The sequence below is a fragment of the Narcine bancroftii genome, chromosome 7 (genome assembly GCF_036971445.1).
Source record: "Narcine bancroftii isolate sNarBan1 chromosome 7, sNarBan1.hap1, whole genome shotgun sequence".
NCBI lineage: Eukaryota > Metazoa > Chordata > Chondrichthyes > Torpediniformes > Narcinidae > Narcine > Narcine bancroftii.
The window spans coordinates 204,643,208-204,715,296 of NC_091475.1; positions in this window are offsets into that span (position 1 = coordinate 204,643,208).

The following is a 72,089-nucleotide window of genomic DNA, read 5'->3' on the forward strand; positions in this document are numbered from 1 at the left end:
GCCCAATTTCAATGAGTGGTGCACAGCGACACCCAGGTCTCATTGCATCTCTCTTTTTCCTTATCGGACACCATTTAAGTAATAACTTTCTCTCCTGTTCTTGCCTCCAAAGTGGATCACCTCACATTTATCCATATTATACTTCATCTGCCGTGCCTTGGCCTACTCATCTAAATTGTCCAAGTCACCCTGCACTCTCTACACAGCTAACCCTGCCATCCAGCTTCATGCCATCAGCAAACTTGGAGATCCTGCTTTCTATTCTCTCATCTAGGTCATTGATATATATGTTGTAAATAATTGTGGTCCCAGCACTGTGCCTTGCCGTTCCCCATTAGTCACTGCCTGCCATTCTGAAAAGAACCCGTTTATTCCTTTGCTTTGCTTCCTGTCTGTCAACTAATTCTCTCTCCACCTCAATATCATACCTCCTATACTGTGTGCTTTAAGTTTAAATGCAAATCTCCTGTGCGGGACCTTCCCAAAAGCCTTATGGCTTCTCACACAGTTCCAGAGTAGGACGTCCCCTGGTGACATCAGCCATGCCAGTAGTGTGGTCCCTGTCACAGATTTCCTGGGAAAGGAAATTACTCATTCATGGGGAGTGGCATTTGTGGCCATGCATAGCAAGGCCCTGATAGAGTGGAGTGCCTCCGGGAGGACCTCCTGCCAGCGGGAGAATGGCAGGCCCTTAGACTGCAAGGCAAGAAGGACTGACTTCCAAACCATAGCACTGATGGTGCGACATTCCCAGAGGGACAGACCGTATAATAGATCGAGAAAAACAGAGCAGAAGTGCTGAGGTGTTGACTTTGGTATTTGGTGTGGCCAAAAACTGCTCCAACTCTATCCATCAATTCGCAGATGACACCACTGTCAGAGACAGGATCTCCAACAATGAAGAGTTGGGGTCCAGAAGGGAAATGGGGTGGGGGGGGGGGGTAAATATTTCTAGTGACATATCCTAGAAAGAACAACTCTGAAGCCCGGGTTAGCAAATATGCGGATGATACGAAAATAGGAGGAGAGGTGGATTGTTAGGAAGGTTTTCTTGGGTTACAGAAGGATTTGGTTTGTTTGGAAGAATGGGCTGAAAGATGGCAGATGGAATTCAATGTAGACAAGTGCGAGGTGTTGCATTTCGGTAAAAATAACCAGAATAGGAAATATGCAGTTAAGGGGAGGGCCTTGAGGCACGCAGAGGAGCAGAGGGACCTGGGGGTAATGGTACAGAGTTCACTGAAGGTGGAATTCCATGTAGACAGGGTGGTTAGAAGGCATATGGTATCCTGGCCTTCATAAATCATAGTATAGAGGAGCTGGGTAGCGATGCTGAGGTGGTTTAAGGTGTTGGTGAGGCCAGGTTTGGAGTACTGTGCTCAGTTCTGGTCTCCAAATTATAAAAAGGATATGGATAAGGTAGAGAGAGTGTAGAGAAGGTTTACAAGGATGTTGTCTGGCTTACAGCATCTGGATTACAGGGAGAGATTAAGGAGACTGGGACTTTATTCATTGGAACGTAGATGACTGAGAGGGGACTTGATAGAGGTTTTTAAAATTATGAAAGGAATAGACAAAAACAGACTCTTTCCCCTGAGGGCAGGGGAGGTTGGAACAAGGGGCAAAATTTTAAGAGAAATATTAGATGGTATTTTTTTCACTCAGCGAGTGGTGGCAGAAAGGAATGATCTTCCAAAAGAGATAGTTGTGGCAGGGTCCCTTCTGTCATTTAATAGAAGGTTGGATGTGTACATGGAGGTGAGGTGGTTGGAGGGTTATGGGCAGTGAGCAGTGAGTTAGTGGAGTGGTTCAAATGAATCGGTGCGGACTCGAAGGGCCGACATGGCCTGTTTCCGCGCTGTAAACGGTTATATGGTTAAATCCTGCATGTCACCTACACGTAAACATCCAATTTTTTCTTAAATGACAAAATTGAGCCTGCTTTTAGCACTTCAGCTGGCAGCTCACTCCACACTCTCTCCACTCTGCATTAAGAATTTTTCCCCAATGCTCCTTTAAACATTTCACCTTTCACTCTAAGCCCCTGCCCTCTCATTCTTGTCTCACCCAAACTCAGTGGAAAAAGCCTGCCTTCATTTACTCTCTCTACTGTATGTGCATCATAATTTTGTATACCTCTGTCAAATCTCCCCTCGTTCTTCTCCGATCCAGTCTCTTATCAGTAAAATAACGCTGGCCTGTTCAAACTGAATACATTCTGTAACTTTACACCCTGCCTTTGTTTTATTTTTGTAGTGCCGGCCATACTTAAATATTGGTTGACTCATCTGGATAGCAAACAAAACAATATTTTTCACTGCATAAGGCTCTTCAGCCCTTCTAGCCTCTGCCAAGCTATTATTCACCTAGTCCTACTATCTGCACCCATACCATGCCCTCCATAGCAGTCCCGTCCATGTCCAAGCTTTTGTAAATTTTGAACATGAGCCCACATTCAACACTTCCAGCTGGCAGCTCATTCCACGCCCCCACCTCTCTCTGTGTGAAGGAACTCCCCCTAATATTCCCCCCTAAACCTCTCCCCTTTCACCCTTAACTCATGCCCTCTGGTTTGTGTCTCACCTAACCTCTGTGGAAAAAAAGCCTATCTACATTTACTCTGTCTCTATCCATCATAATTTTAAATACCTCTATCAAATCTCACCTCATTCTTCTACACTCCAGGGAATAAAGATCTAACCTTTCCCAGTTTCTCAAGTCTCGGCCCTTCCTTATAAATCTTCCATGCATTTTTTTCTAGTTTATTGGTATCTTTCCTGTAGTTCGGTGAACAAAACTGCACACAGTACTCCAAATTTGGCCACGCCAATGCCTTGTACAACTTTCCCACAACATCCCACTCCTGTACTCTATATTTTGCTTTCTGAAACCTAATATGCCAAAAGCTCTCTTAACAACTTTACCCGCCTGTAATGCCGCTTTCAATATTTGTATTCTCAGATCCCTCTGTTCTACCGCACTCCTCTGTGCCCCACTGTTTACTGCGCATGTTCTCCTTCCAGGATGTAGCACCTCACACTTGTCTGCATTAAATTCCATCTCCCATTTTTCAGCCCATTTTTTCCAGCTGATCCAGATCCCTGTGCAAGCTTTGAAACCCGTCCTCGTTGCCCACCTCTGATCTTTGTGTGGCTATATACAATTTAATTCATTTCAATACGAAATATTGAATTTTCCATCTCCTTCCAATCCTTGATGAATTAACAGCGAGCAATATAACATTCATAAAATTCCTTCTACTAACCCCACACAGTTTGGCAGAAGAAGTAAAAACATTAGGACAAAGAGCGGGCATGTAATCAGACAGATCCTCCTGGAGGACTTTGAATCGGGCTTACAGTGCGAGAACGTGGTTCCTTGTTTTAAATTCCTGTGCTCAGAAATAAAATTTAATTCCAGTGAGCAAAAAAAAATTGTTTTCATCTGCTCCAGGCCTGGACCTCATTAACATGCACAAGCCTCTGTAATTGCAAATGTGGAAATACAGGGTGGAATGATTTATAGCTTAATTAAAGGAGACTAATTAACAGACTAAATAAAAGGAAGCCAAAAAAGTTTATACTTATCTCAGAGCTGCAGAGAGAAATCAAGAAGTGGGCCATGGAATGAGGGCCAAGGTAGGGAGTGATACGCAGGATCTATTTGTTATTTGGCAGAGGTACTTACCAGGCATTATGTCTCTTAAACACCTGAAAATATAAGTGAAATTAATGCAGAGAAGTGCCGGAGAAACTCTTTCACAGTGTTAATACGAGGTAAAGATACATTGTTCGAAAGTGTACGGTCATGCACTTAGGGTAGAAGAAATTGACGGAAAGACAATTGTTTGGATAAGGGGAAATTCAAAAATTCTGAGGCGCCAAGGGACTTGCGAGTCCTCGTGCAGGATAGCCTAACGGTTGATCTCCGGGTTGAGTCAGCGGAGAAGAAGAGAAATGCAATGTCGACATTCAATTCTCGCTGAATCAGAATTTATTGACGTGAACAAGTCACGAAACTTGCTGTTTTGCAGCAGCGTCTCAATGTAAACGTTCATATAAACCACCTTGCAGAGACATAAATAAAACAGGGCGCGCAAAGTCAAAGTGTCTTTGGTTCATTGATCATTCACTAATCTGATGGCAGCAAGGAAGAAGCTGCCCTGGTGCCATTGAGTGCACACATCTTTAGGCTCCTGTTCCTCCTTCCTGATGGCAGCAGAGGGCCTGGCCTGGGTGGTGGGGATCGTTGAGGTTGGAGGGTAATTTCTTAGGACACTGCTTCTTGTAGATGTCCTCGATGGAGTGAAGGCTGATGCCTGTGAATTCGCAGGCCGAGTTAACAACCCTTTGGAATTTTTTCTTGTCCTGAGCATTGGCACCTCTGTCCCAGAGAGTGATGCGACCAGTCAGAATGCTCTCCACTGTGCACCTATATGAGTTTACAAAGGTCTTTGGTGACCTGTCGAATCTCCTCAAACTCCTCACAAAGTACAGCCTTCTTCATGATTGGATCGACGTGGAGACTCCAGGACAGATCCTCAGAGATGTGGACACCCAGGAATTTGAAGTTCAGGATCCTCTCCGCCACTGAGACATTGATGAGGACTGCTAAACCTTGTCAACTCCCGATTGGGAACGTGAGGGTTAAACGCATGGCAACTCTCTCTATCTCTAGCTGGCACAGCACACTAATTAACAGTAAATAAATGATAGCTCACAAGAATATACATATGGCTGGTTTCCATCATTGACCATGGTTCAAGATCCAGGATGGGCCCATTGCAGTCCGCCCTCTGGAGCTGCTTGCTCTCCAGAGTTCAGGAATGATTTGATGGCCAGCAGCAAAAAAGAGAGAGGGGGGCACAGAGTCCGCACGAGCTCGGCTTTTTTAATGCAGGACCTGTCCACATGACCTGCGAGGAATCGGCCTCACAGGCGAGCAGATCTAACCTTTGATTTGCAGGTGAGGTGACTTCCGACTAGGGTCCAGCCGGACAAGCCACATGACTCTCCACAATCCACACTACAACCTCCCTTCCTGATGATAGCAGTGTGAAGACTGCATGGCCTGGGTGGTGGGGGTCCTTGAGAATAGATGCTGCTTTCTTCCAACACCGCCTCTTGTAGATGTCCTCGGAGGAGTGAAATCTGGTGCCAGGGATGCCACAGGCAAAGTTAACAACTCTCTGGAGATTTTTTTTTTCTTGCCCTGTGAATTGACACCTCCATACCAGACAGTGATGCAACCAGACAGAATGCGCTCTCCATGGTACACCTGTAGAAATTTGCAAGAGTTTAAGGTGACATACCAAATCTCCTCAGAAAGTATAGCCACTGGTGGGCTTTCTTCATGATTGCATTGACATGGAGGCCCCAGGACAGATCCTCCGAGATGTCGACACCCAGAAACTTGAAGCTCTTCAGGTTTAAAACTTAGAAATATAGCACAAGCCTCTCGTTGCAGAGTTGAAATCTGGGAATTTCTGCACCAACGGTGCCTTGAGAACCTCTTCAGCCAAGTGATTGCTGGCAATGGCTTCACCACCACTCCATCAAAGCACTATCAGTGATGGACAATAATTGTCAGACAGATTCTGAAAAAAACAGAAAGATCTTTCCATACAAAAAAAAACCCTTCTTGCAAACATCACTACAAAACAAAATAAAAATGCTGCTTGTTTAGGAATCATGATCTGAAAACACAAGGACAGACTTCAAATGGAGTCACAGTGAAGACTGACATGCAACGTGAATGGAACAATTCACTTTCAGGAACATTGACCCAACAAACAGACCAAAATAGATGAGAAGGTACAGAGGGTAATGAGAGTAAGAGATTGCACAAATTGAACCATGCTTTTCGAAAAACTAAAACCAGCTGCAAGGCTGGAGATGTCAATTATCATCAGTCTCCAGTCTGGAGTTTAGTGGGAGCAGGTTGGCAGCACCAAATGAGAAGGTCAGCAGCACCAATGCAGCAGAATCCTTGAAACAAATAAAGCTCGGAAATGAGCACGCGGGGGAAATGGTTTCAGGGAAGGGCGAGCTTCATTATTGTAAATGAATCGAGGGAAGCTGAATTGCAATAGAACCGGGTCACAATGCTCCCATGTAGGATTGAAAATGACAACTGTCCCATGTCGGACTCGAAGTGTTTTTCGTTCACTCACATTTTAGCAAAACTTACCCTGTCTGAGATGGCGACGAAATTCATTCTAAATCTATCTCTTTCTGATTGCGATAAAATAAACACCTTGCAAATAAAGCTGAATCGTTATCCAAAGAATTATAGAAAATAGCAACAGGATAAGGCCATTCAGCCTTTCAAGCATGTTCCACCATTCACACAATTATGGCTGATTATACAACCTCAGTAAAAACACACAGAAATGCTGGAGGAACTCAGCTGGTCATTTCAGCTTCCAGAGGAGACAAAGGTATATGGCCAACATTTCGGGCCTGAGCCCTTCTTCAAGGAATAAACAAAGAATAAGCAGAATACCAAAAAAATAATGGAGTACAGACAATGCTGGCTGGGGAGAAGTCCAGACCAACAAAAGGTGTTAATTGGATATGATAAGGGGAGAGGTGAGAATTGATTTTGTCTGTGTGAAAGGGGAGAGGGAAAAGGGGGAGAGAGAGAGAGAGAGACAGTGTTATGGAGTCCAGAGGACCCTAAAACCACAACACAGGGTTACTTAGACAAAAGTAGTTTTTAATTATATTTGAACAAGAAAACAGAATTAAACTTTAACTTATTGCTATCAACTTACTTAACCAACCTAACCTACTTAATCCCCCCTCTAATAATAAGTGCAGGTGTGTGTAATGTATATTTAAGATTAGAAAAGTTCTTTGGATCACAATCCAATCTCACTGGTTGCAGGCAATTCTTGTACTGAGAACAAAAGTTAGCATTAACAAAGTTCACCAGTCTTTGGTGCTTAACGGGTCAATGGTTACCACTTAGGAGGGTTCTTGCTGGTTGTCAGAGAGAGATTCTTTTTCCAGGACATCTGCAACTGATTCCTTCTCAATCAGTCTTTCTGAAGAAACTTGCCCCCTCCCCTCTTCAGGGTTCTCCAGATAATCCTCTTTCCTTCAGGTCACCTTTCAGACAGCCAGCCTTCTCCTTCGACCAGGCAACCTTCCAGAGTTTGCCAGCTTGTCCCTCTGGAACTGATTTCTGTGACTCCTTCTCTCTTGGTTTCACACCCACCTTTTCTGAGAGCAAAACTGTTCTGGCCTGCCTGCAAAGATCACAGACTCTCCCAGGAAAGCTGCTGAATGTTGCTTCTTTGTTGCTCCTCTGTCAAAAGCATTCTGCAAAAGTCCTGCAAATATTCTAAAATGTGTGTGTGCAACCTGGTCTAGCAATTCCTCCCAAGCCACCTCACCTCTAAATACTCTGTCACAACAGAAATAGGGAAAAGTGACGGGTTTGGGGGGCGTTTTTAAAGAAAGCCAGAGGAGTCTATATTGATGCCATCTGGTTGGAGGGTACCCAATTGGCAGTGCATAAGATAATGGACAGACATGTTAGCAAAGGAATGAGAGGGATGAGGAAGTGAAATGGGTGGCCACTGGGGGATCCAGACTATTGGAGCAGAGCCGAGGTGCTCAACAAAGAAGTCCACAACGGGAGCACTGGATGCAGAAGATGACCCCTGCAGATCCACAAGTGAAATGTTTCTTCAGCTGAATTGTTTAGGGCCCTGAATAATGGCGAGGGAGGACATATTGGGTGCAAATGGATCATATCCTGCGGCGACAGATGTGGGTACCAAGGGGATGATTGGTGGGGTTTCTTTTTCCATCGGATATGTTGGGAGGAGCAAAGAGAGCAGGAGTCAATGCAGAGCAGGCATCTAAGATCCGGGAGGGGACCAAACTGGGAGGCTTGGAACCAGATTTAGAATCCACATGGCACCAGATGGCAGTGGAGACAAGAAGCCAGGAAAAAAAAAAACGCATGGCTGTGGAAGCCCAGTCTGGTTGAGAACATGGTCATAGAGCTTATCTCGCGTAGGATACGGTGGGCGAAGTGAAAAAAGCAAGAGTCAAGGCAGCACAAGTACCTGATGTTTTTCTATAGGACAGATCCTGCATACATCCTCAGTACTCTCCATACCGCATGATCACTTCAGCCGTTGGACCACATCCAACTTCTTTTTGAATCTACCTAATGAACTGAGCTCAGAAACCTTCTGTTGAAAGGGAGTTCCACAAGTTCTCAACTCTCTGAGTTAAGAGTTCTTCCGTATCTCAATCTGAAATGGCTTCACCCATATCCTTTGACTGTGACCCCTTCTTCTGGACTACCTCAGCATCAGAAACATTCTTCCTGCAACTAACCTTCCTAGTCCTGTCAGAATTTTATTTGTTTCAATGAGACAAATCCCTTCTCGATCTTCGAAATTCCAATGAAAAAAATCCTCGATCAGTGGTTCTCAACCTTTTTCTTTCCACTCACATACCACTTTAAGTAATCCATAATGTCATTGGTGCTCTGTGATTAGTAATGAATTGCTTAAGGTGGTATATGAGTGGGAAGGGAAGGTTGAGAATCACTGCTCTAGACCCAATTGTTACTGAAATATTTTGCATGAGAAAAATTGTCATTGGCCCATTTCAATTGGAGCTATGAAACCATGCACATAATGAATCAATGAGGTATGATTAAAACAATGGTTTACAAACTTTTTCTTTCCACCCACATAAGCAATCCCTTACTAATCACAGAACACCGATGGCATAGGGAATACTTGTAGTAGTATGTGAGTAGAAAATAAAAAGTTTGAGAACCACTGATTTACATCAGGAGTATATATTGTAAATAGCTGGGGTCCTGGCACTAAAGTTTGTGGTACACCATTAGTCGGGTGGCTGATGGATCGAGCAGGAGCTTGCATGGCTGCAGGCTTCTTGCCTGCAAGCCAGTTTACTATCCATGTCAATTCTTTACCTCCTCTACCATGATGTTTAATTTTTCACTCCAATCCCTTATCTGAAGCCTTTTGGTAGTCCAAATACATCTTGTTAACTGGTTCACTGCTATCTACTTTAAAATTCAAGAAGATTTGTCAAACATGCTTTCCCTTTCATTAATCCATGACTTGAACAAGCCCTGAGACTCCATTCCAAAAGTGTAACAAAGGTATTCTTAACAATTGACTCTAGCATTTCCCCCACTCCCGAAATCAGGCTCACTGGTCTACACTTCCTTAGTTTCTCTCCCCCCTTTCGTAAAACGTGGTGTCACATTGGCAACCCTCCAAAACAAAAGAAATGATCCAGCGTGTCGAACCCTAATCTCTTACTTTTCAGGCCATCTCCTTAAAAACTCCAGGATCAGGCTATCAGTCCCTGGCGATTTATTGGTTTTCAATTACATCAATTTAACGAATACAATTTCATGGCTCGTAATAATTTCCATTTATTCCTCCTTAATGCTAGTCCCTCGAAAACCTAGCATTTCCAAAATGTAATCTTCCTCAGTGAAGTCAGAACTAAAGAACAGTTAGCGTGGCACTTACGACTCAGTGACCTGGGTTCGAATCGGCTCCTGTCATTAAGGAGTTTGTACATTCCTGTGATCTGTGTGGGTTTGATCCGGGTGTTCTGGTGCCCTCCCACCCTCCAAAGTTATATAGGATCTGGTGGGTTAATTGGGAGTAATTGGGTAGCTTTGAATCAGAAGTCCTTCCACTGTGCTGTATCATTAAAATTTAAGATTCATTAAAAAAACCCTAATATATCCAAGACAATTTTCATTCCATGGAAAACAGAAGAGATAAACCTAATCTTTGCCATCCAAAGAATCGATAGATGCAAAAAGCCAAATTAAAACCAAGGTTAACATGGGGAAATACTCCCTGACCCATCAAAGCTCTTGTAGCAAGAATAAGATGGGCACTTTGGACCTTTGCAAGCCTGTGGTAAACCACTGCTATGCCATGACTGGCTGCAGGTGGCTGGACACGCCTTCCGAGACCGATCCTTACCATAGCCCCTTGCATGTTCCCCTTTCTCTTTGCTTCCATCAGTCAATGAGGTTTTCGGTAGTTCCTGCCTTTAGTTAATAAAAGCCTGATAGTTTCACAACATCAAAACCAATGGGAGGTATTGTAATTTAAGGGCGTGCACTGGACAGAACAAGTCTGTGGGGCTTTCAACCATAAAGAAAGGAGAGTTTACCTGATTCAAGGAGGATCTTGCCACCCATTGGATTTCATTTCTGTCTCCCTTCATTGCTGAATCCTCCAGTGGAAGTCAAGGTCAAAGTGGATCCCTTACCACTTACATTTGAGTCCCATCCCATTTCAAAGTTTATGCTGTAATTTTCTGGCAGAATGATTCATATCTCTGTAGCATCTGCCTCTGAAGGGCTTCAGGCACCGAAGGCTTCCTGATCATGTCGGAGATTTGAATTTCTTTTATTTTTAAATTTAATCCAGAGCTGGGCGGCCGATGGATCGGACAAGAGGCTGCAAAGGCTGCGGTAGCGCTGGAGGTGAATCCACGGGCGCCCCGTGTCTCTGAAGAGACTCTTTTTTGCTTCTCTTTCTTTTGTACTGTAAGGGGCACCGGGTAATACTAATGGCGACTCTTTGTCTGCCTTACGGCAGGCAAATGCTAAAGTATATCATGTATATTACATCTTTAATGTATTATTATGTGACAATAAATTTGAGATATGAGGGTGTTGATGTAATTTCCTGAAGCTCTGTGCAGAAATGACTTTCACAATTAGCCATTAGCCTCCAGATAAAACCTAATTACGAAGCATTTCTGACCACGAAGCTTATTTGTCCTTTTCAGTGGTAGAAATTTAGAGCTGTTTTTTTTTTAATCTTGATAAGATTCTGTTTACTCAAAGTCTTATTTTAAAGAAAACCATTGAGAGGTAAACCAATACTTATTGTCCATCCCCAATCAATGAGGCCAATTCAGTCCTTGAGTAACATGCAGGCCAGAGCAGATAAGGACATTAATCAAGGAAATCTGCAGATGCCGGGGGTCAAGTTCAATGCGCAAAGGTGCTGGAGAAACTCAGCTGGTCACACAACATCTGTAGAATGTAAATGATAACCAATGTTTCGTTACTGAGTCTGCCATGTGGCAGTGTATTTGGTGTACATCAGATAAGAACAGAAGAGTTTTATCCTTGAAGCACATGAACGAACCAAGCATCTTTGTTTCTTGATGGCTGTCATTTTAGATAAGATTTTTTTTTAGCTGGAGAAACACACAAAACTACAGATGCTGGAATAGGCCATACATTGAACATTAAAGTGCAGTGCAGACCCTTCATCCCACAATGTTGTGCTAACCTATGGAAACCAACTCTGCACAATCTCTTCCTTCCCTACCTCACACACGTAACCCTCTATTGTTCTTGCATCTATGTGTCTATCTAAGAGTCTTTTAAACATCTCAATTGTACCAGCCTCCACCATCACCGCCAGTAACATTCCATGTTAACCTCTGACATTTCCCTTAAAGTGTCCTCCACTCACCTTAAACTGATGTCCGCTGGTATTTGCTATTGTCAAAGCTCGAGCAAAATGAATGAGAAGTTGGAGAGACTCAACAGGTCCGGCAGCATCCAGGGAGAAAAATGAGCCATTACCCTTTGAGGGCAGGACTTTCTGTCAATCGTTTCTGCATTAGTGACTTGGGTTCAGATTCATCAGCTGATACTATGGGATTTTAATGCATGTTTCTGAATTGCTAGTCCAGCAACAACCACACTCTGGGTAAATGGGACCGGCGATCTTACTACAGTCTGACATAAGTGCAGGAGAAACTCAGCAGGTCATGCAGCATCCACAGGAATTAAAAGGCAGTCGGCATTTCGGGCCCTAGCCCCTTGTCAGGAATGTTGAGGCATCTCAGGGTGGCATCTGTAATCGCTGTTGTTTTAAAGCTCTTAGACTAAGATTTCACTCAGACTAGCCCTTAATGGCCCTCCCCTGCTTCTTCCCCTTCGCCTTTTGTCGAGTTCTTCTCTCCCTCTCTCATTCTCTCTCTAGTTCTCTCTCTCATTCTCTCTCTAGTTCTCTCTCTCATTCTCTCTCTCTCTAGTTCTCTCTCCCTCTCTAGTTCTCTCTATAGTTGTCTCTCTCTTCCCTCTCTCTAGTTCTTGCTCTCGTTCTCTCTCTCTCTAGTTCTCTCTCCCTCTCTAGTTCTCTCTCTCTAGTTCTCTCTCTCATTCTCTCTCTCTAGTTCTCTCTCTCTCTCTCTAGTTCTCTCTCCCTCTCTCGTTCTCTCTCTAGTTCTCTCTCATTCTCTCTCTCCCCTCTCTCTAGTTCTCTCTTTAGTTCTCTCTCATTCTCTCTCTAGTTCTCTCTCTCTAGTTCTCTCCCTCATTCTCTTTCCTCTCATTCTCTCTTATTCTCTCTCTCTCTCTCATTTACTTTCGTTCTCTCTCTCTCATTCTCTTTCTCTCTAGTTCTCTCATTTTCTCTCTCTCTAGTTCTCTCTCCTCTCTCAATCTCTCTCGTTCTCTCTCTCATTCTCTTTCTCTCATTCTCTCTCTCTCATTCTCTCGCTAGTTCTCTCTGTCTCCTTTTCTCTCTGTCTCCCTTCACAGAGTCAAGCTCAATTCTCACCTTTGCTCTTACTGAATCCAGTTAACACCTTTTGTTGCTCTGGCCTCCTCCTCCTGTCATTCTCCCATCTTTATTCTAATGCTTTCCTGCCTTTTGCCTAAACCTTGAAGATTGGCTCAGGCCTGAAATGTCGCTAATATATCTTTACCTCCTATGGATGCTGAGAGACCTGCTGAGTGCATTAAGCATGGTTTTAGCTACAATCGCAGCATCTGCTGACACCTGTGTTACATTCTGTATTGCACTGCATCCCAGGATCTACAGATTTTCTTGTTTACCTCCGATCCATACTACTCCCCTTGTTACACTAATCGGGGACTGGTCCAACACCACTAAAGGACTGTCTGCGCTACCGCAAAGTCACTTTTCCTTTGTGCTAAGTTAATTGAATATTCATTATTAATCTACTTTTTATATAAATATGATCATCTGTTCTTAATTCAATTATGTGTAGTCTTTTATTGTTAACGACCAATTGTAGGGGGTTGTGCGTGTGCGCAGCAAGAAGAACTGAGGCAGCAGGCTGTGAGCTTATTAAGCACGATGGATTTACTTTGAAGTTTCCACTGCAGCCTTTAAGGCCATCTGGAGCCCGCCCCTTGCGTACCGGAACTCACGTCAGGCTGAGGTAAGCGCGTCCTTCTGGACTGTACTGGAATAGAAGGACCCGCGATGCCATCTTTGCTGCAGCTGCCCCATTGAACTCGCATGACAAGCGGGGCCGGTTCACGGCTGCAATTATGCGCGCCGCCACGCTAGCTGTTTAGCTGCAGCAAGTAAGAATTCTGGTCTGTATGCATGCTGTACAATTGCATGACAATAAATTCATTAAACGAAATTAATTTTTAAAATTTAGACATACAGCACTTTAACAGGCCAATTCGCCCCCACGAGCCAGTGCTGCTCAAATTACACCCCATTAGTCTACACCCCAGTATGTTTTTTTGAACCGAAGTACCCTGGAGAAAACCCACAAGACACAGGGAGAACGTGCAGATTCTTTACAGACAGCGCGGGAATTAAACTCAGGTCTGGTCTCAATTGCTTGCACTGTAAAGGCGTTGTGCTAATTGGTACGCCAACCGTGCCACACATTGTGATATAGAAACAAAGGATCAAAGATCCAGTTTTTCTGTGTTGTATGTCTTTGGGGATAAGAAGGGGCTTAAAGGCAGATCTCAGACCTGGAATGTTGGTTGGTATACTGGAGGAACTATCAACTTGGATTATGGAGTTATGGTCACAGAGAGATACAACAGGCCATTTGCCTTATCAAGGCCATATCAGTCAACAGCATTCATTAACACTTATCCCATATAAATCCTCTTAGTTTTAGTCTCCTCGCTGTCTCATCAACTAAGTTCCACCATTCACTTGCACACCAAGGGCAATATTCAGTGCCAAATAACTCTGCATGCCTTTGGGATGTGGGAGGAAACCAGCGAACCCAGAGGAAACCCACGCAGACACGAGGAGAACATCCAGACTCTTTTACACGTAGCGCCAGATTCAAACCTGGGTTCCTTGATCGCTATCTTCCATGCTAACTGTGCCGCCGCCCCCAAAAGTGGGTCACGAGGGCACATTTTGCACCCACACAGTGTGGTGGGTATATGGAAAAATGCCAGAGGAAGTGTGAGTGGTGTGGACCATTGTAACATTTTAATCACATTTAGACAGATGCATGGACGGGGAAGGTTTAGAGCAACTATTCTCAAAGCCCCCCCACCCCACACCCCACTACCACCTCCCTCCTCAAGGGCCAGAGCACATTTTTGAGGGGTGGGGGCATTAATTAAAATCATAAAATAGTTTTTTTTATGTAGTCAGTAGAAGTACGGAAGAAACCAACTAAACTTGACTGCTGCACAGGGAACTTTGAACTGAGTCCTAAGGTTGAGGATGGCTGGTTGAGAAGAATAACGATGATGTTTATCGTCATAAACAGTAAATTGTAGAACGTACACATGCAAGCTCACAACAGATGAGAGTAGCGACATGGACAAGACAAAGGAGATGATCATGGACTTCAGGGGAACAAGGAATATTCACCCGCCAATGCCCAAGCGTCAAGCTCCTTGGAGGTCATTTAACGAGTGACCAGTCGAGGACACACATCATCTCACTTGTAAGGAATGTGCGACAGTGACTGCACGTCCTGAGAATATTGCAGTGGGCAAGGCTACTAAGCACCATCATGTCAACCTTCTACAGGAGCTCTATTGCCGGCCGCATCACAGTGTGGAACGGTTGCGGCAGTGAAATGGATCAGAGGTCAATCCAGAGGACCATAAGAGGAGCAGAGAGGATCACTAGTGTCTCCCTCCCCCCTTTACTGACGTGATCTACGGGGATCGTTGTTTGAAGAGGGTATGCAAAATAATTGAGGAGCCCTTCCACCCTGCACGCCACATCTTTCATCTGCTCCCATCCTGAAACAGATACAGGAGTATCAGAGCCAGGCTGAGGAACAGCTTACTCCCAAGGGCAGTGAGAACGTTGAACGACCAAAGGAACTGTTAAAACTCTCATATTTCTAAAACAATATTTATTTGTATTATATGAATACTTGTCCTGCATCTGAATTGTTTGTCTGCATGTGTGTTATGTCTGGTTATGTGTCTGCATGTTTTGCACCAAGGACTGGAGAACGCGGTTCCGTCAGGATTGTACTTGTACAATCAGACGACAATAAACTTGACTTGCACCAAAATTCTTACTTGGTGCTGCCAAACAGATACTTTATAAAAATAAAGTAAAAAAGCAAACACATAATTGAATTAAGAAGAGACAATACATACAAAAGATAGATGATTGGCACAGTTGTCCTTTTAAAATAAAGTGACTTTGCCATAACGTGGACAACCCAACACAAGGCGAAGGTTTGCAATTCGAACGACCCTGGTCAGCACAGACAAGTTGGTCTGAATGGCCTGTTTCCATGCTATAAGACTGCGATCCTAATTCTAAGGCAATAGATCTGCAAAGAAAGTTATAACGTGATTGCTTAGTTATAGACCAGTGGTTCCCAACCTTTTTAATGCCCCGCACCCCTAAAAAATGTTAATATGTTCTCGCACCCCTTAAAGTAATAATTTATTTAAGAATAAAGGTGAAGGTGACCAAAACAAATTTGTGTAATCAATTTTTAATAAAATATAAGCAAAAATGAAACATATGGAAAAGAAAAAAATATTGCAACAAATTAAAACTTGCATAAACCCTACAAAAAATTTAAATTTTCATCCATGCATGACATTTCTTTAAAAGAATCAAAGAACTAATGTTCAAATGTTCATAAGCCAAGTTAAATTTAATGACTCTTTTGTTCCTGTTTATTGCTCGAGTTTTTCAAAACTTGGCATTTTGTTGCTGACACCGGTCCACGTGTCTGCCTGTGCACCCAAGCCATTTCTAGATTTTGTCTGCATTGACAACAGGGCTCTAAATCCAGACTTGTTGCACAGATATGTCGTCGCGAAGGGGATATGAGCACAGTTAGTGCTTTTTCACAAAGTCTTGGAAACGTGTCCATGGCCGAACACCAATATTGTTCCAAAGTTTGGCTTTCAAACTGCATTTCAAGAACACGATTCGTGCGCAGTTCAATAAGATCTTCCTTCAGCTCTTCACCATCCGACATATTATCCAATTTGAAGGAGTATGGATTTATAATCCATTCTTCAGAAGTTTCCAGTTCTCCTCCTCCAAAGTATGAAGCGATCAGCAGTGGTTTGTCAGCAGATATAAAACCTAATTTTGGGAGGGTTGCTCGAGAATCAAAGCGGGCCCTTTTAGATTTCAATGATCCAACATCATGGCCTGCCACGTCTGCTCCAAGTGTTCCTGCAGCTTAGACGGCTTCAAATTTGCATTTGAAAAGACAGCGTCACAAAGCATGCACTCGGGTTTTTGCAGATCCTCAGTTGTTCCGGTGGAAGTGAAACCAAACTGCACACAATCATCTTTGAAATAATGAAGGGTTAATTAATGATTTACATAACACAAATAAATAATAAGACATAAAAATCGAATGTAATTCGCTACAAAACACGAAACAACAAGTTTGGCCTCCATTTTAAATGTCCTGATTAAAAAAAGTTATAGGCCGATGCCATTTAAAAGGAGACAGTGCGTCGAAATGCACTAAAGTTCACGGAGAATTCATAGAGGATCTCATTCTATTGAATAGAGAAAAAAAAAGGACATCCCCATCTTCAATTTGGACTTTAAAAAAAACCGATATTTTTATCTTGACTATGTGGGACAGTACCCTTAAGATAAACAAAAAAACTGAAATGTTATCTCTCACCCCCTGGAATGCTATCTCGCACGCCCAAGGGGTGCAAGCACCCTTGGTTGGGAAACCCTGTTATAGACGCAGAAAGGTGAAATGTTCCACATTCTAATTATATTTAACCCTAATTCAATGAGAATGTCACATCAAGATTGTTCTTCTTGCAATATCATTCACAATGTCTCTCCTCCTCTCCTTAAATTGTGTTCATTATAGGACCAATATATAATTATATCCAGAAGTCCTTCATCATTTAATGATGTTGTAAATAATTGATGCGATAACAGTTCTGTGGAGTAGGTGAGAGAAGCCAGGTTAATGAGATTTGCTGGGAACATTATTGCCTTTATTAGACATCCTGCAGATAGTTTTTAGTGTTTTCATCTTTACTTGTGCTCCAGAGGGTCTGACTGAGACTAATTAAACCCTTAATTTGATGAACGCCAGGTAATTAATCCTTTGTTAGTATTTTCCTACTTGTTGGAATAGATTATTTCTTTTTCTTTTCTCTTTTGAGTTTGAAGGGGATATAGTTGAAAGCATAATAATGTGTTTAGCAGGAGACCTCTTATGCAGGGCGATCATAAAAAGAAGAGGATGGGTGTCTCCAAAAGATCGAGGGATTTCTGTGTCCTGCCTACAGAGGCTGGAGGCGATGTGTTCAGGGCATTGGGAGCAAGCTGATGTTCCGTGTAAACGATGGAAGGAGCAAACCACCTCACAAATGGATCGCCAGGCCCACCTATCCAGCATTAGAAGGAAATGTAGGCTCGCTCAGAGGGCTAACTTGCTTGGAGTGAAAGGCAAAAGTCTGCAGACGCTGCAATAAAAACACAGAAATGCTGGAGGAACTCAGCAGGGAGATAAAGATGTATGACCAGCATTTTGGGTCTGAGGCCTTCTTCAGGGTATGAGTTAAAAAGCAGGCAGGCACGAGAATCAAAAGAAAGGGCAGCGGGTGAAGTACAGATGAACAGATAACAGGTGTTCATTGGATAAGGGTAGGAGGACAGGATAGGGGGAAGGTGAGAATTGATGGGAGAGGGATGCGATTGCACTGTGAATGCAGAGATGGAGGAAAGGAGTCAGAGGGAAAAAGGAAGAGAGAGAGAGAGAGACAGACAGACAGACAGAGCTAGAGAAAAGTTGGGGGTGGGGGGGGGGGAACCTAACGGAAACCAGAGAAGTCGGTTAATACCATTCGGTTGGAGGGTGCCCAAATGGAATATGAGGTGTTGTTCCTCCAATTTGCAGGAGGTCTCAGTCTGGCAGTGATTGAGGTCATGTCGGTGTGGAAATGGGGGAGGGAATTGAAATGGGTGGCCACTGGGAGGTCCTTGCTATTGTGGGGGAACAAAGCAAGGTGCTCCATAAAGTGATCTCCCACACATGGACAAAGATGCTCCAACAAAGGTCTCAAAGGCCAGTTCAGAACATCTCAGAGCAGAGGGGATAGCTTTCTGTCACCTAATGATTCATATTCTCATGATATTTCTTAAATTTAATGAGAGTCCCTCCTTCCATCACCCCCACCCCCCAACCCCACGGGCAGTGTGTTCTAGATGTGAATTCCCCTGTGGGTAAAATATTTCAGAATACAGACCTATCGGCCCTTCTGCCTAGTCCCTCTGACTTGCGGCCAGTCCATAGCCCTCCATACTATGTACCTGCCCAAATGTTTCTTAAATGTCAAAATTGAGCCTGCATTTCCCAACCCAGCTGGCAACTTGCTCCATCCTCCCACCACTCTGGGTGAAGAAGGTCCCCCTCATGTCCCTTTTAAACATTTCCCATTTCACCCTTAACCCATGTCCTCAAGTTTTTATATCTCATAACCTCATTGAAAAAAGCTTTCTTGCATTTTCTCTGTCTTTTCCTCATCATAATTTTGAATATTTCCATCAAATCTCCCCTCGGGGAATAAAGTCTTAACCTATTTAACCTTTCCCTGCCACATCACCCTTTAGATTTCTTTTGCAATAGGGCAAAATGTTTCCTGCTTTCTATCCAGTCTAAGCCTGTTCCACGCTGTCTGCCACTAAGGGCAATATTGTGGTGTTATCTTTCCCCAGATCAAGATGAAACTTAAATTTAAATTTTTGAATGTGGACACTCAGCTCGGTAACAGGCCATTTTGGCCCACAAGTCCATGCCGCCAAATTTATATCCAATTAACCTGCAACTCCCAGTAGGTTTTGAACAGTGGGAGGAAATCAGAGCTCCAGGGGAAAACCCACACAGACAGGAGGAGAAGGTATGGACAGGGCAGTATTCGAACCCCAGTCCAGTCCTGATCACTAATGCTGTAAAGATGTTGCCCTAATCGCTAGGCCAACCGTGGCACCTCTCCTTGCTCCTCTCCAGTTTTCATTGCTCTCGAATCCGCTAAAGGAAAGCTTGAGATTTTAGGATGACTAAAAATCACCATGCCATGTCAGGATACTACTGAATCAATGCCTGCTCCTGCTGACCTATTTATATAGGACCTGGGGCCATGGTTTGAGGATAACAGGCAAACCATTTAGAACCAAGATGAGGAGGAATTTATTTACCCAGAGGGTGGTGAATGTATGGAATTAATTGCCACAGAGAGCAGTAGAGGCAGGTTCATTGAATATATTTCAGAGGGAATTAGATATGTTTCTTCAATGTAACGGAATTAGGGGTTACGGAGAGAAGGCGGGGACAGGGTACTGAACTTTAAGATCAGCCATGATCTCATTGAATGGCGGAGCAGGCTCGAAGGGCCGAATGACCTACTCCTGTTCCTATCTTCTATGTTTCTATTGCAGCTCAGTACAGGCCCTTCAGCCGAAATTGCTGTGCCAACATAGGTATTGTGCAACAATGCAATTAAGAGACGGAGTTGATGGGTTAACATGGAAGAGGTGGAAGGCCTAAACAGATAAGGCCACATCCATAGAGAGAAATGGCTGGTGAGAAGCCTATGAGGAAGGATTGAGTCGACTGGGGCTATACTCACTGGAATTTTGAAGAATGGGAGGGAATCTTGTAGAAACATGTCAATTATGAAAGGCATAAATAAGACAGAGGAAGGTAAGTTGGATCAACTAGACTTGTATTCTATGGAATTTAGAAGATTGATGGGGGATCTTATAGAAACATACAATTCTTAAGGGTTTAGACAAACTAGATGCAGGAAAGTTGTTTCCAATGCTAGTAAAAACCAGAACCAGGGAGGTCACAGTTTAAGGAAAAGGGGGAAGTTTTTTAGGACTGAGATGAGGAAAAATTTCTTCTCTCAGAGGATGGTGGGTCTGTGGAATTCTTGCCACAGGAAGTAGTTGAGGCCGGTTCCTTGCCAATATTTAAGAGTAGGTTAGATTTGGCCGTTGTGGCTAAGGGGATCAAGGGGTAAGGGGAGAAGGCAAGAACCAGGTACTGATCAGCCATGATCATATTGAATGGCAGTGTAGGCTTGAAGGGCCAAATGGCCTACTTGTGCACCTATTTTCTATGTTACTATGTTTCCATTGGTGGGGGAGTCTAGAACTAGAGGACATAGCCTCAAGATTTAGAATAGTAGATTTAGGATGGAGATGAGGAGGAAATACTTTCCCAGAGGGTGGATACTCTATGGAATCTGCTGCCCATTGAAGCAGTGGAAGCGACCTCAGTAAGTATATTTAAGACTAGGTTGGATACATTTTTACATAGTAAGGGAATTAAGGGATATGGGGGAAAGTGGAGATGAACCTATCATCAGATCAGCCACGATCTCATTGAATAGCGGAGCAGGCTCGACAGGCCCGATAGCTTATATCTGCTCCTATTTCGAATGTCGTTATAGTAAGTGCTTTGGGTTGGGATCCTTTCTTAAGTCTGGTCAACAAACAGTCTAGAGAAAGGATTTTGCCCCAAAATATTGATTGCCTGTTGCTCTCCAAGGATGCTGCCTCGCCTACTGAGTCCCTTCCGGCTTCTCCTAGTTAACCCATGAACTCAGTCTCTACGTCGATGCTTCATTCTTCCTGAAGACTATAACAGGATGGCCACCGACATTGAGTAGGTATCGGAGTAGGTTATGCAATCCATTTATGACAATCAGATCCATTGAGGATGGAGCCAGGTGATGAGAGAGATTAATCCATTAAGTACATTGAAGGATTGGGTGGACTTTTGGATGGCAAGGGAATGACGGTCGATGAAGTCCATGACACTCCGTGCACACTACTCCTGCTCCTTATGTTGCCATCAGTATGAAAGGCAGCTGATACATTTGTATCCGCTTAGCACAAGAAGGGAGAGAAGATTAACCTTTTATTTTAAATTCAGACCCCTGGCTGCTCATACTTCGACGAAGGGCTCAGACCTACCCTTTTCTTCCTGTAGACCTGCTGAGTTTCTCCAGCCGTTTTGTGCATTGCACCGCAATCACAGTGTCTGCAGACTTTCCTGTTTAACCACAGAACCCCCAACACAGGGGGCCCTTTGTCTCCATGCTCCTCCGCTATCCACCGCAATCACAGACTTTCCTGTTTAACCACAGAACCCCCAACACAGGGGGCCCTTTGTCTCCATGCTCCACCGCAATCCACCGCAATCACAGACTTTCCTGTTTAACCACAGAACCCCCAACACAGGGGGCCCTTTGTCTCCATGCTCCACCGCAATCCACCGCAATCACAGACTTTCCTGTTTAACCACAGAACCACCAACAGAGGGGGTAACAGGGGGCCCATTGTCTCCATGCTGGCTCTCTACCAGTCCTCTAGTTCTGCCATAACCCTTTTCATCATGAACTAGCAATGTTTCCTCTACCATAATTGGATGGAAATTCCACATTGAAAGCAGCAACACAGCCTGCCCCCACCATTTCTGCAGGCAGGGTTTTCAAAATTCCTTCCCAACACATTGCATAAAAATGCTTTTAATTCATCGTCACTCTGGTTTAGCGCAGCCTTCTGCCCAGGCTTTGGAAATGGCCCATTATGTTTACTAATCTTTAAGTGGGCAGAAATCTCACAGGTTTAACAATGAGCTCTGTCTGCTGCTCCTCACGAAGACACTGTGAGATCTCATTTGATCTTTAGCTAAGCTAATTGTTTTGTGGCATGCAGGAGGTTCTGCCCGCATCTAACCCATCAGCTGGTACTGCGGAATTAGAGCTCACTCCTCATTCACAAGGATCCTTGTTAACCGGTGTGTTGAAGGCTGAAGGGAGACCTGATAGAACTTTACAGGAGGCATAGACAGTGTGGACAGTCAGAATCTCTTTCGTAGGACATCACAAGCTGGAGGACATGTATTGAAGGTGAGGGGACGAGGAGTTTAAGACAAATTTGCAGGGTATATATATTTTTTCCACCCAGAGAGTGATGGATGCCTGGAACAGGCTTCCAGGAGTAGTGGTGGAGGCGTACATATCATGTTTGCATTTAAGAGGCTTCTAGATAGATACATAAATGTGAAGGTGATGGAGGGATATAGATCATTTGCAAGCAGCGGAGTTTTACGTTAAATTGGACATCATATTCATAGAAACATAGAAGATAGGAGCAGGAGTAGGTCATTCAGCCCTTCGAGCCTGCTCCGCCATTCAATGAGATCATGGCTGATCTTAAAGTTCAGTACCCCGTCCCCGCCTTCTCTCCGTAACCTTTAATACCCTTAGACTGAAGAAATAGATCTAATTCCCTCTTAAATATATTCAATGAACCTGCCTCTACTGTGGCAATGAATTCCACAGATTCACCACCCTCTGGCTAAAGAAATTCCTCCTCATCTCAGTTCTAAATGGTTTGCCTATTATCCTCAAACCATGGCCCCAGGTTCTGGGCTCCCCCACCATTGGAAACATCCCTTCCGCATCCATTCTGTCCAGTCCTGCCAGAATTTTATAGGTCTCTATGAGATCCCCTCTCAATCTTCTAAACTCCAGCGAGTACAATCCCAATTTGCGCAATCTTTCCTCATAAGCTTTTCTTGCTATTCCAGGTATCAGCCTGGTGAATCGCCTTTGCACTCCCTCCATTGCAAGAACATCCTTCCACAGATAAGGCAACTAAAACTGCACACAATACTCCAGGTGGGGTCTCACCAAGACTCTGTACAGCTGCAGTAAGGTATCCTTATTTCTATACTCAAACCATTTTGATATGAAGGCCAACATACCATTTGCCTTTTTAACCGCCTGCTGTACCTGCATGTTCGCCTTCAGTGACTGGTGCACAAGAACCCTTAGGTCTCTCTGCACTTCCCCATCTCCCAATCTATTGCCATTCAAATAGTAATCTGCCCTCCGGTTTGTATTACCAAAGTGGATAACCTCACATTTATCCACATTATAGTGCATTTGCCATTTATCTGCCCAGTCCCCCAATTTATCCAAATCATTCAGCTTAGACACATGGGTCGAAGGAGAAACACAGGATGCTGGAGAAACTCAGGAGGATATATGGCAAATGAAAAGAAAAGCACCTTAGTTTCCATCTGGGCACTCTCCAGTTAGACGGCATTAACATCAACTTGTCCAGATTCAGCTAACCTGCTTCCCCTTCCAGTTCTCCTCCCCCCTTCCCCCTCCCTTCACCCAGTCGCCCCTCCTCCCCTTAATCTCTGCTGTTCCCTCCTTCCATTCTCCACCTATCACCTTGCAACCACCCTTTCTTTCCCTCCCCCCCCAAACACCACCACTCTTTTGTTTGGATGCCCACTGACATTTTCCCACACCTTGATGAAGGGCTCAAGCCTGAAACGTCGGTTATGTATTTTTAACCTTTGCTATATAAATGACGCTGCTTGACCTGCTGAGTTTCTTCGGTGTTGGGTGCTTTTTACTTCAACCACGGTGTCTGCAGATTTCCGTGTCTTACCACACAAGTCGAGGGCCTGTTCTGAGTTCTGGGTTCTATGTTAAAGAGGCAGTGACCCTATGGAACAAAAGAATCATGGACACACCCATGGAAAGGATTCGTGGGATATGGTGGAATTTCAACCTCTTTATTGGGGAATGGTCCTCAGCACAGAAACAAGCTCTTTCACCCAACTTACCCAGGGACAACCAAGTTAGTCTCATTGGCCTGCATTTAGCCCGCATCCCTTTCAACCTTTCCTGCCTAAATGTCTTTTGAATGTTACAATCCTCCCTGCTTCAAACATACCCTCTGGTAGCTCGTTCCATAGACCCACAGCCCTCTGTGTGAAGAACCCCTTCCCTCTCTCACCTGCAATCCACAACCTTAAGTGTTGGGGGCATCATCTCTGGAAAAAGTTCTCTTTGGAATTGGCTGGCATGATCAAAAAAGGATTGAATGGCCTCAAATTCTGCCACTATTTTTTTTAACATTCTTGAACTCTGAGTCACACACATTTCTAAGCTAATTAATAAATGGTAAGCACAGTTTTTGGCAATTCCAGACCAGATGCTGTCAGATCCACGTATGCTGTTTAATGACTTAATTACCTCTCAGCTTTAACATATTCCCTTGGCACAAACACGATACATCTTCATTAAAGTGGATACGAATTTTCGACGGGAAAGTTGCCAGAACCCTTGAAGAGGGAAAGAAACTCAAAGGAACGTGGCGCATGTGGGGCAGCGTCATTAGTGCCAGCGATCGTGACCGGGTTTCGAATCCCGCGCTGTCTATAAGGGGTTCTCCCCAGGTCTGCGTGAGTTATCCTCCGGGGGGCTCTGGTTTCCTCCCATCATTCGAATCGTATGGGGGTGGAGGGGGTTGTAGGTCAATTGGGTGTAATTGGGTGGCATGGGCCCATGTGCTGAAAGGGGGTGTATGTATAAAAGAGAAAAGTATTTTTCCAACTCATCATGTGGAAAATGGGCCAATGCCTTTTCAGGACAGATGAGCAAAAACTCTTAAAATCTCAAAATCCTGGTTATCATTTTCCCACCTGATGACTTGGCAACCCTCCCCCCTCCAATTTTCCATTTTATTTTTTTTAAACATTTTGTGCTGAAGTTGATAAACTGAATTAAATGGTTTATGTGACCGTGTGAAATGCACATCATTTCTCAAGAAATCATTCTCCAGTCTGTTGGCTGAGTGTTTCCAGCTTTCATTGTTATTCTTGTCTATCCGGGGTGCTGTTCACAACAAACACCAATGGCTTTGGGATCTTGCTGTTAGCCTTTCTGAACCTCAGCTCTATTCTAGGTGATTCATCAACCCTGTGTTTGGGAAACATTTTCCCCAAGTTCACTTCTAGAGAGAGTAAAGATTTAGGCTAGTGGTTTTCAACCTTTTTCTTTCCACTCACCCACCACTTTAAGTATTCCCTATGCCATCGGTGCTCTGTGATTAGTAAGGGATTACTTAAGGTGGTAGGTGAGTGGAAAGAAAAAGTTTGAAACCACTGTTTTAATCATCCCTCATGCACTTGTTATGTGCACAGTTTCAGAACTCCAAAGGAAATGGGCCAAAGACGATTTTTCTCAAGCAAAATATTTCAGTAACAATTCGATCTAGAGCAGTGATTGTCAACCTTCCCTTCCCATTCACCTACCACCTTAAGTAATCACAGAGCACCAATGACATAGGGATTACTTAAGGTGGGATTTGAGTGGAAAGAAAAAGGTTGAGAGCCACTGGTTTCGAGGACTGTGGGCCATGCACAAGGAAACGTTCAGCATGGAGAATTTGGGCTGAAGGGCTGTACAAATCTGTGACCTCTGAACTGGTCCTAAATTCAAATAAGGGCTTTATGCACTGGCTATCAATTTCTAATGAATACACATAAGAAGGAGAAACAGGCCAATCAGACATGAAGGATCTCAAGTGATATGAGCCAAAGGCAGGAAAATTGAACTAGCTTAGTTCAGCACCTTGGCTAGCATGAACAAATTGGGCAGAAGGGCCTGTTATATACCCTATGGCTCTGACTCAATCCTGATTCTCCATTCAGTGAGATCATAAAGGAAAGCGCAGCAGTGCCCCTACCACCTGAGCGGATCGAGGCAGGCAAGGCTACCAGCCCCCATCTTGACAATATTTGACAGGTTCACCTGTCCATCTTGGCTGCATCATTGTGTGGGACGGTAGCTGCAACTCAATGGACCAGAAGTCAATAGAGAGGATCACCAAAATAGCCAAGACCTCTTTTCCTGTCCCGTGCATTTGCATCTCCACACCAGACAGTAATGCACCCAGTCAGAATGCTCTCTGCAGTACACGTGTCGACATTCGCAGGAGTCTTTGGTGATGTACCAGATCTCCTCAAACTCCTAAAATGTCTTCTTCATGGAGGACCCAGGATAGGTCTTCAGAGAAGTTGACACCCAGGAATTTGAAGTTATTTACTCTCTCCACTGCTGAATACTCGATATCTTTTGTATATTGGCATAAAACCCAACACAATTTTTTTTTAATGCGTTTCTACAATTTGTACAGAAGGAAAAGGGAGAAGAATCAACCTTTGGAGTATTGGCTCTTTGATCCTTTACAGGAGCAATGTGGAGGGAGTGGCCTTGGTTTAAAATACTGGCCACTAACAAAAGAACTCCCACACAACTATGCTGTCTATGGGTCATCTCACACTAACTGAAGTCATTAAACTCTGTAGTAAAACACGCAAGTGAAGGTTGAGCTTGCAGCGAACCAGCCGGTGGTCAGTGTGGCATTCCGCGCTGGGCATGACCCTGGTGTGGAGCACATCTCGTTTGTCTCTTTCTCGCACCAGGATGTAGTCCAGGAGGTGCCAGTGTTTGGATCGGGGATGCATCCAGGTCGTCTTCAGGCTGTCCCTCTGCTGGAAAAGGGTGTTTGTAATGACAAGCCGCTGTTCTGCGCAGAGCTCCAACAGGAGGCGCCCATTGTCGTTGCACTTGCCGACGCCATGCTTGTCCAGGATTCCTGGCCAGGTTTCTGAGTCTTTGCCGACGCGAGCGTTGAAGTCGCCAAGGATGACAACCTTGTCGGCTGTAGGGTGTGTTGGAAGAGGTTGCGCAGGTCAGTGTAGAACTTGTCCTTTTCTGCTGGTTCCGCCTGGAGGGTTGGAGCATAGACACTGATGAGGGTGATGCAATGCTTGTTTTGAAGGGGGAGTCGCATGGACAAGATTCGGTCCGAGTGGCCTGTCGGAAGGTTTTCGAGTTTGGAGGCAATGAAGTTCTTGACCATGAAGCCTACACCAGATAGGCGTCGTTCATCCGAAGGCTTGCCAGACCAGTAGAGTGTGTAGCCCGCGCCGCGTTCTTGGAGGTTGCCTACATCTGCCAGGCGGACTTCACTGAGAGCGGCTATGTCGATGTCAAGTCTGAGGAGTTCATGTGCAATGAGGGCATACCAGAATGGAGGACCATCGCCTTCCCAAGATCGTGTTATATGGCGAGCTCTCCACTGGCCACCGTGACAGAAGTGCACCAAAGAAAAGGTACAAGGACTGACTAAAGAAATCTCTTGGTGCCTGCCACATTGACCACCGCCAGTGGACTGATATTGCCTCAAACCGTGCATCTTGGCGCCTCACAGTTTGGCGGGCAGCAACCTCCTTTGAAGAAGACCGCAGAGCCCACCTCACTGACAAAAGGCAAAGGAGGAAAAACCCAACACCCAACCCCAACCAACCAATTTTCCCCTGCAACCGCTGCAACCGTGTCTGCCTGTCCCGCATTGGACTTGTCAGCCACAAACGAGCCTGCAGCTGACGTGGACATTTACCCCCTCCATAAATCTTCATCCGCGAAGCCAAGCCAAAGAAGAAAAGAAAACACGCAAGTGGTTGAAGTGAAAACACAATGGTGGAGAGACTCAGCAGGTTAAAAGGAGTACTTTACATAGCAAAATATAAAGAAACACAGCCAAGGTTTTGGGCTTGCGTCCTTCATCAAGGTATGGAGGCAGGCGCCCGAATAAAATGGTGGTGTAAAGTGCAGGAAGAGGATCATGGTCCCACAAACAGGACGCAAAAGGTGGATAAGGCTGGAAGGGCATACCAGCAAATGGGGAGGAGGGATGGCTCTGTGAATGGAGAGGGATGAGAGCTGGAAGAAAGAAGATAAAAAGAATGGGAAGGGAGGAAAAACAAAGAGTTGGCCAGCAGAAATTGGAGAAGTCGATGTGTTGAAGCCATCCATTTGGAGAGTGCCCAAAGGGAAAATTAAGTGATGCTCTTCCAATGTACAGGTGGTGTTAGGATAGTACATGAGGCCATGGACAGACATGTCAACAGGAGAGTGGGGCATAGAATTGGAAGTAGCTGGCTACTGATGTAAACAGAACAAGGATGTTCAGACAAGCAATCTCCCAGTCTACATCCAGTTCTCTGATGTAGAGAAGGCCACAACAGAAGTATCGGATGCTGTAGATGGCTCCCATGGAAGTGTTGCCTCACTTGGAAAGACTGCTTGAGGCCCTGAATGGTCATGAGGGAGGAGTGGTGGGCACAAGTGCGGCAGTTCCTGAGGCTGCAAAGGAAGGTGACAGGAGGGGATGTCAATTGATGGGAAGGAATGAATGAACAATGGAGTCATGGAGGGAGTCGTCCTTACTGAAGATGGAGAAGGGAAGATGAGTCAAGTGGTGTGATCGTGAAGTAGTTGGCTGAAATTCTGGAGGGATAATGTGTTGGTTACAGAGGTTGATGAGGTGGTAGGTGAGGACAAGGGGTATCCTATATTTGCCTCATCTGGGGGCAGAAGGGAATTGAAGGCAATGCGGCTAAGGACCGAGTTGATGGTTGTGAAGGGGAAGCCGTGTTTTTGGGAGGAAGGAGGACATTTCAGATGATGGGGACTGTAAGACCTCATCTTCGGAAGAAATACGATGGAGACTGAGAAATTAAGAGAAAGGAATTGAATCCTTTCAGGGGACTGGATAGGAAGAAGTGTAGTTGAGGTAGATGTGGGAGTTAGTGAGTTTATTAAATATTTCAGTGGAAAGCTTGCCTCCCAAGATGGAGACAGAGAGATCAAGAATGGGAGGAGTGTCACCGGAGATGGATCAGGTGAATTTGAGAATAGAGTGCAAGTTGGTAGCAAAGTGAGTGAAGTTGAGCTCATCACGGGGGCATGAGGCAGCCCCGAAGTAGTCGTCAATGTGACAGAGGAAGAGTTAGTGGCCTTGCCTGTGTAAAGTAGGGAGAGGTTCAGAGGAATAGGGAAGGATATGGAGTGTTAGTAGGGGAGGGGGGTATGAGCCTGTGGGATCCAGCAGCGAGGTCAGGACCACAGTAAGTGTCTCCATCATCGGAAGCCTCATGGTGAGAGTTGGCATTGGAAGCTCTGGCCTGAGGGTGGTCAGAGTTCAGGATGGAGTTCACGGCAAAGGTGTATCTGTTCAAATGTTTCTTCAGTGTCAAAACCGAATCCACATTTACTAATTCAGCTAGCAGATCATTCCACACTCCCACCAATCTCCCCGAGAAGAAGTTCCCTGAATGTATTCTTTAAACTTTTCTCCTTTCACCCTTATCCTCTAGTTTCATCACTCCTACCTCAGTGGAATTTGTATCGTATGATTGATCGGCTTGTTGCTAATAGGCTTGCACCAATCTCCTCTCCCTGGCCTTTCACCTCTCTCTTTAGGTACTTTCACACAATCAATTTATTGCTTAAAAGGACTGAGGCTGTTTGGCCCCAGAGTAAGTGAATGCAAGTTCTTTTCTACTATGACTATGTGAGACAAGAACTAGAGGGAATGGGTTAAGGATAAAATGTGAAATGTTTAGGGGGATCTTCACGCAGAGAGCGGTGAGAGTGTGGAATGAGCTGCCAGCTTAAGTGGTGAACTCAGGCTCAATTTCGACTTTTAAGAAAAATTTGGACTGGTCCGTGGATGGGAGGGCTCTGGCCCAGATGCAAGTCAATGGGACGAGGCAGAATAATAATTCAACACTGACTAGATGGGCTGAAAAGCCTGTTTCTGTGCTGTAGTGTCGTGTTTTGTATAATCAAACTAAATCTTACCTTTTTCCTTGTGCCATTTCTTTGAGGCCCAATAATAATTAATATTTTGATATAATCATATTGCCATATAGCAATCACAGCAGGGAAACAGGCCATCTCAGCCCTTCTTGTCTGCACCGATCCATGATAACAGGCTCTTCCGGCCCACGAGCCCACGCCCTCCCTACATACATTTCTGAAGGGTGGGAGGAAACCAGGTCCCCAAGCAGATACGGGGAATATGTACAAACTCCTTACAGATAGTGCTCGATTCGAACCCAGGTGGCTGGCATTGTAATCGTATTGCTGGGCCGCCCCAATGCACAGTACCTTTGTGCACTGATGGATCAGACAATTTATCTGTAACTATCGATGATAATACTGCAGCCGTTAAGGAGCAAATCTTACTGCATCGATTTCCCCACTGAGCCTCCAATTTTATCATTATTTTAGTCTGTTTATGTGCAATATATTGTCTACGGCTCCAAATTTCGAGGCTGAAAATCTTCCGTTTAGCTTTGGTCTTGAAGATCCATCTTTCTGTCAGCATCCATGACTGGAGAGATGATCTATTGACAAGTCTACACATGAAATATTGACTGCAATGTTACAGCTTCCAAGGATTGAAATTGGCAGAATCAAAGAATAAAAAAAAAGCATGAAAAACAGTCTGGAATTAAAGTGGGATCCATTACATGCTGTCAAGCATGGTTTTCCCTGTGACCACCAGATTGGAGCACCTCTCCAACCCTAACCCTAACCCTAATGCTAACCCTAACCCTAACCCTAACTCCTTAATACGTGTACAGTTGGGGAGTTATACCAATTTAGAGCCAATTTAACTAATGACCTAATGTGGACACACAGCATTTCCTCACCTTATCAGGAAGGTGCAACAGCGACGGCGTTACCTGAGAAGACTGAAGCGGGCAAGGCTACTGGCCACCATTATGTCAACCTTCTATGGGAAGGTTGCGTCCTGGCCGGCTGCATTGCAGTGTGGTACAGTTACTGCAGAGAGATGGATTGGAGGTTAATCCACAGGAACATAAGAGCGGCAGAGAGGTTAAGTAAGTTAATAGAGATAAATTAAAGTTTGATTCTATTTTCATGTTTAAAGATAATTAAAAGCAACTTATGTTTAAGTAACCATTTGTCTTGGGGAATGTCTATTGCTGCTGGGTTTTGGGGTCCTCTGGGTGGGTGGGTGGAAGGCAGAGGACCGGGAGGAGACACAGGGAGAACATACAAACTCCTAATAGACAATGCTAGATTCATACCTGGATCGGTTGCGCTGTAATACTGCTGCACTAACCGGGCCCCCCTACAGAGAGAATATAATCAATATATTAAAAGTGAAATGTTTAAAGTGAATATTAGGGGAAACTTCTTCATACAGAGAGTGGTGAGAGTATAGAACGAGCTGCCAGCAGAAGTGAGGAATTCAGGCTCATTTTGGCATATAAAAGAAATTTGGACCGGTGCATGAATGGAAGGGGTTTGGACACAAGTGTTACAATCACATGTAACATTAATTAACCCATGGCAGACAAACAGTGGAGAACGTTAAAGGATACTCGATCACTATTGCACCTAAGCAATGATATAGACATTCACTTCGGACTTCAGTTGGACTCCAACAATGGTAAAACTAAACTTGACCTGCTCACAAACTACAAACAGAGACTCATATACACATGCCTGTTCCCTATACCAGCTCTCTGCCAGTACTGACCTATCACAGTATCATTAGCTCAGGTTCAGTATAGTTCACACCTTACCCGCGAAACTTCCAGCGACATCCACAGTAGCGACTTGGCATGGAACGACCTCTGGGGTTTGGATCACGAGGCAGAAAGGGTGGTTCTACCCAATAATGATTCTAAGTGATTTAAATTAGCCAATGGCAAATGAGTGTGCACTAATGTGTGGCCTGAGTCCAAACTTGATTGGCAGATGATGTGACTTCCAAATAAGTTTCAGATGTGAAGGACACGTGACCACATTCCAGAAAGGCAGGGAGGCCATGTTTCCTCCACAGACAACAAAGTTGATCAATGATCTTGCTATAGTCCTTAATGTGTGGGAATTCTGACCATTTAAACCCGGATGGCACAATTACACTCAATTAACCTACAATCCCATACATTTTGGCGGGTGGGAGGAAATCGGAGCACCCAGAGGAACCCACGCAGACATGGCGAGAACGTAGAAACTCCTTACAGATAGCGCCGGATTCAAACCAGGGACGCTGTAATGAAAATAACTCATCATTTTTCTTTCTCCACTCATCTTAGAACTGTAATTTCTGTTGATTGATCTGTTTATAATTTAAATTTTGACGTCCACCAAAAAACCCCGATAACTTTCAGCGCCTCATTCATAGCATACAGTCTTCCAAAGTACATCTGAGTGTGTCATCACCTAACAAAGGAATTAAATTTGCGATTTGGATTCTCTCTCACTCTGCTATGTATCTCGACTCTGAGCTCTTTGGCAAAGGGTGTTTTATTATTGCCCAATTATATCCAAGTGTATCCAAAACATGCTTTCTGTGATTTTCTTCAGATTTATGTGAGTAAAGGCTTCGTGACTAATCTCCTGTCTTCTTCCTTGGTCATGAATTTGCAAATATGTAAATTAGAAGGTGTTTTGTTTTCCATGCAACTTAATTGTATATCAGGTTGAGATGGCCTCTGCTTGTCTGGAAGCAATTCACGTATCACATTTCCTTAGGTTATTCCTGTGGAATTAAAATTCAGAGGTTTGGCAACATAAAGGAAATGAAGTGGAACATGGCACTGCAGGAGTTAGGTGGAACGGTTGGCGTAGCATTTAGCACAATGCTGTTACAGCGCCAGCGATCGGGACCGGGGTTCGAATCCCCGTGCAGCCCGTAGGGAGTTTGTATGTTCTTCCCGTGTCTGTGTGGGCTTCCTCCTGCGTCTCCGCTGTCCTCCCACCCTTCAAAACACACCATGTGTTGTTGGTCAATTGGGTGTAAAATGGGCAGCATGAGCTCATGGGCCAATATGGCCTGTTTACCATTCTGAACGCCCAAATTTATAGAAAAACAAGGAGTGGACACTGAGATTGTGGTAAAATGTCAGAAATGTTGCCTCAACTCAGCAGGGCATGCAGCGCCCAAGGGAGGTAAAGATGTAGAAAGGTAATTTCCCATGGTGGGGGAGTCAAGGAAAAGAGGGCACAACTTCAGGTTGGAAGGGCGTCCACTTAGAGCAGAGATGCATATGAATTTCTTCAGCCATAGAGTGGCAAATCTGTGGAATTTGGTGCAACGGGCAGCTGCAGAGGCCAGGTCATTGAGTGTATCGAAAGCAGAGATTGATAGGATCTTGATTAACCAGGGCATCAAATGTTATGGGGAGAAGCTCCAGCAGTGGGGACGTCAGAAAATGTATCGGTTTGTGATTAAATGGTGGGGCAGATTCGATGGGCTGAATAGCCTATTTCTGCTCCTATGCCTTATGGTGTTATACATAACCGACCTTTGGGCCTAAGCCCTCCTTCAAGGTATGAATTAAGGGCAGGCAGATGTCTGAATTAAAAGGCTGGGAAGAGGGGAAGAAGGGCAGGGAGAGAAATATGGACGGACAGACAAAAGATGTTATTTGGATATGTCTAGAAGGACTGAAGTGGAGAGGTGAGAACTGGCAGAGGAAGGGGGCTTTGAATGCATAACTGGGAGAAAGGAGTCCAATGGGGAAAGGGAAGAGAGACAGAAAGACAGACAGAGAGGAAAAAAGACATAGGAATAGATGAGAGGGGTGGGGTTGGGCTAAGAAAGCACAGAGGTTTCTATCTTAACCTTCTGCAGGATTTCGACAAATAAAGCACCATCAGTAGGAGAAAAAGGTCGGCATTTTGGTTATCGTAGTCCATTCTTTCTCCCCCACTGATGGTGCTCGACCTGCTGAGTCCGTCCAGCAGATTATGTTTCATCTTCCAGTCTCTCCCGTCTCCTGCGTGTGCACTCAGGTTTCAATCTTCTTTTGTTTCTTTATTTGTGCCCCCTTCCTTTTCCCATGGACTCCTGATTCAAAAAATGAGACCATTTGACCCATCATGGAAGTTCAGAACAAATCCGTGGCACCACCCATTCCTGATAACCCAATGTTCACTGAAGTCCACTTCAAACTATCTTCTCCATCCTTTTCAGCATCACATCTGAATTGTTTGGGCAAACATTGAGAAGCTGGAGGGGGTTACTGGGTCAGATAGCATCCACGGAGAGAAATTATCAAATGTTCAGGCTGGGAATCTTCTTCAAGACTGAAGCAGGATGGGATGATATCAGGTATATCAAGAGTGGGGGGGGGAGATAAAAGTGGCAGGGGACACCTTTTACCATCCCAACACAGACATGTCTGTCCTTCACCTCATCCATGGTCGGGATGAGGTCAAAAGTAAAACCGAGGAACAACAATCGAATTCATCCTTGTCAGCCAATGCTATGAACATTGATTGTTCCCAATTTAGGCAAGCCACAACTCCACTGCTTTCATCTCTTCTTTCCCCACTCCTGCCTTGCACATTTTTAAAATTTCCCATGCCCTCCTCCAGTGGTCTCTCCCTCCACCTGGCTCTCCATCTCCCCCATCTTCTGTCCAGTGCCTTATCACATCTTAGTCTCTCCCTTCCCCCTCCCTTGATATACTTGATATGTCACTTCCTACTTTAGGGTCCCAACATGAAATATTTTCACTTTCTGTCTTTTCTCTATTTGTACTCCTTCTCCCCTTTTTCCCATGGGCTTTTCACTTAATAGAATGAGACCAGTTGGCCCTTTGACCACTATGATGGATCTCTGAAAGAATCAATGAGTTCCACGTCACCATTCATTCCAAATAAGCCAACAATTCTTACATTCCATTTCTAACCACCTCCTCCGTCCTTAGACAGGTCACACCTGGATTGCATAGGCAAACAAGAAGCAATGATACTCAATGCAACATGCAAAGGGTCATATTCTGTTTTGTGCAAGTACCTTGGGGATAATCACCAGAGCATCTGCAAATGTTTGCCCTCCCAACTGTTGGCCTAAGCATCTGACACACATCCACCCTCATTCATATTCTTCACTGCATCCAGACCATCATGTTTGATTGGTGGTAAAGTGTGTTTATTTGGACCCTTGGGAAGCAGCGTCACTGACCAAGGATTCTTGCATCACTCAACAAAGGTGAATTTTACTGGAGAGAAATGGTCGGTCAACATTTTGGGTGTGCAACCTTTATCGACTTGCATGCCAAACTCTTTCTTCCCATCTCCCAGCTGCTGCGTTTGCCATCTTGTTGGATTGACTCCAACGATCCACGAAATTAATTTTCACCAAATTTATGTTGTCTAAATAGATGGCTTCGTGGAATATGCTTGCCATCAATGGTGGTGGATATAAGTATAAGAGGATTTTTTTAAAAGAGACTATTAGATAGGTGAGGAGAAAAATGGAGGGTTGTACAGTAGAGAAATTTTAAGCATTTAGAGTAGGTGATTAAATCACCACAACGGTGTGGACCGTAGGGTACTTCTATGTTCTGTGTTCTAAAGCCTTTATTATTTCTTAGACCTCCATTAAATTGAACTGCAAGATCCACATTACAAAATGTTTGAATTGCCATTTGCAAGGAATGAGTCTGCAGTATGATGTGAAAGATAGCAAGAACTTTGAGACTGGCTTTAGAACATCGTGTTCCGTTGATTAAAACTGTGATTTGTGCATCTAACAGAACTGAAAAGAGTACTAGTATGGTGATGGTTAAGGTGTTCTCTTCTTTCTTTGGCTTGGCTTCGCGGACGAAGATTTATGGAGGGGGTAAAAAGTCCACGTCAGCTGCAGGATCGTTTGTGGCTGACCAGTCCGATGCGGGACAGGCAGACACGATTGCAGCGGTTGCAAGGGAAAATTGGTTGGTTGGGGTTGGGTGTTGGGTTTTTCCTCCTTTGCCTTTTGTCAGTGAGGTGGGCTCTGCGGTCTTCTTCAAAGGAGGCTGCTGCCCGCCAAACTGTGAGGCGCCAAGATGCACGGTTTGAGGCGTTATCAGCCCACTGGCGGTGGTCAATGTGGCAGGCACCAAGAGATTTCTTTAGGCAGTCCTTGTACCTTTTCTTTGGTGCACCTCTGTCACGGTGGCCAGTGGAGAGCTCGCCATATAATACGATCTTGGGAAGGCGATGGTCCTCCATTCTGGAGACGTGACCCATCCAGCGCAGCTGGATCTTCAGCAGCGTGGACTCGATGCTGTCGACCTCTGCCATCTCGAGTAAGGTGTTCTACGGCTTAATTAAAGCTGGTTGCTGTTATGCTTGTTCTTTCAAGAAGAACGACTTTACAGGGGTTTCACCCTTAACCGACTTGCATGGCTCCCATCACCTCTAATGACTTCCAACGGTCTTCAACCGACTGATAGCAACTGACAACGCTCGCGACTCCCCGCCGAACCATGTGCATTGCATGCTGGGAAACTCTAGTTCTTATTTCCATGCATAATAACACATCTTTCCCCTTTACAAAAGAAAAAAAAACACCATACAATGTCTACATAACAATCGTATCGTATTTACAGAGTATGTGAAAGATACAGTGGTCTAGATAACTATCGCCCATCTGCATTGGTTTTGCAACAATCACAAATGCATCTTCATTCAACAGGAAAGGCCTTTCTTAAAGCGGTACCGCTTTTCTTTTTGAGGTTCGGCCGGGACGAATTTCACACCAGCAAAACGTCAGCCAGTCACACAAACACTGAACAATTTAAACATTGCAGCAGAACTTGACCGTTTTTTAAAAAAAATCTGATTCTCGTACCTGAGGACAATGTTCTTGCTCAGAAGTTGTGTTCCGTTCTGTTCACTGAATAGTTCAAGTCTACTCCAGCGAGTTGAATTTTTTAGATTATTCATGCAACAATCTTCCTCAAAATCCATTTATCTGGGATTCCTAAACTATTCTGCCTTCAATGAAGAGAATTTCTCAACTCTCCAAATTCACAGGACTCCATGAACGAAACTTGGCTAAGCATTGGTCAAGCGCTCATACCTTGTCACAGGAGAAAAACTTGAATCTCTCTTACATGATGTTTTTACTTGGAACAAAATATTCCTCAAATCAAAAGATCACAAGATCACAAAACAAAGGAACAAAAGCAGGCCACTAGGCCCATCGAGTCTGCTCCATAAATCTACACTAAGCTACTCTACACTAGTTCCAATTTCCGACCTTTCCCCCATATCCCTCAATGCCCTCACTAATGAGATACATGTCTAATTTTTGTTTAAATACTCCCAGTGATTTGGCTTCCACTGCTGTATGTGGCAGTGGTTTCACAGATCCACAACCCTCTGGCTAAAGAAGTTCTTCCTAATCTCTGTTTTATATGGATAATCTCTAATTTTCAGACTATGACCCCTTGTCCTCGATTCACCCACCAAGGGAATCATCTTACCCGCATCCAACCTATCTAAACCTTTCAAAATACCTCTATGAGATCTCCTCTCTTTCTCCTAAACTCCAATGAATACAACCCAAGAGCTGCCAAACACTCCTTGTACATTAGCCCTTGCATTCTGGGAATCATCCTAGTAAATCTCCTTTGCACCCTCTCCAACAGCATCACATCCTTTCTAAGATAGGGGGCCCAAAATTGCACACAGTTCTCCAAATAGGGTCTCACCAGTGCTCCATAGAGTCTCATCAACACCTCTTTACTCTTGTACATTATTCCTCTTGAAATGAATGCCAACATAGCATTCGCTTTTGTCAATACCAATTTCACCAGGTCATTAACTTTTAGGTTTTCTTGCATGAGGACACCCAGCTCCCTTTGCACATCTGAGATCTGAATTTTCACCCCATCCTAACAGTATTCTGCCTGCTTATTTCCACTGCCAAAATGTACAACTGTACATTTCTCTATGTTAAATCCTATCTGCCATAATTTTGCCCAGTCTCCTAATCTGTCTGTATCCTTCTGCAACTTTATGGTTTCTACTACACTTCCGACTCCGCCACCTATCTTGGTGTCATCCGCAGATTTGGCCACCAAACCATTTATTCCACAATCCAAATTATTAATATATATTGTAAACAGTAGCGGCCCCAATACCGAACCCTGCGGAACACCACTAGTTACAGGCAGCCATCCAGAACGAGAAACCTTAATTTCAACCCTTTACTTCCTGCCTATCTGCTACTTTTCTATCCAGTTTAATAACTTCCCTGTAATTCCATGGGCCCCTCATCTTATTTAGCAGCCTAACATCCGGCACCTTATCGAAAGCCTTTTTAAAATCTAAATAGCTAACATCCACAGCCTCTCCTTTGTCTATCCTACTTGAGATTTCTTCAAAAAACTCTAACAGGCTGGTCAGGCAGGATCTATCCTTTAAAAAACCATGCTGACTTGGACCTATCTTGTCATGCATCTCTGGGTATTTCATCACCTCATCCTTGAGGATCAACTCTAATATCTTCCCAACCACCGACGTCAGACTAATCGGCCTAGAGTTCCCTTTTTTTCTGTTTCCCACCCTTCTTAAACAGTGGAACCACATTTGCGACCTTCCAATCCTCTGGAATCTCTCTGGAGTCTATCGATTTCTGGAAGATCATCGCCAATGGATCTACAATCTCCAAAGCCACCTCTTTCAAAACCCATGGATGTACATCATCTGGGCGGGATATTTATCAATCTTTAATCTGTTTAGTTTGCCTAGCACAATTTCTCTAGTAACCCTAACTGAATCTAACTCTACTCCCTGGAGCCTCTCACTGTCCAGGATATTACTAATGTCTTCTATGGTGAAGACAGACACAAAATATAGATTAAGTTCCTCTGCCATCTCTTTATAACCCATTATAATTTCCCCAGCATCAATTTCTATCAGTCCTATGTCAACATGTGTCTCTCTTTTATTCCTGATATATTTGAAAAAACCTTTAGTATCGTTTTTAATATTGTTAGCTAATGTCCTTTCATTGATCATCTTTTCCTCCCGAATGAATTTCCTTGTCTCTTTCTGTAATTGTCAAAAGGAATCCCATTCTCCTTTTCCCACTAATTTTATCTTCCTTGTATGCCCTCACCTTTGCTTTTATCTTAGCCTTCACTTCTTTTGTTAGCCACAATCGTACCATCTTTCCTTGGAAAAATTTCTTTTTCCTTGGAATATATATATCCTGCATTCCTTTTATTACTTGCAAAAGTATCTTCCAGTCCTGCTCTGATCCCCCAATTAGTTTGCTTTCCCAGTTTATCTTGTCACCAGAGTGCCCAACATGAAAGCTGCCTCATCAATTTGAAAACTATTATAGATGTCCAAGGCACCTTCACCCACCACATGCAAAAATATAAATGCTTTCCATTTTTCATCAGGCACTTCTTCTCCACCAGCCTCTAAATAAATGTTGAATTGCTGTTTGAAGCATTTCCAAGTATTGGCTAGATTGCTGGTAAACTGCATTGGTGTGCGAGGACTTAACATATCCATGCTTATGAACTGTTTTCTTCTCTTCCTCACCCAGACACTTCTGACACTATGTTATGTTTGTTCTTTCAGGAAGAACGACTTAACACCTTGTGTGGCATCCACCATCTCCAACGTCTTCAACTAACAATAACTGCCCCAATGCTCATGACTCCCCTCATATACATCAATTCCAATTTCTGCCAACCGTGCTCATTGTATGCTGGGAAATGTAGTTCTTCTTTACACACATAACACAGCTGCGGTGATGGTCTCTCATGTGACAAGAAATACTTGTCACAGGCCAGGTCATTATTTGATCATGTATATCAAAGAAGGAGAATTTCTACTAATGGAGAGGACTTCACATCTGGATTGAAATAGTTAAGTCAAGTCAAGTTTATTGTCATCTGGCTGTACAAGTGCAACCCAACGAAACGACGTTCTCTGGTCCTGAGGCAAAACATGCAGACACACAACCAGAGCTAACACACATAGAAAGAAACAATGTATATGCAGGACAAGTATTTCATCTATATAAATAAATAAATAAATAGATTTTGCTTCATGAACGTGAGGCTATCTTGAATTAATTGGATAATTAGTGCGAGCAGTTCCTTTGGTCATTCGACATTCTCATGGCTTGTGGGAAAAAGGTGTTCCTCACTTTTGGTGGCGCTGGCTCTGATATTCCTGCATCTCTTCCACAACGAGAGCAGCTGAAGGATGTTGCATGTGGGGTGAAGGGTCCTCAATGATTTCGTTCACCCACTTCAGACAACGATCCCGATAGATCACGTCGATGGGGTGGAGGGAGACTCCAGTGATCCCGTCTACCACTCTTATGGTCCTGTAGATCAGGGGTGTCAAACTCAAACCAAAATTAAAAACTTGGACTAAGTCGAGGGCCGAACTAAATATTTATTGAAAATTTTCAACAACATCTGCATGTTTTCTCTCCTTTCAACATATGTAATGTTAAACTTTTTCTTATTAAAATAAATGTTTAATAATAGTTTTGGATAAACTCTTTCCAGAAGCATTAACAAATGAGAAATAAAATATTCAATAAATAATATTTCTCTCTAGAGGATTTGTCAAATGTTGCTAGTGTGCTGTCGAATAGTAAAATCTGAGGGCTATTGAGAATGTGGGAGAATAACATGATTCCTGAAACAATCCAATGGGTGACTGATTGTGGGCATGAACTCGAGCAGGGTTATTTGCCATGCCCTTTTTCCATTGGTACAGATATCCTTTGATTTACACACTTTTCAAGTTTTATGCCTAATGAGCTTGTATCCAGGTGCAGGACCATTTTTAACCAGGAATATATTTATCACTGTGACATGAAACTATTGGAAGATCGTTTTATCCTGAGATTAAAGTTCATAATACTTACTCAGGCCTGTGTGCGGGAGGGCGGGGTTTGCGGGCGATCGGCTTGGACAACGACAGTGCAGGGGCATCGGCTCTCGCTGCAGGGCGGCATCTCGGCGGATCAGCGGCCCCGTCACCGTGAGTCGCGGGTTGGCCTGCGGCAGGGAGGGGGAGTGGGCAACGGTCCTGGCGAGGTCAGGCCCGAGGCCTCCGGTTCCGGGCGCTGGGAAGCGGCCTTGGCTTCCCCTGACACCGGCCAGGCCCCAAAACCAGAGTCCACAGTGAGACCCTGCAACGTAAACAGAGGAGGTGGGGGCGATTAGCGGGCTGACGCCAATGCATTCTGGGATTTGTAGTATTACTGTGCATGCGCTATACTGGCGCGGCGGCCAGCGGGCCACCTCTAATACATTTTTGAAATGATCTTGCGGGCCAAATATAATTATATCGCCCGCGGGCCAGAGTTTGACATGTGTGCTGTAGATTGACCTCCAATCCATTTATCGGCAGCAACTGTGAAGCAGCCGGCCAGGATGCTCTCAATAGAGACCCTGTAGATGGTTGGCTTAAAGGTGGTTGGTAGCCTTGCTCACTTCAGTCTTCTCAGTAAGTGCAGTCGCTGTTGTGCCTTCCTAACAAGTGGTTTCAGGAGGGACAGGAGTGGCAGCTCAATTCCCTGGGTGTAGACAGCCACTGCCATTGGCTGCTTTGCACCCACTGCAATCATATTGCAGCCACATTATTCACAAAAAATGCACTGCACATGAATGAGCACCGTGAGGGTGCGTTAGTCAAATCGAGTATTGGCAGGGAGCAGACACCGTGCTTTGAGCGCTCTCTCTGTCTCTCCCCCCTTCTACTATGTCTACCATGTTTGGTTGTGTTCAGTAAAGTTTTTGGTTAACCTCACCTGTCAACTCGACTCGTTTTTAAGCACACATTAACGAACATGGTGTTAGAAGTGGGATTGAGAGCATCCTGAGCCTGAAGCCTTCCAATTGTAAATCGGTCGCCGTGAGTAACCGTAAGTAACCGCAGCCACGCTTTGCACAGTTGCCTTGATTAATTCAAACAGCCTGACCCACTCACGTTTGATGGAAATGTGCCAGGAACGCAACATGTTTATAGCAGCAGGGCATAGCGACAAACCTGCCCACTCCATAGGTTAAATATGGTGGGCCTGGAAGCCACTGAAAGGGAAAGGTCACTTGTATTGTAAGGTAAAAACATCATGAGATGGGACCGGAGAAGGAGTCACCCAGTACTAAGGAATAATAGAATGCAGATGTGACATTGTACACTCAAGATAAGCTTGGCACTAACAAGCTGATGAGCAGCAGACTAACAGTGAAGGGTAGCAACAGCTTATTCATTGGACAGTGTAATGGTATGATAATTTACTAAGTATGTGTCCTGAGGTATAAAAAAACACCACTTGCTGATATCAGGAGAATGCGCCTTCTCCAACTAACACTGTTAGTTGTAAGTGTTACAATCCGGTAATAAAGAACCTTGATTTCGACTCAGTCTGGTGTCTGACTCACTCATTCTTGAACAAAGCAGACCTAACAGTATATGCAGCCGAAGTGCATGACGGGAACGTCGTTAACAGCCCAGCAGAGTCAAGAGCATATTTAAAGTGTAAATTTAGAGAGGTGTGCATCCCTCAGAGAAATGTGACAATGGAAAGGCACAAATTCAACAAAAAAGATCAAAAGCCTAGAGAGTCAATGCACTCATACGACATTGATTTAAAATTCAGGGCGAAAACCTACAATTTGGACAAGATGGGTGAGGAACTAATTAAAGACAGAATGGTCTGTGGCATTTACAACGATAGTATGTGGAACGTGCTCCTGCGAGACATTGAGCTGACATCTCATCCCTATGCCATCGGTGCTCTGTGATTAGTCAGGGATTGCTTAAGGTGGGATGTGAGTGGGAAGGAAGGTGGAGAATCATGGTTCTGGACCCAATTGTTACTGAAATATTTTGCTGGAGAAAAATTGTCCTTGGCCCATTTCCTTTGGAGTTCTGAAACCATGCACATAATGAGTCCATGAGGGACAATTCAAATAGGCATTCTCAAACATTTTCTTTCCACCCACATCCCACCTTAAGCAACTCCTGACTGATCATAGAGCACCGATGGCAGAGGGATTACTTAAAGCAGGATGTGAGCAGAAAGAAAAAGGTTGAGAACAACTGGTCTAGATGGATATCATTGATTGTGATTTAAAGTTCACAAGAAAAGATGTATTGGAGTTGAGGTGCCTAAACTTCTTAAGAATGACCATGTATGTGAATAGGGTGATAAAGAAGGCAGATGGTATGCGTACCTTCATAGTACAGGAGATTGAGAAGTATGGAACCTTTGTTGTAGCAAGGCCAATTCTGTTTACCCCATATAGGAAGGATGTGGAGACTGAAGAAAGGATGCAGAAAAGATTTACCAGGATTTGTGAGGTTTAGAGCAGTGGTTCTCAATCTTTTTCTTACCACTCACTTAACACTTTAATAAATCCCTATCCCACAAGTCCTCTGTAATTAATCAGGGATTGCTTAAGGTGATAGGTGTGTGGGAAGGTGGAGAATCACTGCTCCAGACCCAATTGTCACCAAAATATTTTGCTTGAGAAAAATTGTCCTTGGCCCATTTCCTTTGGAGTTCTGAAACCGTGCACATAACAAGTCCATGAGGGACGATTCAAACAGGGGTTCTCAAATCTTTTTCTTTCCTCACGTCCTACCTTAAGCAATCCCTGATTAATCACACAGCACCTATGGCATAGGGAATACTTAAAGTAGGATGTGAGAAGAAAGAAAAATGTTGAGAACCACTGATTTAGAGGATATGAATTATGGGGAGTAGTTGGACAAACGTGGGCTGTTTTCTCTGGACTGATAGAAGTTTACAAGATCATACAAGTTTACAAGAAGTTTACAAGATTTACGTGGCTGCTTTGAATTCTGGCTACGCTGCTTTGTGGTCTTTCTGCAAAAGTCCTCTGGAATCATGACCATGGAGGCATTGACCAGGTGGACAGTCAGAATCCATTCAGCAGGGAACAAGCATCACATGTGAGCGGATGTCCAGTAGATTTGCTCCAGTACTTCTGTGCTTTGCACTCGACCCGAGTATCTGCACATTTTCTTGTTTACTAGAGGACATGCATTTGGAGGGGAAGGTGTGGAGGTGGGGGAGGGAAGGAAGTATAGGTTACAGGAGATGGGCCGGCCAGGTTTATCACACACAGAGGCTAGTGAGTGCCTGGAACGGGCAGCTAGCAGTAGCAGTGGAAGTAGATACAATAGCAGTGTTTAAAACGCTTAAAGATAGACCCATGAACATGAAGGGTCTGGAAGGATATCTATTTAGATGGAAGCAGCGGAGCTTTAGTCTGATGTGGACATCATTTTCGGCACTACATTCTATGTTCTAAAACCTGGAGTTCATCAGTTGCATGAGAATATTCAGTTGGAGATTACGTTCCCAGTAGTAACATGAGCTGCTTAAAACTGGAGGACAAAATGTCCAGTCAGGCTGTTTCATTGACCACAGTGGCAATAGGTGAACAGTAAATTAAGCAAAGGTTAACACTTTATTAAACAAAAGATTAGAATCCTGAAAAATAGGATGGAGATGTGTGGACTGCCTCTTCTTCAGAGAAAAAAACTAAGATATAAATCTGACTTTTACCCGAGTCGGAGAGTTCAAGAGGATGGATACTGGTCTTTCAACTAACTTGCGCAGGCCCTCCCCCTTTGCCTGTGTGCGCCCCGTACTCTTCAAAACCTCTCCCAATGTGGTGAACTGCTGTACTCACATTTATCTGGCTCTGACCTGCTCCGTGGCTGCTTTGAATTCTGGCTATGCTGCTTTGTGGTCTTTCTGCAAAAGTCCTCTGGAATCGTGGCCATGGAGGCAAACAAGCTGCATCTACTCTTCTCCCCAGATGGACATTGATTCTCCATATGCCTCAACGTACAGGGAGGCAATGGACATATTGAAGGACCAGTGCAGGGAGAAATTCATCAAAGTATATGCCAGGCACATGCTGGCTACCTGAAGACAATGACCGGGTGAATCGAGCGACGAGTTCCTCTGGGCCTTGTTTGTGCTTGCACGAGTGTGCAACTTCCAGTCAGTGTCGGCTGCTAAAAACACAGAGGACATGATCCAGGATGCCTGTGCCGCAGGTGTCAGGTCGGACTACATGCACCAGAGGCTACTCGAGCAGAATAATTTGGACTTAAAACAGGCAATCAATTTTGTGACATCGCTGGAGATTGCACTCCATAACATGGAAGGATCCACGCAGGGACCACCAGCAGTCCGATGAGCGTCTGATGAGGGAGTCCACCACAGCTCTTGTGTGCTCCAAATGCAACTTTTACGGCCAACTAAAGAACCCCGAAAACGCTGCCCAGCAAAAGATGTGGCATGCTCGAAGTGCAGAAAGAAGGGACACTACGCGAAGGTATGTCGATCACAGTTGCCCTCCAGTCTCAACGATGCCTTGTGCACATCATGGGGGCCATCATCGTGGCTCCTGCCATCTTCTGGAGATGACCATGCCGTGACATGGGGGGACTGCTATCTTTGACTTCCAGATGTAACCACACTGTCACTTGGGTGCTGGCATTATGCTTCCAGACTACGAGTGAGCATGAGCCAGACCACGAACCAGCACTTAGTGATAATGGATCAAAGCAACCCACATCATCTCTCCCGATCTGTGATGGACATCTTGATCCACGATCATATGACAAGATGCACTGAGTTTTATCCACCCCGATACGATGCAGCGTTATTCCCTTAAAGGAAGGCCAGCAAGCCACCCTGGCTTCAAAGACCCACTTGGCCGAGATCTGACCATGCAAGAAGGACTTTCAACTCTTCATCAGGAAGAGTGATGGGTGTGTGGTCGGGAGAAAATAGATTGTTCTTGAGTAGGTTTGGATAGGACATGAGCCCACCGTGGAGAACATCTACAGGGAATAATGACAATGGAGTGTGACAGCAATCATCAAAAACCCACGCTACTCAGCACACATTCTGATCTCACTCCTACCATCAGTAAATAGGTATAGGTGCTACAAGCTCATTCCACCAGGTTCAAGTTCAGCTACCCCTCTGCCATCAGATTCCTCAACCACAAATTCAATCAGGGACTCATTTAAGAGCTCCTTTTTTTCTCTGTATTGCATTGTCAGTTTGTTTACATTTATTTATTTGTTTACCATACAGATACTCCCCGACCTATGGGCGTGTTCTTTTCTGGTTGACCAGTTGTATCTCAGAATGGATGTATGTCGGGGAATTGGCATACCTTGATACTGAAGAGAAAATGATCGATTTCCTGCCGTTCGCTATCTCCAAATCCTTCTCATTCTCACTGTTGCGGACTCTACTGGCCTTCAAAATCTATTCAACCTTCAGAACATTGAGCAACAGAATCAGAAAAAAAACGGGACACAAGGAGTTAAAATGCGGTGGAATATCTCAGCATGGCGGCCACCACAGCCAACTCTTGCAAGAGGTGGGACACCAGCCAACATGGCAGCCACCATAGAGAGGCCTAAAAAATTCAATCGTACATACAGATGGGCATCAGTTGCATAGGTTGCGAGTTGGGGATGTGGTGCTACACCACTAGCCTACTGCAGGGGGCAACCTGTGTATCTGCAGGAAGAGCACTGGAGGACAAGGCAACACCTGGCTGGCTGTCAATCAGCCGACCTGAATAGACCAAGCCCCACCCGGTCGGCTGCCAATCACCCTCCGAGATATAAGCTAGATCCGGCCCCTCAAGGTCAGTCTCAGAGCCAGCACAGCTACTCTCACAGCCAACTCTCTGGAAGTTTGTGTGGAATAAAGCCTGTTGAACAGCCTTTATATTTTGTGTTTGCTTTTTTGCTCAAAGTGGTGATTCTGCCTCCCCTGCAGGAAAAAGAATCTCAGGATTGTATGTGATGTCATTTATGTACTCTGACAATAAATCTGATTTTTAAAAAACTTTTAGATTTACATAGGTCGGGCACAACATCAGGGGCTGAAGGGAGTGTTCTTTGTTTGAAAACAAGAATAAAGAACAAAACTGAAAAAAAATAACAAGACATCAGGCACAGAAACCTTGGGCATAGTGTAAACAGACTACATAAAACCAAGTAAGCGACTGCTCAAGGAAGATTTGGATCTGTGGATAGTGAGATTTTGGTAGTCTAGGGTGATTGCCTTGCCTGAATCAGTTGCAGAGGTCAAGAGCTCTCTTCAGGATTCCAAGCTTAACTTCAGGATTCAAGGGCACCCATTTAAAACAGAGGAATTTCTTAGCCAATGAGCGTTGAACCTCTGGAATTTGCTACCACTGGTGGCTGTGGAGGCCAAGTTATTGGATGTGTTTAAGGCACAGATTGGTGGGCATCTGAATATTTAGCATGAATGGGTCAGCTCATGATGGAATGGTGGAGTGGGTTCAATGGGCCGAATGGCCTACTTCAGTTCCTCAATCTTATGGTCTCATGGTCTCTTCCCAGAGCTGAATTGTAAATTAAAATTGCTTTCAATTGATCTGCGTGTGCCAGGAAGTTGTTTGTTCATGCGTGTAAAAGAAGATTTTCCAATGAAGTGGATGCCATTCCCTATGGATTGGGATTGTGAGTGAAGCCATTAAGGTCTCGTGCATTTGCTGTCACCAGACATTTCAACAGCCAGTGGAACATGATAACAGCATATCGCCTGAGAACCACAGAGCAGAAGCAGGTCCTTCAGCCCATCTATTCTCCTCCAAACTTTTATTCCGCCTAGTTCCATTGACCTGCACACACATCAACACGTTATAGTCCTGAATACCCCCTCCTATCTATGCCCTATCCAAATTCTTCTTAAATGTCAAAATTGAGCCCACTTTCACCACTTCAGCTGGCAGCTTGTTTCACCCTCCCACTACTCTGTGTCAAGAAGGTTCACCTTTCCTTTTGGAGCAAGGATTTCCTTCTGAGCGAGTGGAATCGAGGGCAATTGGAGATGCTCAAGCTTAACTGTTGCCTGGGGTACTTGCTGCGGATGAGCATGAAAGTTGTGTTTTCTTTTACAAGACTGACTATTTTCCCAACTCTGTTTTAAATCAACTTCGCTGAACGTATTTGTGTTGTGAAGTCTGCAGACAATGTGATTGCCTTACACCCATCAAATGTGCTAGAGATACTCAAGGTACTTTGACAAAGGCCTCAGGCCTGAAACATTGGTTTATATCCCATTGCTTCCCTTAATGCCCGAGAAACTTAGCAGGTTCTACAGCCTCTATAGGAAGGAAAGGATATTTCCATTATTTCAGGCCTGAGCCCTTCACCAAAGTACCTTGAGTTTATCCAGCACGTTTGTGTACTGAACACAATGCTCTGGTTCAATATAATCAATAAATCCACATTTCTTAAAGAATATTATTTGGTTGAGGAAATAATTTCTTCAGTCTAATTTCCTCCTCTTTCCTCAATAGCTCATCAATGGAGATGGTTATAAAGATGATAGGTTGTTGTCATACACGCGAATACCATCTACCGTTGCAACAAAATCCTTGCTTGCGGCAGCCGCACAGATACAGCTGGTGTTGGTCCCCCTACCGAGTGAGTTTCTGATCGTCAGTGTGTGATCCCCCCCCCACGATTACCATAATGCCACTACCCCCCTCGATTAGCCTTGTTCTGACACCGGCTCTGACATAAGATACAGCAATGACAACAGTAGAACCTAAAACAGTACAACACAGTGCAGGCTCTTGGGCCCATGATGTTGTGTCGACCTGTGTATACCTAAAAAAACTATACCCTCCCCACCTCATAACCCTCTATTTTTCTTTCATTCATGTGCCTCTATCTTAAATGCCCCAATTGTTCCAGCCTCCACTATCGCCCCTGGCAAGGCATTTCAGGAACTCATGACTCTGTGTAAAAAAGTTACCCCTGATGTCCCCTCTGAACCATCCTCCCTTCACTTTGTACAGATGCCCTCTGGTGTTTTCCACTCCCGCCCTGGGAAAAGGGAGCTGGCTGTTTCCCTTTCTATGCCTCTCGTAATCTTGTAGATCTCTAATATTTGACCTCATCCTTCCTTTCTATGCCTCTCGTAATCTTGTAGATCTCTATTATTTGACCTCTCATCCTTCTTCGGTCCAAAGAGAAAAGCCCTAACTTTGGTAACCATATAACTATATTTCCAGAGAAGATTAAAGTGCAGAAAACAGGCCCTTTGACTCTTCAAGTCTGTGCTGAATGATTATTTTCTGCCTAGTTCCATAGCCCTCCATATCCCTCCCATACATGACCCTGTCCAACCTTGCCTCAGGAAACAGATTTTGCAATCCAGGCAGCATCCTGGTAAACCTTCTCTGCACCCGCACCATAGCTTCCACATCCTTCCTTTAATAAGGGACCGGAACTGAATACGATATTCCAAGTATGGGCTCACCCGAGATGTATGGACCTGCAATATTACCTCATGATTCCTGAACTCAATCCCCCAACTAATGAAGGCCAACATGCCATATGCCTTCTTAACTATCCTACCAACCTGAGAGATCTAGAGATTTGGACCCCACACTGTTAAGCATCTGACTATTAACCATTTATTCTACCTTAAAGTTTGACCTTCCAAAATGCGTAACTTCACGTTTGCCCTCAGATTCAACAAACAACAAACACTTAACCATCCCACCATCCTCTGCATCTAGCACCTCTTCTTCTGTAATTTCTGCCACCTACAACGTGATCCCAATAGTAGTTCACATCTTCCCCTTTCCCTGCCTCTCTGCCTTCTGTAGCGACCGCTCACTCCGTGACTCCCTCATACACTCATCCCTCCCCACCAATCGCACACTCCTCCACAACCTAGGACTTTCCCCTGTGGCCGCCAGAAGTGCCACACTTGCGCCCACACCTCCCCCCTCACTGCAATTTGGGGCCCTAAGCAGTCCATTCAAGTGAAGCAACTCTTCCCTTGTGCATCCGCCAGAGTGATCGACTGTGACTGATGCTCCTGTTGTGGCCTTCTCTACGTCGGAGAGACTGGGTCTAGACCGGGAGATCGGTTTGCTGAGCACCTTCTCCCAGTGCCCTACTCCCAAGCTCACATGTCTGTCCGTGGCTTCATGTACTATCCTACCAAGACCACCAGTAAATTGGAGAAACAGCACATGAATTTGCGTCTGGGCTCTCTCCAGACATCAGCTTCTCCAGTTTCTACTGGCCTACTCTCCGTTCTCCCTCTCTTCCCTTTCCCTTTGTCTCCTTTCCCCCCTCCCTCTCTATTCACTGAGCCATCCCTCCTCCACCTGCTTGCTACTTTGCCCTCCCTCCCTTATCCACCTATTACCTCCTACCTTTGGGACTATGTTCCTCCCCTTGCTCCTTCCACTCCCCCCCCCCACACCTCCCACCATTATGTATGAATGCCTGCTGCCAAAATGTTGGTTATGTATCTTTATATTTGCTATATAAAGTGCCCTGTTTGACCTGATGAGTTTCTCCAGCACTGTGCTTTTACTTCAACCACGGTGTCTGTAGACTTTTATGTTTTACTTCTTTCAATTCAATCATTCTAGAGCAATGGTTCTCAACCTTTTTCTTTCCTTTCACATCCCACTTGAAGTAATCCCAATTCCACCGGCGCTCTGTGATTCCTTAAGGTGGTAGGTGGATGGAAAGAAGAAGTTTGAAAACCACAGTTTTAATCGTCCCTCATTGACTCGTTATGTGCATGGTTTCAGAACTCCAAAGGAAATGGGCCAATGACAATATTTCTCAAGCATAATATTTCAGTAACAATTGGGTCCAGAGCAGTGATTCTCAACCTTCCTTTCCCACTCACATCCCACCTTATGCAACCCCTTACTAATCACAGAGCACTGATGGAATAGGGATTACTTAAAGTGGGATTTGAATGGAAATAAAAAGGTTGAGAACCACTGGTCTAGAATGAATTGAATTGAAAGAAATATTAAAGATTGCAGACACTGTGGTTGAAGTAAAAGCACGATGGGGCTTCTCCCAATAACCTTTGACATCCCGGCTAATCAAGTACCTATCAATCTCTACCTTAAAGACTGCTAACTGGATCTCTCATTGGTTGAAGATGATGCCCACATACCATTTAACTATACTTTTTTCTGTACCCTGCATTTTGTAAAAATAACACCATGTTTGCTCTCTGTGATTTACTGTAACACAACACCCTGCATTTTTGTTTTATTCTTGCACTGAAGACTCTCGAAACTTTTGCAGGTGTACCTTGGAGAACATTCTGGCTGGTTGCATCACTGCCACGTATGGAGGCGCCAACTCTCAAGACAAGAAAAAACTCCAGAAGGTCGTTAACTTGGCCTGCGACATCGCAGGCACCAGACTTCACTCCATCGAGGACATCTACATGAGGCGGTGTCTTAAAAAAGCAGCTTCTATATCCTCAAAGACCCCCACCACCTAGGCCATGCCTTCTTCACTCTGCTACCATTGGAGAAAAAGGTACAGGAGCCTAAAGACGAGCACTCAGCGGCACAAGGACAGCTTCTTCCCCGCTGCCATCAGATTCCTGAATAATCGATGAACCAAAGACTATTACTATTTAAAAAAAAATATTGTTGCAAAAGTGGTTTACACTGAGATACTGCCACAAAAACACCGAATTTTGTGTCTTGTTTATCAGAATAAATTCAGATTCTAATTGTAGCTCTACTTTAATAAGGATGCGTTGATTCGCCTGGATGGCACACGAGCCAAAGCTCTACACTGCATCTCAGTGCACAGGACAATAAAAAATGTAATCAATTCAATCACTCAGCCCCTTGACCCTGCACAGCCTTTAACACCATCATCCCCGATATCCTAGTCAGCAAACTGTCTGCTCTGGGCCTTCATCCTCTCACCTGTTCATGGATCAAAGATTTCCTTACAGATAGACCACAGACAGTCAAACATGGAACCCACCTGGCCTCCACCCGCACATTGAGCACAGGCTCCCCACAAGGCTGTGTGCTGAGCTCTTCACTCTTTACACCGCCGACTGCAGACCTGTCCACGTCAGTAACACCGTGGCGAAGTTTGCAGATGACACCACGGTGGTGGGGTTGATCACAGGGGGAGATGAGTCTGCCTACAGGAATGAAATCCTGAAATCTGACCGAGTGGTGCCGGGCTCATAACCTGATCCTAAACACCACAAAAACAAAGGAAATCATTCTGGACTTCAGGAAGAACAGGTCTGACCCGCTCCCCCTCTACATAGATGATGACTGTGTGACGAGGGTCCACAGTTTCACCCTCCTGGGCATCAATATCTCAGACGACCTCTCCTGGACTGTAAACACTTCAGCAGTCATCAAAAAGGCCCAGAGGCGCCTGTACTTCCTGAGAATGCTCAAAAAGAGCAAGGTGGGTCAGAAGCTGTTGATTACCTTCTACAGTTCCACTGTACAGAGCATCCTGCTGTACTGCAGCACAGTATGGTTCTCCCATTCCACTGAAGAAGAGCGGCAAAGACTTCAACAGGTGGCGAGGGCAGCAGAAAAGATAATTATAAAGGATCCCACCCACCCTCAGGGTGATATACTCTTTGGATTCAGACAAATAAATCTGAAATCTAATGTAAATCTAAGGTAAAGATACAATACTCAAATGTTAAATACAAATGCAACTCAAAATGCATTCAAACAATAATAAAGGATCCCACCCACCCTGCCCTGCATCTGTTTGACCTACTACCCTCTGGCAGACGCTACAGGTCAATCAAGACAAGAACAAACAGACTCAGAAACAGCTTTTTCCCCCAGGCTGTCACTACACTGAACACACAAATTCCCCTCTCTGTCCTCCACATCTATTATACATACAGCCGACACCCCCCCCTCCATTCACATAAAGGACATATACGGCACTGTAAATTAAATTTTTTATTTAACTTCTGTGGTGCTGGCTGTGGTTGCGTCGCTGCATTGGTAACCTTGTACTGCTGTCATAAATCTCATTGTATAACTTGTACAATGACAATAAAAAGCGATTTGATTTGATTTGATTAATGTAGTCATCGCTGCGCTTAACTCCTCTCTGTGCCAAATACCCATCATCCTCAACTTTCAAGTCTTTATCCATCTCCACCTTAAATATCTCCAATAACCCAGCCTCCCTCACACTTGGGGAGGCAGAGAAATCCAGAGATGTGCTACCCTCTGGAGAAAACATTTCCATGCTCCTTCACTACAGCTTAATTTGCAGCTGGGTCCTCTTGCGACTGAATAGTGTACACGGAGGAGGCTCTGCCACATTCTAAAATGGCCTGTTTCTCTGCTGTTTGACTCTGCTATGGTCATTCAAAATTTATACATCTCATCCGACCACATGATAAATAACAAGTGAAAATGTTTTCCCCGCTGAAACATCAACGGATCCTGTTTGCGTTTGTCAATCATTTCACTTTCCCGGTAAAGGAATGACTTGATTTGTGACTCCTGTGTTCCTGTCCTGTCTTCTGGGCAAACATTTCTCTTATCCATTGGCTGAGCTTTCCCTGTAGTTTGCACATCCAATATATCATAATTTTAAATGGACTTATATGCTAAAGGTATTCGAATTTATCTTTCTTGCTCAGTTCAGTTAATCTTGGTGATGTGCTTGGAAAAAAAAATGGAAATTTGAAATAAAAACCAAAATTACTGGGAAGTGACACAAAGAATATTTTTAAAAATTATTTTAAATTTAGACATGCAGCACGTCAACAGGCCTTTCCGGTACACGAGCCGGTCCCGCCCAATTGCACCCAATTTACCTTCAACCCCCATATGTTTTGAAGGATGGGAGGAAATCTAAGCAGACATTTGGAGAATGCACAGATGCCGCTGGATTTGAACCCCAGACCCTGGCGCTGAAATAGCGTTCTGCCAACTATCATGGCAACAGTGCCACTAATCTGTGCAAGGTGATGGGAGGAAAGCTTAGGGGATACTTTTTTTTTACACAGAGAGTAGTGGGCTCTTGGAATGCATTGCTGGGGGCGGTGGTGGAGGCTGGTACAAAAGGGACATTTGAAAGACTCTTGGACAGGCACAAAGATGCAAGAAAATCAGAGAGCTATGGACAAAAGATGGGGGAGGTTTAGTTTGTGAGTAGGTTTCTATCGGCACAACATCATGGACTGAAGGGCCCGTTCTGTGCTGAAATGTTCTCTGTTTAAAATGATGGAGGAACTCAGTGGGTCCAGGCAGCATCCGCGGAAAGCAATAGATAGTTCAACAATTCGGGATGAAACCTCTTCATCAGGAATGAAAGCATACACAAACTCAACAGGTCATGCAGCATCAGGAACGAATGGAGGGTTTGTGGCCCAAAAACGCCAACTGCCCAGTGTTCCCCGTGGATGCTGCTCGACTCATTGACTTCCTCCAGCACCTTCTTTGTGTGTTGCTTCAGTTTTCCGGCGTCCCCGGATGCTGGGAAAGATTCAGCCGATCAGGAGGCATCTTTGGGAAGAGAAAAACAACTGATGCTTCGTGTCAAATGACCCTTTGGAGTAAGAGAAGCGATTTTTATTTTGCGAGAGAGAAATTGGGAGAACTGGGCAGCACAGTTAGCAGTGGTTAGGGCAATGCTATTATAGTGACCCAGGTTCGAATCAGGTGCCGTCTGTAAGGGGTTTGTACATGCTCCCCGTGTCAGCATGGGTTTTCCAGTTCTGTGCCCCCATTCAAACCATATAGGGATAATAGGTTAATTGCGTTTATTTGGGCAGCATGGACTCGTTGGCCCAGAAGGACCTGTTACCGTGCTGAACTTCTAAATTAAATTCAATGTACTTTTCAAGTCAGTGTTACCGCTCTTCCTGGAACCTCCACCCTGAGGAAGTCCCATTCCTCACCCTGATGGGATTGTGTCTGCCTCTTTTCCTTGCTCTCCTTTAATATATTCCCTTTGCTCTTCATCCTTACTGCAGTTAAAGACTATTACTTTTTTTGTGAGAATAGAAAGATAGAGATAGGGAAAGGCAACGAGGAAAGAAGTAAGTGGGGAAGGTGGGTTAACGAAAGCCAAAAAAGACAATATTATTGTCACGTATGTATGTGACTGTGCATTGGTAGGTGGTCCGCCCACTGACGACACGCTCTCTTGTAACTCCTCCCCTTGTGACCCGGCCATAAAGGTCGACCTTCCTCCCCCTGTCCTCCATTCGCGCACATGGAAATGGGCCAGCTGCAATCCAAAGTGTATTAAAGCCTATCGCTTCCCAGTCCACTGTCTTTGGGGTTATTGATAGGGCATATCATGCCATCCGGTGGGAGGGTGCCCAGTTGGAAGATGAGGTGTTGCTCCTCCGACTTGCAGGTGGTCTCGGTCTGGCAGCGCATGGGACCATGGGCAGGCACGTCAGTGAGCTATTGCTGCGGACAGAGCCGTGGCGCTCAACAAAGCGACCGCCCAGTCTGCCTCTCTGGCGGAGAAGAGACCACAGCGGGAGGCACAGAGCATCAGAAAATGGGGTTCCCTGATGAAAACATTATCATTCCAATTTCATTTCAAGACTAATCTTAATGAGGACATCTAGTTTTCTTTCCTTCAAAAGTGCCATGTTAAACCACTTGTTTATCTTTGTAGCGATGTGGTAGCATAGCCATTGTTATTGATTTTTAGAGTTCTGCTTTATTTAATTAAACAAAATAAAATTTCATAGAAGCTTTGGTGGAATTTGAACTCACGACACTACATCAATAGTGCATGCCTTTGAAGTGCTGTTAATAATCTCTATGCTAACATAGCCCCTTGAGTGTACCTGCTGAAATCTGGGATCATGCTGTTGGTTTCAATGTCAAAGATTTGCAGAGAGACTAGACAAATATTGACTTGGATGAAAAGGTGGATTAGAAAATCTTGAGATGATACAAAGATTGGCAGAGTTGTGGACGGTGTTGATGGTTATCCAAGAATACAACAGGATATTGATCTACTGCAGATATGGGAAGAGAAACGACGAAGTTTAATCCATCAGGAAGAAAGGACGTCAGCACCTCTACTGATTCAGAAGTTGGCGGAAGTTTGGTGTGAGAGTGCAGAGAAGGTTCATGAGAATGTTGACAGGATTTCAGGGTCTGAGTTACAGGGAAAGGTTGTGCAGACTGGGGCTTTTTTCTCTGGAGCGTAGAAGATTGAGGGGGGACTTGATCGAGGTGTTTAAGATTTTAAAAGGGACAGACAGAGTAAATGTGGATAGGCTTTTTCAATTAAGAAAGGGGGAGATTCAAACTAGAGGACATGGTTTAAGATTGAAGGAGGAAAATTATAAGGGGAACATGAGGGGAAATTTCTTTACGCAGAGGGTGATGGGGTTGTGGAATGAGCTTCCGGCAGTCGTGGTCGAGGTGGGATCATTGGTTACATTTAAGGAAAGACTGGCTAGTTACATGGATAGGAGAGGACTGGAGGGGTATGGACCGGGTGCTGGTCAGTGGGACTAGGAGGGTGGGGATTTGCTACGGCATGGACTAGTAGGGCCGAACTGGCCTGTTCTGTGCTGTAAGTGGTTATATGGTTATATGGTGACATTGGGAAACCCTGGTAAATTTTTTCAAATGTGTTGTGGAAAGTGTGCTGACTGGCTGTATCACGGCCTGGTACGGGGACACCAATACTCTTAAGTGGAAAGCCCTGCAAAAGGTAGTGGACACTGCCCAGGACAACAAAGGAAAAATTCTCCCCATCATTAAGAAATTCACTGCTGTCAGAGGGCGGCAGCAATCTTCCAGAAATCCACATCACCTTGCACACGCTCTGTTCTCGCTGCTACCATCAGGATAGAGGTTTAGGTGCCACAAAACTCAGAAGCAGCTGCCACCCCTCCACCATCAGTTTCCTCAACAACAAACTCAATCAGAGACTCGTTTAACGATGCTTATTTTTTGCATTTTATTGATTTTTCTTTTTTTTTTGCTTAGAGAGCAGGGAGTGGAGACACAGCATTCCCCCACAGGTTCCATATGTCCAGTCCAACTGCTGTCAGCCCCATACAGATTATAGGTGGTTTATTTTAAAATCCTGTAACTACAAGGTCTGCGCCAAAAGTTGCAGAGCTTATGTTGCGCAGTGGCCTTGAGGGGTTGCAGACTCTGGGGAATCAGAGGACTGGCTGAAACACGAATGTGTACCATGGAGAGCATTCTGGTTGATATGGAGGCGCCAACTCTCAAGACAAGAATAAAGTCTGGAGGGTTGTTAACTCAGACTGTTGCCTCAGGCACCAGATTTCAGCCCATTGAGGACATCTACATGAGGCGGTGTCTTAAAAAAAAGCAGCCTCTATATCCTCCAAGATCCCCACCACCCAGGCCAGGCCCTCTTCACTCTGATACCATCGGGGGAAAAGGAAGAGGAGCCCAAAGACGAGCACTCAGCGGCACAAGGACAGCTTCTTCCCCGCTGCCATCCGATTCCTGAATGATCAATGAACCAAAGACACGGCCTTCCTTTTCGTCCACTGTTATTGTTATTTTTATGTATAATAATGCCGTAAGATGATTATAATATGTACATTTGCACTTTGATGTTGCCACAAAACACCAAATTTCTTGACAATAAAACCTGATTCTGATTCTGAGGCGCTGTGATTGTAGTAAAAAAAACACTCCAAAGTGCTGAAGGAGCTCAGCTGGTCTTTCAGCATCCATAAAAAGCAAAGATATTTTCCCGACGTTTCGGGCCTGAGCCCTTCTTCAAGGAATAAGCAGAATGAGCCAGAAGTAGGAAATCTCAGAGAGTCTCAGAATTCAGACAGTGCCGGCTGGAAGAGAAATCCAGACCAACAAAGGCTCTTAATTGGATATCTTTGGCTTGGCTTCGCAGACGAAGATTTATGGAGGGGTATGTCCACGTCTGCTACAGGCTCGTTGGTGACTGACAAGTCCGATGTGGGACGGGCAGGCACGGTTGCAAGGGGAAATTGGTTGGTTAGGGTTGGGTGTTGGGTTTTTCCTCCTTTGTCTTTTGTCGGTGAGGTGGGCTCTGCGGTCTTCTTCAAAGGAGGTTGCTGCCCGCCGAACTGTAATTGGATATAATAAGGTAAGAATTGACCACGTTTGTGTGAATAAAGAGACAGAAGGCTCTTTTTATAAAGCAAAATGGTCCATGAGCAGCTGGAAGGCAGCGACTCCAATCCCTCTCCAAGATAGTGCTAGAGGTGGAGCTATGCGCTCCATCTCACTGCAGAAACGTACATCCACCGCATGCGGCTGGCTTAGGGTGGGCAGATGATGTCGTCAGCCCACGATCCAATTCGATTCTCTCTCTCCTACTCATTCATCCCTCTCCCACCTTGACCCCCTGAAGGCTTCCTGAACATGTCAGATGTTTGGATCTGAATTACTGATAATTTGGACTGAAGACTGTGCGGCTGCAGGGGCTGCAGGAGCATGGCAGGTGAATCCATGGACAATCAATGGCGTTGAGGGTGGATTCTCATTTGCTTCTCTTTCTCTGACTGTAAGGGGCACCAGGCTGTTTTTGCAGATGTCTAATCTTTGCCTTTCTGTAGACGAAAGGAAATTTTGTGTAATATTACTTATTCTGTTTCGTTACATGACAAGAAAATAATCTTAAACCTTTATTAAAGCTCAGCATAAATTGTTCAGTTTTGTGTACTTGGCCTCTGTTATGGAACCCCATGGATTTTGAACAGTCTGACCTCATGCATATCTGCCTGATGTACAACTCTCTTTGGGCCCTTGCCACTGACACTCTTGCTTCCCAGCTGTTGTCAACCAACCAAACATCTTCCCAGGAGAGCCCCACATCCAGTCGAGCTACCCACTCACAGTTCCAGGGACCTGGATTCAATACTGAACTCTGGCATACACGGCGTGGAGTTTGCATGTCCTCTCTGTAAATGTATAGTTCCTCATGGAAGTAATGTGGAGGAAGTTTAAGGACCACTTGTGCTGAATTCAGGATACGTTTGTCCCACTGGGGCAGAGAAAAGATGATAGGAACAGGGAGCTGTAGTTGACAAAGCAGATGAGATAGCTAGTCAAAAGGAAGAAGGAAACAGACATGAGATAGAGGAAGGGCTCAGGAGAAGTAGGCAGGAAGAAGCTTAAGACAGGACTTAAGAGAGCTCAAAGGGGGCATGAGAAGGCCTTAGCTTGTAGGATTATAGGGAACCCCATGGTGTTCTATGGTGATGAGAATGAAGATGGGGGCTCCAAAAAAGGAGGTGGAGGAATTTGGGGAGATCTTAAATAAATACTTTACTTCAGTATCCACAAGAGAAAAAGACTTTGATCAGGGTGAGGTTGGATTAGAACAGGCTTGTGTGCTGGACAATATGAGATTAAGGAAGTATTGGATCTTCTTAAAAACATCCAGATTGATAGGCCACAGGGGAGATATTGGAGGATTGAAGAATGGCAAATGTAGTGCCCTTGTTTAAAAAATAAGGAGAATCCTGGGAATTATAGACTGGTGTGTCTTACATCAGTGGTGTGCAAACTCTTTGAGAGGATTCTTAAGGTTTGGATCTATAAACATTTGGAGAAATACAAGGATAGTCAACATGGGTTTGTGAAGGGAAGATTTTGCCTCACGAGCCTAAATGAGATTTTTGAGGAGGTAACAAAAAGAATCGATGAGGGTAGGATGGTAGATGTGGTCTACATAGATTTTAGTAAAGCATTTGACAAGGTCCCCCATGAGAGACTTGTTCAGAAAGTCATGAGGTAAGAGATCTGTAGAACCTTGGATGTGTGGGTAAAAATTGGCTTACTGATAGAAAGCAGAGAGTAGTGGTGGAAGGAAGGTATTCTGCCTGGAGGTCAGTGACTAGCGGAGTGCCGCAAGGATCTGTCCTAGGACTTATGCTTTTTGTGATTTTTTTATAAATGACCTGGATGAAGAGATGGAAGGCTATAGATGATACAAAAGCTGAAGGAGTTTATGGATGGAGCTGAAGATTGTAGAAGGTTACAAGAGGATATAGACAGGATGCAGAGTTGGGTGGAGAAGTGGTAGATGGAGTTCAATCCAGATAAGTGCAAGGTGATGCATTTTGGAAGGATAACCAAAAGGTTAAGTACAGGGATAATGGTCGGTTACTTAAGAGTGTGGGTGAACATAGGTAAACAAATCTATCCATCCCTCAAGATATTGCACAAGATGATAGGATAGTTAAGAAGGCCTATGGGATGGTGGGCTTCATTAATAGGAGGATTGAGTATAAGAGTGGAAAGGTCATGTTGCAATTCTACAAATCTCTGGTGAGACCACACTTAGAGAATCATGTTCAGTTCTGTCCACAACATTATAAGAAGGATGTGAAAGCTATGGAGAGGGTGCAGATGAGATTTCCCAGGGTTATAAAATAAGTCTTATGAGGTAAGGTTAGCAGAGATGTAACTTTTTTCTTTGGAGTATAGAAGGATGAGAGGAGATTTAATAATGGTCTACAAGATTATGAGAGGCAAAGATAGGGTGAACAGCCAGCACCTGTTTCGCAGGACAGGAATAGCAAAGAGTAGAGGACATGAGTACAAAGAGAGGAAAGTTTAGGGGAGATATCAGGGGTAAGTTTTTTTTTAATATGCAGAGTCGTGGGTACCTGGAATGCCTTACCAGGGATGGCGATCGAGGCTGAAGCATTAGGGGCATTTAAGGAGCTCTGAGACAGGTACACAGATGGAAGAAAAATAGGTTTAAGGGGTGGGGGGGGGGTTAATATTTTGGTCAGCGCAATATCAAGGTTGAAGTGAGTGTATTATGTTCTATGTTCTATGTTTTAAGGTGTACTAACAACAACCTCTCACTCAATGGAAGATCTAAACCAAATATTAAATAAAATTACAGAAAACAATATACCAAAGAATCCAGAGATCTTCCTCCTAAGTAACATAAAAAACAAAGAATTTGGAATTGATTTGGATGGTGCACAAAAAAGATTTGTTAAGATAGCTCTAGCTGTAGCAAAAAAATGTATTATGTCAACCTGGAAATCGGAAGATAATTTGAAAATACAACAATGGTATATAGAAATGAATAAATGTATTCCATTAGAAAAAATAACATATAGTTTAAGAAATAATATTGAAATATTTGAACAAATATGGGAGCCTTACATGAAACACAATAGCGAAAACCTACCGGGGCCATTCACTACCTAAATTAACGAAAGGAGAAGGAAATGAAAAGAATTGACTCAGTGGAATTTCTTGTTTATTTTTATTGAATGACAACATTGTTTGACTAGTTTAATGTATCCTAGATTTTGTACTTTAAATGGACGGGAGGGGGGAGATAGGGAGGGTGGGATGGGAGGGGGGGGGGGGAGAAAATGGCACTGTATATATTTGAAAAGGAAAAAGTATGTATCATGGTTAATGTGGTTTATGGTGTGAAAAATAAAAAATTTAAAAAAAAAAAATGTCACCAAGACCATGAAATTGATTGTAGATTTTAGGAAGGGAAAACCAGTGGCGTACCATCAAATGATCATTGGGGACAACAACTTTAAATTCCTGGTTGGGGGGGAGGGGGTCTCCATCTCATAGGAACCACCCTGGATTCATCATATTAATTTCACCGTGAAGTAAGCACGTCAGCATCTCGGCTTCGTCAGAAGTTTGCAGAGGTTCGGTATATCGTTGGAAACTTTGGAAAACCTCTGCAGATAGATGGTGTAAAGTGTCTTCACCAACTGCAACATGAGCACATATACCCCTGAGCACAAAACACTGCAAAAAAAAAATCAAGGGGCCACAACCCAGTACATCATAGACAAAACTCTCCCCACCCATTGAGAATATACGTTAGTGGTTCACAACCTTTTTCTTTCCACTTACGTACCACCTTAAGTATTCCCTATGCCCTATGTGATTAGTAAGGGATTATCTAAGGTGGTAGGTGGATGGAAAGAAAAAGTTTGTAAACCACAGTTTTAATCGTATCTAATTGACTCGTTCTAAAGGAAATGGGCCGATGACAATTTTTCTCAAGCAAAATATTTCAGTAACAATTGAGCAATGATTCTCAACCTTCCCATCCCACTCACAACCCATCTTAAGCAATCCCTTACTAATCACAGAGCATTGATGGCATAGGGATTACATGGTATGTGAGTGGAAAGAAAAAGGTTGAGAACCACTGGTCTACATGGAATGTTGCCATCGGAGAGCAGCAGCAAATATCAAGGGTCCACACCACCCAGGACATGCTCTGTTCTCTCTGCTGCCATCAGGAAAGAGGTCTCGGTGCCACAAGGCTTGCACCACCAGGTTCAGGAACAACCACTACCCCTCCTCCACCATCAGACTCCTCAACGACAAACTCAGTCAGGGACTCATTACTTATTTTTTTATTACTGTATATTTATATTTCTTCATTTAAGCAGTTTTGTTTTGCAGTTCTTTCTTTCTTTGAGTTACTAGTTTACAGTTACTAGTATTAAGAAATTCTGCCTGGCCCACAGAAAAAAAGAATCACAGGGTTGTATGATATGTCATTTATGCTCACTGATCATAAATTTGAACTTTGAGGTGTTTGTGAGGTCTCCTTCCACATCCCAGAGATCTACAGTTTGGTTGGTTAGTTGGATTACAGCAAATTGTCTTGTGATTGAACAGCAGAAACTGGGGTGGAGGGGAGGTGGTGGTCAGGGGGGGGGTGGAGGGTGGGGGGGGAGATTTGCTGATAATGTGAAAGTGTGCAGGAAATACAATGGGATATAGAGGATTTGTGTAAACAGGCTGTTGGAGTGAAGGACACATCTTCATCCTACATCACTCCAATGAAACATGGAAGTCTACAGATGGTGTGAACGCAGTCAAAGCATGAAAATGTAAGAGGAACTCAGCAGGTCTCAGCATCCATAGAAGGTAAAGATATCTAACCGGCATTTCGGGCCTGGACCCTTCCTTAAAGTATGAGTTAAAAGTAGGCAGACACCTGGATAAAAAGGCCTGGAGAGGAGGGAAAAAAATACCACGGGGATGAGCACAGACCAACAGGCAAAAGGTGATAATTAGATATGTAGAAGAAGCCAGGGTAGAGGAACAGTAAGAATTGATAGGGAACAGGGAGGGGGGTGGTTTGGCTCTGTGAAAACAGAACTGCGGGAAAAAAGGCAGTGGGAAAAGAGAAGAGAAGGAGACTGTTGGTGTTAAGGAGTACGAGGGAAATATGTAGGGGGGGGGGGTAGAATGGATCAGTATATATTAATATATTAATTCTGTCTGGTTGGAGAGTGCCCAGCCGGAAGGTAAGGTGTCGTTCCTCTAATTTCTTTTGGTCTGACAGTGCATGTGACCATGGACAGACATGTCAGCAAGGGAAAGGGTCGGGGAATTGAAATGGGTGGCCATTGAGAGATCCACACTATTGTAGCTGACAAAGCCAAGGTGCTCAACGAAGCGATCTCCTAATCTGCATCCTGTCTCTCCGACATAGAGGAGACCACAATGAGAGCACTAGATGCAGCCGATGACCCCTGCAGGTTCTCGTTAAGTTTTGCTTCACTTGGCTGGTCTGTTTGGAGCCCTGAATGATGGTGAGGGAGGTGGTATGGGCACAAGTGAGTCTGCATCAGCGGCTGCGCTAGCGCGACAGTGGCTCCGGCAACACTGCCATCTTGAAGCCATCTTCTTTATCATCCAATTGTATAAAGTAAAACTAGACAAAACAGCTTTCTCCGGTCCTCAGTGCAAAAACATACAACCCGACATAACACACATACAGAAAAACTATACTTAGATAAACATATAAAGATAAATAAATATTGTTCAATAAATAGTAGAGTCTCCGAGCCCAAGTGTGAGCAGTTCCTTTGGTCGTTCAGCACCTTCGCTGGCCATGAGAAGAAGCTGTGATCACTGGGTGAGGTGCCGAAAGGGATGGAGGTGTGGATGAGGGAGATATGGAGGGAGGAGTCTCGGCAGAAGGCAGAGAGAGGAGGAGCAGGGAAGATGTGGGGCCACGTAGAAGGTGGCAGAAAAGGCGAAGGATAATATATTGGATGCAGAGTTTAAAGGAATAAGAGGTGTTATTTTAGAAACATATACAGGTAAACTTATGTGTGTACTTATAAAGCAGAAATTGACAGGCTCTTGATTAGCCAGGACATCAAGGTTATGGGAAGAAGGCCAGGGAGTGGGGTTGAGTGGGAAAATGGAGGGGCAGATGCGATGGGCTGAATGGCCTATTTCTGCTTCTATGTCTTATGGTCTTATGGAAACATTATATCTGTGCACTCACTCAGACACACTGTGCACCCTGCACACAAACTACATAGATTGTAGATGTCGTCGATAGAGGGAAGGGAAACCCCAGTGATCTTCTCAGCAGTTTTAATTACCCTCCACACTGACCTCCGATCCCATGCTTTTCAACAACCATACCTCACATCATGACGTAGCCAGTCAAGACACTCTCCAGTGTGCTCCTGTGGAACAATGTCGGCATAGGGTGGCCGGTAGCCTTGCCCTCCCCAACCTCCTAAGGAAGTGTCGGTGATGATGCGCCTTCTGTCCAATGAAGAGGTGCTGAGAGGGGGAATCTAGGGGGAGAGGGGTGGAGGTGGGAAAGGGAATGTGGGGAGAATGAAATGGGATTAGTGTAGGATTCACTGAAACTGACGGTTGATTGTTGATGTGGAGTTGGTGTACTGAAGAGCCTGTTTCCATGCCAACCCTGACTATGACTAGGCAGGGGGACGCAACATTTTATATTTTATATAAATTAATTAAATTACCAGTGTTTGAAATTGTTGATGGCACAAAGATAGGCAGGAAAGCAAAGTTAAAAATTCGAGATTTAATTTATTGTCATGGCAATAAAACAGCGTCATATGGACATGAAATTTCTTTCTACCTGCTGCAGGGCAGACAGATTCGCCACTGGCAGGAATTGCTTGAAGCATCTCTTACAGTTGGAAAGAGAGAGAAGCAAAAGAAAGATCCCCCAGAGTCACCGAGTGTCCGTAGATTCACCCCCCCCCCCCCCACCGCAGTATTTCCGCAGCCCCTGGAGCCGCACAGACTCCAGTCCAAACCATTGCCGACCCGAGCTCCAGATCCGATTGTCCTACATGGTCAGGAACCCTTCAGCGCTCTCGGCACCTCTTCACATCCTGTTTCTGATACCTGGTACCCCTCCGGCCAGTTTGATCCAGTCTCCAACAGTCCGCTGCATGCACTGGCCCCTCAGCCGCAGACCCCACTCACTGGTCACTGTCCCAGTGGATCGTCTCCTCTGCTTCTCCTTCTCAGATGGGGGTGGGGGGTGGGGGTCTTTCCGTCGTCTGGTGTCCTACTCTAGTCCTTCCACTTCTCCGGAGTCTGCAGCCCCTCATGGCCGCTGCCAATAAATTGGCGCCGCCATCTTGGGCGCGCGGTCACAGGATTTCAAATAAAACCACCGTTGGCTCCCTCAGCGGCCGTTCAAAGCCCGTCCTGAGCCGACTGCTGTGACTGGGCAGCTGGAGAGCTGTATCTCTGTTTCCTCACTGCTCACGGGTCCACACCAGCGGCTGCGCTGCCCCGTCAGTGGTTCTGGCAGCCCCGCCATCTTGAAACCATCTTCATATCATCCGATTGTACAAGTAATCCTCGACAAAACAGCTTTCCCCGGTCCTCAGTTCAAAAACATACAACCAGACAACACACATACAGAAAAACTATACTTAGATAAATATATAAAGACAAATAAATATTGCTCAATAAATAGTAGAGTCTCCGAGCCCAAGTGTGAGCAGTTCCTTTGGTCGTTCAGCATTCTCGCAGACCATGAGAAGAAGCTGATCCTCAGCCTGGTCCTGCTGGCTCTGATACTCCTGCATCTCTTTCCCGACAGGAGCAGCTGAACGATGCTGTGTTGCTGGTGGGGGGGCGGGGTGGGGGGAGCGGGGCGGGTAGGGGGAAGGTGTCCTGAATGAATTTTCAAGCCCATTTCAGACATTGATTCCAATAAATCATTTCGATTAGGGGGGAGGGAAGTGAAGGAAGACCCCAGTGATCCTCTCTGCCGCTCTCATGGTCCAGTGGATTGACCTCCGAACCAGTGCTCTTCAGCAACCGTACCAAACTGCGAAGCTCTCGATAGAGCTCTCGTGGAAAGTCAGCCAGACGGCGGTTGGTCGCCTTGCTTGCCTCAGTCTTCTCAAGAAATGAAGTCGCTATCCTGCCTTCCTGACAAGTGAGGAGATGTTGTGTGTCCAGGATAGGTTCAAAGGTTCCTTTTATTGTCATTCGTTAAAGATGTAATGTCCATGACGTGCATGGAGTTGCCATGAGCATTGCTCAGAACCCCCAGTAATCAGAGAGAGAAGCAAAAGGGAGTCCCTTCAGAGACACTGAATGTCCGTGGATTTGCCTCCAGCGCTCCCCGCAGCCTCTGCAGCCGCACAGACTCCAGTTCTAGCCATTGGTATCCTGAAATCCAGACCCAAATTCAGCATCTGAGGTCCTACTTGCCCTCAGTACCCCGTGCATTAAGGAGACTGTAGGAGGAATAAAGGGAAGGTGATAGGTTAAGAGAGGAGGCAAAATTCCTTCCAATGGAGAAGGAAGGGAACGTTCATTTCGGTAGATTATTATATAGTGTTGCAATAATGTGTTCAAGCACAGATGTAAATAAACCACATCACAGGAAACCTTAGCCCAACGAGGAACTCCTGTGGGATCACCATAAGATCAGTTGGCACTAGGAATATTTATCAATCTATCATTTCATATTCATCATCTCTTTTTCTGTCTTGGCATATTCTGGTAATGTAATTTATCCTATTGTTGGTTTCCGCGACTGACAACATTTACTGGTAGCGCCACTTAAATGAGGCTCGAAGAATTATTGAGGATGCTTCCCATCTATCCCACAGGATCTTTGATCCACTGCCATTGGGAAGGAGGTACAGGAACATCAAAATCAGGACTGCCAGGCTGGGAAATCGCCTCTTCCCGCAAGCTGTGAGGTGGATGAACAGTATCCTGTAACCGAGTAAATCATACCAAAATATTTATATGCATTTATTTTCAATTATATTTCGACGTATATGTGTGATTATTCTGTGCTGCGCATTGTGTGTGGGGATGGGTGGAAGGCTGGGCTCGATGCCTCACTCAGCCAGGGAAAGTGCATTGTTCTCCTTTCTCAATGTCGTGATGGCCCCATGGCCGCTGTCAGGCCTGCCAGGCAGGAGGTCACTACAAATGGCCTTTCCTATATTACTGCATCCGTAGCTGTCCAGCAGTATAACTGGATGGGTAGGCTCTATACCCTTGATTGGCAGGCAGCCTAAGAGAAGGACCGGTAGATGGGGCTTGTTAGCCTTGTCAGGTCCTCCATCCAGGGGAAGGACACCTATGACTCGAGGACAAGGTTGTCACCATCCTAGCTTGCTAGGCCATGGCAGATAAACCCTGGGTGTAAAGGGTGGGGTACCTAAAAAAATCCATTATGCAGGCTCAAAGAACATGCCCATCCTCTCTGGCCATTCAAAATTTCCCAGGCAGCCACTGCAGTCGGGCATTGGCCTCATCAGCCACCAGCGAGCCTGCAGCAGATGTGGACAGCCCCCTTCCTAAATCTTCATTCAGGAAGCCAAGCCATGACAAGATGGCATTGTGTGTGTGTGTGTGTGTGTGTGTGTGTGTGTGTGTGTGTGTGTGTGTGTGTGTGTGTGTGTGTGTGTGTGTGTGTGTGTGTGTGTGTGTGTGTGTGTGTGTGTGTGTGTGTGTGTGTGTGGAATCACTGTCGTCTTAATACAGTGCGCTGATGGTGGAGGCATTTAATAATCATTTAGTTGTGATAATGTTCTGCTTGTTTTCAAATATCACACTGCTTAACACTGCATTTGCACACAACAAATTCACATACAACAGGCTGCAATGCCTGCTTCATCTGATCGAACCAGTCAGGCAGCAAGATATCCATCTGCCTATGTCGCAAGATAAACATCTTCTAAACCAAGATCTCAAGATGGGCCCAGATGGTTAACAGTGAGTCTTCCTGGAAAATAATGGCAAAATTCACAACCTCACGCCATGGAAGGTTGAGAGTCAAGCTTTGTGACCATGCAAGTTTCTAAAAGTGGAACATGGAGAGCATTCTGACCGGTGGCATCGCTGTCTGCTATGGACGTGCCTGTGCACTGGACAGGAAAAGACTACAGAGAGTTGTAAACTAGGCCAGCGCCATCACGGGCATCAGCCTTCACTCCATCAAGGACCTCTCCAAGAGACAGTGTCTCAAGAAAGCAGCCTCTGTGCTCAAGGACCCTTACCACCCAGGCCATACCCTCTTCACACTGCTACCGTCAGGAAGGAGGTACAGGAGCCTGAAGATGAACACCCAATGGTACAAAAACATTTCTGAATGGACAATGAACCACAGACACTACCTCACTTTCTCTTCTTTTTACTCTATTTTTTAAAATTGAGATACAGTAATATTTGCACCTGCAATCTGCTGCAAAAGAACACTTTTTTAGACATGCTATGAAAATAAATTCTGATTCTGATACCCCACACCCACCAACAATTAAAAGTGGCATCTCGGGCGGACGCGGTGATGAGAAGTGTTTTCGGCATGCTGGCCTTCATTGAGCAGGGTATAGATTGCAAAAGATGGAGCTCGTGATTCACAGGGCATTGGTGGGACTACACAGTGGCGTCACTTGGGTTGGTTCACCCAATGCGGTAACTCATGGTGTCACCCTTCCCACCCCCCCCCCCACCCCTGTCGCCTCCATGGATTGTACAAAACCCTTAGTATTGTTTTTTTTGTACTAATGTTATTTGTAAATCGTAATTCCTGTTTGTCACTGAATGTAACAGCAGTAGTAGTGAGATAAACAACTAGCATAATTAAAATGACACCTTTAAATTACAATATCCTACACGCAGCCTAAATGTATTTACATTTACATAGTTTCAAGTGGTTAATGTGAAAATTTGGTAAGAAAACAATAGAATTCAAAAATACAATATACAATATGTGATAAATATGGATGTAAATTGCTTAAATGTAATATTTCATAGATGAATACTAGTAACAAAATTGTTTTGTAAATCCTTTCTACATTGAATTACCACATTATTAGTTGCAACATTTTTATTAACTGAGCGGAAGCCTTTTTCGATTTTTTTCTCCTTCTTTTCCTTTAATTACCACTTCATTGTCAAAAAATGTTATCGATCTCGGTTCACAAATACTAATGATTACAATATTGTAGCTAAAACACCAGAAAATGTGACAAAAGCAGCGACTATAAAAACACACCGGCAGCGATGGAAGCAACAGCGCGTGTTTGATGCACGTGCAGACGAAACTACGTGATTTTGAAGCGTTGGGTAATAATGACAGCCCTGACCGGAACGCATTTGAAGATTCAAAAAGTAAATTAGCATCGAGTTTTCACCTTATTGATACACGTAAGATGGGCTTCTGAAAAAATGTCTTTTTTTTGTTATAACTAACTTCATGGATATTTTTATAAAAAATAATAAATTTCTGCTGAAGTTCTGCACAAAAAGTTTATAGACAGTCATTTTGGTGAAACCCCCTCTGATGGTGTCACCCGCCCCCCGCACCCCACTAGCGACGTCAGTGAGATTACGCTTGAAGCATTGTGTACTGTTCTAGCCTACCCAGCTGTAGGTTGGATATCAATAACTTCATCAGAGATTCACCTGCAGCTTGCCAGGACTGGAGGGGTTGAATTATAGGAAGCTGTTGGACAGGCTGGGTCTTTATTCCCTCAAGTGAAGGAGATTAAGGGTGAACTTGCAGAGGTTTGCAAGTCATGAGGGGCTCAGATAATATGAATCTTTTTAAAACACAAAATCCTGGAAAAATTCAGCAGGCCAAACAGTGGACTTTTTACCCCCTCCATAAATCTTCGTCCGCGAAGCCAAGCCAAAGAAAGAAGAAGACTTTATATAGCAAAGATACAGGGACATAATCAATGCTTTGGGCTTGAGCCCTTCATCAAGGTAGGAAACATGGGTTATTTTTCTTCATCTTTCCTATATAAAGTATACTTCTTGACCTGCTGAGTTAAAATTTAAAATTTAGACATATAGCACAATAACGGGCCATTTTGGCCCAACAGTCCATGTTGCCCGATTAACCTACATCCCCCAGTATGTTTCAAATGGTGGGAGGAAACCATAGCCCCTGGGGAAACCCCACGCAGACACAGGGAAAATGGACAAACTCCTTAAGGGCAGCGCAGGATTCAAACCCCTGTCCGGATCACTGGCGCTGTAACGTCCTTCGGTTTTACTTCAACCACAGTGTTTCCAGACTTTCATGTTTTACTGCCTGACAATCTCTTTCCCAGTTTAGATGAATCTAGAACTAGAGAGAACAGGTTTAAGTGCAGAGGGGAAGGGTTTAGGAGGGACTCAGGCAAAATTGTTTCACTCAAACGGGAATCTGTGTCTTGAATGAGGATCCGGAGGGAATGATAAGAATGGAATAACAATATTCAAAAGGCATTTGGACTGATTTATGGAGACGGTGGGGGGGGGGGAACGGGGGGGGGGGGTGGGGGACTGGGAGAGATGTGGGCCAGGTGCAGGCAAACGGGATTTGCCCAAAATGCCATATTGAACAGGCCAAAGGGCCAGTTCTACACCACATAAGTAAATGATTCTGTGACTAACTATTGTTGCCATCACACCTAATCCCACCTCTTACTACCTTGTCACTCAGAAGCTACCTGCCATCATGAAATACCAGTAATATTACATCGGAGAGAGCAGAGACAAGACAATCTGTCAAGGATTGTGCCTAAAAGAACTGGGCATTTGTGAGTTGGGAACTATATATCAAACAAGCCAGCAAAAAATATTGGTGAACCAGGTGGATTTTTACAATAGTCAGGTCATTTGACGGTTGCCAGCAGTGATATTATTTAGAAGCCAATTTGAATAAATCGCTTCATATTTAAATTCTGTGGTGAGACTCAAACTCATTTCTCAAGGTCAATCTCTCAAATTCCTCCGGCCAGATGCTGGTTCAGTTACTGAGCTGCTCTGCTGGCGTTGGCCGCAGAAAGCAAGATCTAAGTCTCTTCTAGACCCAGACACTGTCATGTGACATTGGAGGACGACGAAGGATCTTGGCACCCATCGTGTTTCCCTTTGCTAAGTGTTGACTTCATCGAGCACCATATATACTCGTGTAATAGTCGAATTTTGTTGGGCAATTTTTAGGGTAAAATTTAGGGGGTCGACAGTGACATGCAAGCTACTTTTGACCCGCAGTAAGTATCTGGGTCATTCGAGGCGTCGGGACTCGGATGGTTGAGCGGGCAGCCGGGATCATGTGGTAAGTCTGTGTTCGAGGTGTCGGCAGCACGAATTTGGCGGGCAGGCACCAGAACCTAGGCGAGAGTCAGGAGCTCCAGTGGGCAGGTGACTGGGGCCTAAGCGAGAGTCTGCGATCGCAGCGTCAGGAGCTCTTGAGAGCCTAAGGCTGGGACCTAGGTGAAAGTCTACAGTCAAGACGTCGGGATCTCGGATGGGCAAACAGCTGGGGCTTAGGTGAGAGTCCATGGGCGGGGCATCAGGAGCTGCGATGGCAGGTGACTAGAACCAGTAATGGGGAGGTGGGGTCAACTTTTTCATGCAATACATGGAAAATACCAGAATTCTGGGCTAAAAATAGATGGAGAGAGTTGACTTTTAGATACTATCAACTATTACATGCGCATATATGGTATTTACTTGGAAATGTGCGCTGAAATCAATGGACCATTTTTCATCTGGATGGTCAGTCACTCCTGCATATCACATGACTATGCCCAAACCATGGGAATTCCTGCAAGGGAATCATTGAAAAAGCTCCGCTCAACTTCACTATTTTATCCCAGAACTTATCCAGATCATTTTGCCGGAGGCAGGGGTCACGTGGGCTGCTTTGGATGTAACAATGAGCATGTATCACATTAAGGCAGGTCAGTACGATGCCCAGTAAACATGTGAGTCTGGGCTTGAACCTCAGGCAAGGCCCTGAATTAGCAAAGGAGCTCTGAGAAAGACCACACTCACAGAACATAGAACATTACAGCACAGTACCGGCCTTTCGGTCTAAAATGTTGTGCCGACCTATGTAAACCTAGTCCACAATCCTTCCCTCCCTCACACCCATAACCCTTTATTGTTCTTTCACCCATGTGGCTGCCTAATAGTCTCTTAAATGTCCCGATTGCACCACCCTCCACCAACACCTCTGGCCATGCACTCCAGGTGTGATCTCTCTCCTCACTCCACTCACAAATGTCTTCTGGTATTTGTTTTGTTGCTCTGGCCCTCCACACCTCTCTCCACTCCTATCTAACCCCATAACCATCTCATACTATTAAGTCACTTGTCATCCTTCGTCGCTCCAAAGAGGAAATCCCTAGCTCTGTCGACCTTGCTTCATACGGC